General features: G+C 47.9%; 4 protein-coding genes across 4 annotated transcripts; 2 read left to right on the forward strand and 2 right to left on the reverse strand.

The window, feature by feature from the left end:
• Window positions 1-769: 769 nt before the first annotated feature.
• LOC135389660 (uncharacterized) lies at window positions 770-1936 on the forward strand. The gene has a single exon (XM_064619719.1). The coding sequence runs from the start codon at window positions 770-772 to the stop codon at window positions 1934-1936; it is 1167 nt and encodes a 388-aa protein (XP_064475789.1).
• Window positions 1937-7395: 5459 nt separating this feature from the next.
• LOC135389721 (uncharacterized) lies at window positions 7396-8330 on the reverse strand. The gene is made up of 2 exons (XM_064619773.1): window positions 8235-8330; window positions 7396-8115 (listed from the first exon to the last, which is right to left on the reverse strand). Exons 1-2 carry the CDS (start codon window positions 8328-8330, stop codon window positions 7396-7398), a joined length of 816 nt encoding a protein of 271 aa, XP_064475843.1.
• A 10508-nt stretch (window positions 8331-18838) lies between these two features.
• On the reverse strand, window positions 18839-20335 carry LOC135389882 (uncharacterized protein K02A2.6-like). Its single transcript, XM_064619957.1, has one exon. It carries the CDS (start codon window positions 20333-20335, stop codon window positions 18839-18841), a length of 1497 nt encoding a protein of 498 aa, XP_064476027.1.
• A 33628-nt stretch (window positions 20336-53963) lies between these two features.
• LOC135398820 (uncharacterized) lies at window positions 53964-66701 on the forward strand. The gene is made up of 3 exons (XM_064630325.1): window positions 53964-54020; window positions 62378-62644; window positions 66423-66701. Exons 1-3 carry the CDS (start codon window positions 54006-54008, stop codon window positions 66603-66605), a joined length of 465 nt encoding a protein of 154 aa, XP_064486395.1. The 5' UTR covers window positions 53964-54005; the 3' UTR covers window positions 66606-66701.
• The last annotated feature ends 5200 nt before the right edge of the window (window positions 66702-71901 follow it).

The raw sequence follows: 71901 nt of genomic DNA on the forward strand, positions 1-71901 counted from the left end.
TCTCGGGCACTTCGATTTTGAGCTAGTGATTTAACGATCTAACTGCAACGCTGCTGTGTATCCAATCCCAGGAAATATTTACACATTCCATAGTTCCGCCCATTTTGAGAACTAGGTAGTGCACTTTATAGAGTAGAAACATGTGATACAGAAGTACGATTGCGCCAACGCTATGAAACACGCTGTGCTTACTTGTATACGCATATGAAATGGGATTTTGCTGAGCTCGGTGAATTGTTCCTGATTTATAATTGTGGACTGAGTGTTTGTCATTTGAGCAATCAACACAACTGTCGCGTTATGTTGCATTGTAGTTCATGTGTGTACCAGGCATTTAGTCCGCCCCGGATATACTCCTCAGTCTGTGCACTCTGTGTGTTTGAATCGTTCAGTGCGCGGACATTTCATGCTCGGCTGTTATCTATATACCTTACAGGTCACCTTCCACAGCTTCCCATCACTCAAAAATCATAAGGCTGCTTTACTGAGGCAAAAATGGCTGCTAGCCATCAAGCGAAAAGACAAGTTCAGTGTTGACACAGCAAAAGTGTTTTCACTGCACTTCAAAGAGTCTGATTTTGTCCCAAACGTGTGAAGTGGACGACGGACCCTCTATGAATCTGCGGTACCGTCAGTCTTCGTGTTCAAGAAGCAGAAGCCTGAGAGAAGACCACCGAAGGAACGTGTAGTGCTTGAAGAACATCAACATTATTTTGTCGAAACTGTTGTCAACCCTCAGACATTTAACTGTCATTCAGACACAGAGAGCATGGAAGTTGTGACAGATGAAATCAGCACACCAGGAAAATCTCAGGACTGCCAGTGTGATCATATGCAAGAGCTTCTTAAGGGAAAGGAAGAACTAGAAAAAAGCAGGAAAAGGCTGACTGCACTGGAAGAAGAAGTTAAAAGTCTGAAGAATGAAGTCTACAGAGCAGAAGGAGAGACAGCACTCTACAAGGACCATTTAACAAAATCTGCATTGTCATCAAGTTCCAGTGTGTGCTCCATTGAAACCTTTAAAGACAAGGGTGAAGACATGATGTTTTACACTGGGCTTCCTAGTTACGAGGTATTCAAAGCACTCCTGGAATACGTTGACCCATGGACAAACATGTCCAGCCAGACAATAGAGACATCCACAAATGTTGGCCGTCCTTCCGCCCTCTCTATTGAAAATCAGTTCCTTCTCGTTTTGATGAAATTACGGTTGGGTTTGTTTGAGAAGGACTTGGCACATAGATTTCAGATGCACCAAAGCACTGTGAGCAGGTTATTTTCCTCGTGGATGAACCTGCTGTATGTGAAACTCTCTGCACTCCCACTGTGGCAGTCTCGTGAAATGATTGACAAAAACATGCCTGAAGCTTTTAAGGAGAAATACCCAAATACAAGAGTGGTAATTGATGCAACCGAAATGAGATGTGAGGTACCAAGTTCACTAGTTCTCCAATCCGATACATATTCGAACTATAAATCTGTGAACACATTCAAAGGTTTAATTGGGGTCTCACCAGATGGCTTTGTTACCTTTGTTTCTGCACTGTACACAGGAAGTATTTCTGATGTTGAGCTGGTGAAAAGGAGTGGATTTCTAGAGATGCCGTTCAATGAAGGGGATTCAGTCATGGCTGATAAAGGTTTTCGGATTAGAGACTTGCTATCACCACTTGGTGTAGGTTTGAACATTCCCCCATTTCTGAGCCAAGGCCACTTGACTACTTCAGAGGTAGCAGAGACTCAGTCTATAGCATCACTAAGGATCCATGTTGAACGTAGTATTCGAAGAGTGAAGTCATTCTACATATTTGATAGAGCAATTCCAATATCGCTTGGACCGCTTGTCAACCACATCTGGACTGTGTGTGTCCTCTTGACAAATTTCCAGTACCCACTCATAAGAGGTGCATCACAGGAGCTTCCAGATATTGAATGAATTACTGCTAATCATATTCATTCTGTTGAACTTCAGCTGATTACCACTGATAATAAATTTCAAATGCAGATTGTTATGTTGCTACGCTTCTTTCCGAATGTGTACCTGTACAGTTGGTGACACGAACCAAACTGTGCAAACGAGCAAACACGTAAAATGTAATTATGATTATTTCAAATATATTTTCAAATCTGTTCACATGAAAGGGATGATCACACCGAGGAAAATGTGTACACTATCACAGCTCATCAGCTCGGGAACTTTAATATGGTAAACATATACAAAAATGTATGCTAAACATATCACATATATAAAATTGGCACCATCTGAGGATATTGCACATACTCGGAAAAGGGAAGAATGCTACAAATATCCGAAGTGACACATCTGAAGATACTGCACATATTCAAAATAAAGGAATACATAAAAAAGGTGACAACCACCTAATGAACTATGCCCTGACAGAGCAAAGACTATATGAAAAAAAAAAAACTTCTGTGACTGTCCAGACTTCGGTGACTACCCAGATCATAGATGATTATCACAAACTGTTGTTACGAAGGTGCTCTACCCCTATCTTGAAATAGGAGGACGTTAACTTGCTCATGACCTGTTGCCAAAAATCAGGAACAGACTGAACCCTTGTTATAACAATCCAGTGTGGTGAAAAAACTACAAAATATGCCCAGGACAGTCCTGCACAGTATAGCTGACCCTGCACTTGATAGAAGTAATCGCTTGTCCGTTTCAAATATAGCTTCCCATCCTCTATTCCAATGCAAAAATCTCGTGATTGCAGCGCCTTCTCTATAAGGTGGATGCACGTTTCGACCAGGGGCACTTTACTTCTAGTAGTCCAAAAGGGGTTGTCTCTTGAGGGTCATGGACAATCCTGTCCGGCGTTGCTCCCAACCATGGTGTTTGCGGTGGAATCATTAGACCACACTCAAGTGTTTGAACATTATGTCCGTGTTCCTTCATGACCTTTTCAAATCTTAGTACTTCTTGCTGTTCATGTTCAATGCCGTATTTGACTGCGAGCACTCGCGAGATGTCTTTTGATGAAAACATGTTGTTCAGAGCACTTGTGGACCACTTCTGCTGCCTTTTGCAAATTCTCGCAAAGCGTGATGCTGTCACACGTTTTTTTATAGCATCTTTCCATGCTGCACTGCCTGCTTGGTGGATAGTGTTTCTTTCAAGTTCACGGGCTTCATCCCCGGAAATGACAAGGTCCTGGAGAAGAATAGCATATGAAATTGATAGTAGAAAGGACCCAAAAATGTATAATCTGCAATGACTTATATATGTTGGTGTATTGTATGCTGTTGTGAAAACATATAAGCTGTCATTAATGGCACGAAATTCTATCAACGGCAAGAGATACCAAAGACACATGGCGATGCATATACTTACCATTAGGACAGGGTTCGAATCACTTGGAACCCAAGGCTCGGCATCATGAAACAGAACCAATTCTGTCACCTCTGTGGACACTTTTTCAGGTGGAACATTCAGCAAGCTGACAAAACGTTCTTCTGGAAGTTGTGCGTGCATGGCTGAACCCACAGGTGCTGGGCCCATCCTTGTTTTTGTGAATGCACACTCCTCTTCCAGGCTTTGAATAACACTGCTACTCGCTTCATATGCACGGCATAGTGCCGAAGCAAGCTTTTTCGCAGCTTCTCTCTGTTCCTCTTCATTGGTTCTTTTGCGGACACAGAGCTTTGAAAGCAGAGGGCTTGATTGACCTCCTTCATATACTTTTCCCCAGTTCACATCCAAAATGCTTTCCGCACCGAGCCAGCTTTGAGGTAGCTCTGTGGGTGTAAGTTCTTTCGGTGCATGTGTATAACCACATTTTTGAAGGGTACACAATGTACGGAACACAGCAACCACATGGTTGCAATATCCACCACTTCCGGCTGGGCACTGGCAGATTTGAAAATGTGATGTCGCCTGCTCTTGAAAAGGTAACTTGTACTGAATATGGTGCACTGTTTTTCTACTGACTTCTATGACAGAGGCATCTGAGATTGTGTTGGACACCGGAAGGGCTGCATAACATATTCAGTGAGTGTGTGCACATAAATTACAAGTCGTCAAAGCTTTTCTTTTTCTTTTCTCAGTATGCACAACATAAAACCCTACGCTGCACACTGACAATTCTACGGTGCTCCATGAAAGCATGGTGCGGTTGCTTTTTGTTTACAACTTCGTTTACGAACGTGCATTATGCTGCAAAAGTAGCGCGTGCACACGAATCCCTCGTGTGGATGCAGAAAAGGAAGTGTTACAAACCTGTCTAAAACTGTTCTCGTCTGGAGGGATGAGGTATCAACATACGACTCAGTCAGGAACTTGTAGGACCTCTTTAGGTGCCTTCCTGACGATGTCTTACTGTCGTAAAATAATTTTATGGCATCCTCGGAGGTCACTGGGAGTTTAGTAATATCTGATGACCATTCAGAATGTAGACACATAGCTTCACAGACAATTTACAACGGTACGCTCGTGGCAGTGGAGGATCACACTATTTGACAGGTAGACGAGGCCGATCCGAGAGCCTCAAACATGGCGCTAGGTAACTAATACGCCGGTAGATGGCGGTAGTTTTGCATATCGTCCAGAGCCATTTATAGGGAGAGTTTGGCCATTCTTTGATCTTTTGCCGCCTCATGGGATCAGCTTATTTTGACGTCAGAGTCGTCGTTGCGCCGCCCAAAAAGCCTGAATCCGAGCGGAATCCGCTTATCAGCCATCTAGTCCGCGCCATATTGATGCTGTCCGCCAGCTGGTCGACAGCTTCGTGGTCGCGTTGAATGTAAGCTACAGGAATAACGGGCTTATGACCCACTCGCGCCAGTGATAAGGGGGCCTTTGTGTCCAAACTGAAAGAGTTCAAGGACGAAAGGCTTTCGAAGCAAGAAGTACGCACGTGTCTTCTCTCCTTGGATTGTGAACAACAATCAGCATCAATATGGCGTCGGCGACCGGTTGACGACTGGAAAACAATGGAGCACGACGAGGGAGGTCGTTCAGCTGTGACGTTGCATGACGCGCTTTAAGTTAGGCTCCTCCTAATGGCCAAACTCTCTCTATAAACGGCTCTGATATCGTCTATTGCATCCACTGATCTCTATCTATAAAGGCTGGATGGCGCATGGGAGAGGGGCTCGCGTGGGAGAGGCGTGCATTCGGGCCGCCATGTTGGGAGGCCCTAAAGCGCAGTGTGCGCCCATAGAAAACAATGGGAGGCAACGGAGATTGTGAGTATTTATAGCGCTGCAGGCGTTGATCGTTGCTTGTCATCACACAATTTTGTAAGGTGCCAGTATACTGATGTATCCTAACAGTGTTTCACAGGCGTCCTGCCGTTCGATTCTTAATTACGTTATGTTTTGCATTCCGAAACTAGACCGTCACAGCAGTGCAGCGCTGGGGATTGTACTACAGTACGTTTCCCAGCCAATATTTCAACAAGAAACGATGTGAGGTTAACAACCACCATGTATGTAATATCCCGTGCTGCGTTCTGGACAAAAATTGTTCCATAAAGAACGGTCCGGGAAAGGATATACTCGCATGGCAGAAAGAGATCGTTCTGTAGAATCACAGCCGTTGTTTTAGCCGTGTATCGGTTTCGTATGATTTATATCAAGCACCGCCGCAGAAAGTGTCTTTTAGTGAACGACTGCGGTGCTTTACCTCGCAAATATGGACACACCGAAGCAGCCCAAATACGTTGTGAGCGTGATCTAATTGCTTCACGCAATTAGAATACGCTCGTTAGGACAGTTAATCAGGTAGTGATGTAAGCAAGCTTAATGTAAGCAAGCTTAATCAATTACGTTACTTAAAAGTGGTAACACCTACTTGAGACACAAGATTTACCTCTTTTTGAAGTACAGCCCTTCTATGTTTGTTTGTTTCTTCCTTCATTTGTTCTGATTATTTGCAGGCGCGGTTGTGCCAAACTGAATGTCCTTCTCGAGTACTCACATGCTTTTGCTGAATACAACTGCAGCGTGAGCAAAGCTGCTTAGGAACGGGGGCCTGCTATCCAGTGCTGACTTTGTCATACTTGTTATGTGGAGCACGTTCGAAAAAAATGCAGCTGCACATCTGAAACTCCAATGAGTATCATCGTCATCTAAAAGAGAGCGTCGTAGCACCGTTGTGAGGCCAGACACGCTTTCTGAATATCATCTATGGCACCTTCCGCAGTTTGCACAATTTTGTTCAGCATCGAAGTCTCTCATAGGAACCACTTTGCATTAACTGTGACTCCCATCTTACATTTTGATGTGCAAGGGCCTTCTTGCACTACACACGTATGGTCTGCAACAGGATAATTGCAGCAGGACGATTTGGAGCTTGAAACAGTTGTGATTTTGTCATTTTAGCCCTCGTGTACCCCGTCTGTGAAACGTAAACGAAAAACACGATATGCTTTTGTAAAGAAGGTCACTGATGGTGAGTAAAGAGAATATACAAGTTCAAGTTTATTCAACATTTTATATCATACATTATATTATTCAACATTTTATATCAAGTTTATACAACATCTCAAGTTTATTCAAGTTATTTCTTGCACTTATGCGTTTCAGGATACAATGAACGTGCAGGGAGGTCACAAAAGACTACATTTATTGTTTTATGACCTTGCTACAACGACAATATATATATATTAGGAATGACAATGGACAGGTACTCCCTCTAAATTTGTAGCACTCAATTTTAGGTTAGGATGAGCAATGAATAGCAACTTCCCTCCTGGTATTTTCTTATATATGATGAATTTTGAATTTAATGTGATCAAATATGTGTTAATATAATAATATATATAAGAATATAATATGTGATAAATGAATGTGATCAACAGTAGATGTAAACAACACCAGTAGCCAGAGAAGTGCATTCTCAAGAAATAATTTTCTTCTTATAGCATATATGTGCATGCCTATTAACTGAAACAATTATCACGGTTCTCACGGTTTTAATTTCTGAGAGTGTACTGTAGAGACGGCTTAGATCTACAACAGTTAATACAAGGTATTATATACTGTGAATACATTTAAAAATCCCATGTGACACATACTTTTTGGAGGTGCTGTGGTAATCAAAGTTTGTGGGCATTACGCAGGTTCTGCACCCATTTCTTGAGGATGTCGAGGCAGCTGTGAAGTAACCTGCATTGATGATGATTATTCCAATTTTTATGGTGCATCGACAACAAAGGAAATAATACATCAGAACATTGGTTTGGGTGCAACCAGTTAAAAATGAATATGTTGTTTAATAAATGTGTAGTGCTACTGAAGACTAACGAGACCAGACAACAACATGGCGGTGGAATTGCCAGGTCAGAGCGAGAGCTCGGGCTGAGCGAGGCAAGGCTATTTATTATTCGCGCCTTGATGTGATGGCGCTGGCAATGCCGCCACAGGGCCTCCCCCCTAGCCAAGCGCTGGAAGCTGGCGAATAGAAACGAGCTTGGGAGCCCAAGTGACTTGTCGGGGCGGTCTGAGTCGGGTAGACAGCCGAGGAGGCGACGGTGGGGGAAGAGTAGCTGGAGTAGTGAGCGGACAGCTTGCCGTGGAGGGTGAGTCGTAGAGTAGCTCCACGGAGAAGGAGGGCGGCAATGGTGGTACAGCGTCGACGTATGCCGGCTTAAGCCGTTCTAAGGCAACAGTGTCCTCGCGGCCGTTCAGCTGAATGGTGTAAAAGTTGGGTGAACGGCGCAGCACGAGGTGAGGGCCTGTGTAGGGCGGTTGCAGGGGCTTCCGTACAGCGTCACAGCGCACAAAGACGTGTGTGCAGGAGGCGAGGTTGGGATGCTGGAAGGCCGAGGACACACGCGAGGGCCGAGATGTTGCTGGACGAAGGGCAGCCATAGTACGGCGGAGCCGCGAAACGTAGTCAGCTGGTGAGAGAGCAGTGCTGCCTGGCAACGGGCAAATGAGATCTCCGGGGAGGCGTAGGGACGTGCCGTATACCAGCTCGGCGACGGCGCAGCCTATGTCAGGTTTGAAGGTGGAGCGGATCCCCAGGAGCGCGAGCGGTATGACTTCTGGCCAGGGTGTTTCGGGAGCAGCCCGGAGGGCAACCTTGAGCTGTCGGTGGAAGCGCTCCACGAGGCCGTTTGACGCCGGGTGGTAGGCAGTCGTTCGAATCCGCTTGCGAATCGTTCGAATCCGAAGCCGCGCTGACCATCTGCGCGATGGTCAGCGCGGCAGGAAGTTGATGATCTTGGTCGGCATAAAAGGTTTGCGACCAGCTGGGTAAGGTGACGAACCTGCTGAGACAAGGCGTGGGCGGAGCTTTCGAAGCTGACCTGCGAAACAGGCGGAGCGGGCAGTTCCGAGAAGCCGGAGGAATTGACGACTGCCATGTCCAGGTCCGTCAGGTATTGTCCAAGGTATTGTTCGGGTCACCACTGTAGTGCTACTGAAGACTAACGAGACCAGACAACAACATGGCGGTGGAATTGCCAGGTCAGAGCGAGAGCTCGGGCTGAGCGAGGCAAGGCTATTTATTATTCGCGCCTTGATGTGATGGCGCTGGCAATGCCGCCACAAATGCATTGGACAAATGTTAAAACATCAGTTTAAAACATGGTTTACAATCCCTGTATCTTCTAAAAATTAAAAAGATGAAAAACTATTCTAAAAAGAATATGGGGAACTCTTCTAAAAAGAATTATAATCTTTAATTATTATATTGCTGGGTGAAGGAGCCTAAAGTGTAAGGTGTGTTTCTGATGTGAACATGTAAGAAAATATGCAAAACTGAGAGAGGCTAACCACAGTGCGTGCTCTGAGGTTGTTCCTTCCTGTAAAGTAGAAACCAGTGGATGAGGAACATGATACTTACCTGTACACCCAGCCGTATCACACTACACAGATTATTCACTGGGTAGCCCTCATGACGAAACCTGTATTGAGAGACCACTTTTGCCTTAAAAACTGCTTCAAATAGCACGACACGCTACAAATTATTACTATCGTAACAAGCTGACGATACAGCTCAGACAAAGGCGTTATTCAAGTCGCGCCACACCACCGTTACGTAGGATTCTTTGTCACAAATCAAACCAAGGCACAAAACAATACCAATACATGAAAAAAGGTGACAATCGTGGTCTCATTATGACGTAATACCGAACTTGTGCGTGAAGGTAATTCAAAGAAATGAATGTGGCACTTGCTTCCGCAGAGAACACCGTGTACCATGCTAGCAATGCATGCAAAAAAGCGCTCGAGTGCTCGCACATATATTGATGACAACACTACCTGTGTAGTGTAACGTGTTCTTTCAAGCATATTATGCACTCAACTGTATTTGCCGCCGGGTAAAATGCAAGTGTGCTCGATTGAACGTCGGAAGAGCGATCAAGCAACCTGCACCCAGTGCTCGTTTTGGGCAAAAAAACACTTCATAATGGTCAACTAAATATACAGAATGAACGCCTATTTATTCCTCGATAAAGAGTGACTCACCTGTATAAATTTAGGCCCTGTAACCTTGCCAGTACGGTTGGTACGACCGTAATTGCAAGAAGTTGCCATGATCGCTGCGGCGACTGTTGTGGGTACCGTAAGATGGCGGCCGGTTTGTTCACGCTCGCGCTCCCTATCCGCGATCCAGCCTTTTACAATCGAGATCAGTGATTGCATCGGCCCGAAACTACTTCTTTTTCTTCCACCACTAAGCACAGTGGCCACAAGCCACACAGGGCGAAACCGAAACTAATGATCGAAGAATTTCAAGCTCGCGCTGTGCGATGCCGGAGGCGCGACCACTTCGTCGTTCGCGGAGAGGCGCTACAAATGCACTTCCTACTTCTCTGGTAAACGAGTGCATACTTCTTGTCTGCTTTACATTGTGAGGAATATGCTTTATGCCACTCCAGTGCTCTTTAGTTGGACATTCATTGAACAGGCTCATGTATGCAGTTGCAAAAGCCAAATCGGGTCTGGTTCCTCCGGCAAGATACAGCAATGCTCCAACTGCTTGTCTGTATTTGTGTTCCAGGTCTCCTCCTGCTTTGTTACTTTTGTCCGCTCTTTGATACTTGCATCCTGGTTTCAGTAGAGATTGCATGTCACACTGAGACTGCAGGAGTAAGCTTGCTACCTTACGTCGTCTTGGAGGTGCATTCCTGTCCATTCCAATAGACGTATAATTAGACGTAGAAATAGAATTAGACGTAGATATAAAATTAGACGTTTCCCAGAGCTTGTCGAGGACGCAAGTTTATCCCTCGGCTCTGTTGAACGGAAGAACATAATTCATTTTCCGCTGTTCGCGATTCTATTGCTAATGAACATGATGGAAAGTAATTGTTCTGAGGCTGGAACATACAGATGAACAAACACAACACTTCCATGTTTCAAATGCTATTGCTAATGCAGTGTCCTTATACCTACTGCACCTGAACAAACCATTTGTGGTTCAGACTGACGTGACTACGGTGTTGGTGCAGCTGTTTTGCCGGAACACCACGACGTCCACTGTCCGGTAGCCTTCACAAGTCACACTCTCAATTCGGCTGAATGGAACTACTCCGTAACAGAAAAGGAGTGCCTGGCAGTCATCTTGCCATGAAGTTCGACCTGTACTTGGATGGCACAGAATTCACCATCCAGACGGATCACCAGGCACGTTCCTGGCTTAGCTTATCATTGCTATTTCTATTTGGACGTCTACTTCTATTTCTACGTCTAATTACACGTCTATTTTTGTCCATTTTTATTTTTACGTCCATTTTTATTTCTACATCTAATTCTTTTTTACGTCGACGTCATTTCTACGTCTATTTTTATTTTTACGTCAACGTCTGTTTCTACGTCTAATTCTATTTTTATATCAACGTTAGACGTACCGATAGAAATAGACGACGTAAAAGTGTGCCCAAACCGTTGCAAACCTAGCTGCTTTCTTCTTGGTGCCCAGCACCCAACTGACCTCTGCCGAACTGCCCTTGGGGCTCGTACCTTCGTCCTCTTTCACCGCTCCTCACTGCACATCACCGTCGTTGCCACATCTTCCCCTGCACCTAAGAGTGGGTGGGTGGGTGGCAAAACGTCCGGTGGGCCTGGGGGACGCGGACGGCGCTCACTCAGGAGGTCAGGACGCGGGCGACGAAGAGTGGCCAAGGTGGACTCCACCGGCTCGGTATTGCACAAGCTTACGGTAATGTAACGCCCATTCTAGGCGGGTATAGAGCGATGAATTTCGGGTACCATGCACGTAGGATATAACAGCCCGCGTTCATCATCGGAAACTGGCAGGGGGTGGTCAGCAGGGTGACGTACGTCCAAAGTTCAGGCATGAAACGATGCCCGACTCCGGAGCCCGAGACGCCCACGAAACGGGAGTTCCAGAGGGCTGGTCGACGATCGTCCATGTAGCAATGGAGGTCTTAGATATGGGAGGAGGGTCACAATTCACGAAACCGGTGGACACGCTGGTCGTGTCTCTGGAGGTTGAAGGACAACTCTTGTACAATGTTCTGGAACATATTATAGCCATGACTGCACAGAGGGAAAGCATAAGAGTGTATTCAAAATGAAAGAAACACCACACGAGAAAGCTGTGCTTGTGTTACCAGTAGCGTCTCCGGGTCGGCTCAGTGTCTGGACTTTGCCCGTGGGGGGTCGACGATGGAGGCTCTATGCCAGGTGGTTCGTTGCCCTTAGACCGAGGGTAAAAGTGTCTTAGCTACCGGACAGGGGACGTCGTGGTGTTCCTGCGAAAGAGCTGCACCAGCATCGTAGTCACTTGCATCAGTTTGAACTAGAAATAGTTTGTTCAGGTCCAGTACGTATGAGGACGCTACATTAGCAATAGCATCACGAAGAGCGGAAAAGTAATTCTGCTCTTCTGTTCCCTGGAGTCGACCTTGCATCCATGGAAACGTCTAATTCTATTTCTACGTTTAATTCTCCATCTATTTTACGTCTATTTTTATAGGTGCGTTTATTTCTATTTATACGTCTACTTCTACATCTATTTTACGTTAACGTCTATTTATTTTTACGTCTATTTTATTTGTGCGTCTATTTCCACGTCTATTTCTACGTCTATTCTATTTTTACGTCTGTATCTACTACGTTTTTTCTATTTGTACATCTACTTTTATTTCCACGTCTAACGTTGACGTAACAATAGAATTGGACATAGAAATAGACATAGACGCACAAATAGACGTTAACGTAAAAACACGTAAATAGAATTAGACGTACAAATAGAAATGAATGTAAAAATAAAAATAGACATAAAATAGACGTAGAATTAGACGTAGAAGAATTAGACATTTCCCAAAGGTTGTTGAGGACGCAAGGTCGACTCTGGGGAACAGAAGAACAGAATTCCTTTTCCGCTCTTCGCAATACTATTGCTAATGCAGCGTCCTTATACCTACTAGACCTGAACAAACAATTTCTAGTTCAAGCTGACGCAAGTGACTATGGTGTTGGTGTACCACTTTTGCAGGAACATGACGACGTCCTCTGTCCGGTAGCTAGGACCCTTTTACCCTCTCGATCAGAGGCCAACGACCCACCTGTCGTGGAGCCTCCGTCTTCGACCCCTCCCCCTCCCGGGCAAAGTCCAGACACTGAAAAGCCACTACTGGCTGAGGCCTCAGCCAGATACTTAAAGTATGTTTTTACCTCTGTCGTTATTTTATAGCGGTCAGAGGTAACACAAGCACAGCTCTCTATGTTGTGTTTCTTCCATTTTGAACACACTCTTATGTTCTCCCTCTGGCTATGAATAGAATAACTTCGTGCATGCGATTTTTAGAATTTTGCATTACACACTCTTTCCATACTACTTTTGACCAGTCGAAGCTTGTTGTTTATTTGCATGTCCCGAAACCGTTGCCATTTCTGATTGACTGTCCTTCTCAAGGCTGATCTCAGGTCCTCAGTAGTAACATCAAAGGCTGTTATATCACTAAAAAAGTGCAGCTACAGCAGCAGTGTCTGCTAGTTTGTTGCCGGGCATCCCTGCATGACTGGTCACCTGACGAAAGGACAATCTAAGGCTTTTGTTTATTATTCTGCTGATCAGGCATTATGCCCTCAAGACAAGAAGTTTTTTCTCTTTTTCTAAGCTGCAGATGGCTTGCATACAGCTGATGGAATCAGTGCAAATGACCGATGACTTTATGTGATGTTGCAGTATGTAATTAAGCGCAAGGATTATACCATACATTTCTGCACTGAAGATAGACAAGATGTTCTTTGAACGACGTGACCGTGTACAGGCCTCTGTCACCATTGCGCACGAGACACCTGTGTCTGTCTTCGATCCATCAGTATAGAATGCCACGTGTTTTCCGAGGCGTTCTTTTAAGGAAGAAAATTCCCGTTGGAGAACAATTTGTGGAGTATCCCGCTTTTTACATAGAGTTAATAAAGGAGTTATATTCTCGAGGCGGCTCCCACGGAGGGACTCGTGCTCCAATTTCTATGACCTGAGAATTCATATGGGAATACCCATATGCTTCAGCCCCTTGTAAGACACACATGCTAAATGAGAGGATAATGCTGGGTTTATTAAAGGGACGGTCTCGTACCCCCTGCCCCTCTCAGGAAGTGAATTTACCCGACAAAGCACGTCACGGTTATTAAATAACTGAATTAAATTGATAAAGATTGCAGAGCACACCGCAATTTGTGTTGGCAACAATAAGAACGGCTATATCGCCCTGCGGGAGGGTCCGTGATTGGATGCAGAAATCGTCTGCTTTTGCGCGTGCTAGTGCACCGGCGTGAGCAGACGACTTTCAGAAGTGACTGGGGATCCCGGGAACTCTCGTACGTTTTCTTTTACTTCTCAGGCGAATGACGCACATTCTAAGAAGTGACCCACTTGCTGGTTTAGAACAACTATGTCAATACTCAGAGACAAGTTAAAAGCCGCAGGCCAACCTCACCCACAATCACAAATCTGAAGTCGTCCGTCATGCCGACGTCATGCGTGACGTTGCACCAGAGTGAAGTACGGCACGTTTCGACAGATTCCGTGAAGATGACTTCGTTATTCTGAATGAGACTTTTACGGTTGTATGTGTATAGTACTTGTGAAGATAGTTTTGGCCAAGTTTCGGAACCGCCCCGGCTGTACGAGACCGTCCCTTTAAGGAAAAGTTGTTTGAAGCGCGAGTCTTGAGAGATTGTCTACAGAGATTGGCTGGGTTGTGTGGGTAACTCCTTACCCTTAGTGAATATCAAGAGGAAAGGAATAAACGGCTCTTTCCAAGGACCATTCATTGCATTCAGTGTAGAGGCTTTCAACAGGCGATGTCCTGAAAGCTCGAAGAAGCAGTAGAAGGCCTTGGTGATATATAGAGTCAAGGATCTTCAGGACTGATTGACGGGCTGAACCATAGAAGATACACCCGTAGTCAAGCTTCGAACGGATTATTGAGATGTACACCCTGTGCAGTGTCTTTCTATCTACACCCCAATATCTGTGTGACAGTATTTTTAGGATGTTTAAAGATTTTGCACATTTCATTTTTAAATTACTAGTACGAAACAAGAAGGTGAGCTTTTTATCAAAGACCCCACCCAGAAATTTATGTTCAGCTTTAACAAGTATGTTGTGCCCGTCCAATCTGAGTGTAGGTGGCGGAATCACCCTCTAATCCTTGAAAGAGGGACTGTAGAGAAAAGAGGAGGAGGACAGGGCTCTTAGGCTCAGCGGTTGGACGAAGACGAGGAGCACGAGAGAAATAATAAAGGAACCTGCAGAAGCTTGGTGAAGGCTGCTTCTCCGATAGCTCCTGCGGGAAACGGTCTGTTAGCGAAAGCGACTAAGTGACTTTGCTCTTGGCCTCTGGGTCTGCGACTTGCCCATACCTTGTTGGTGACCTTCGGTGTAGAGGTAAGGGGGTTTGGCCGGGGCTCCCCGCGGTCGTAAGATGCCGGTCAGCGGCGGGGCGGACCTGTACTGGTCCGCGTCCAGCGACATTGGTTCCTTCCCTTTGGAACACTTCTTAGAGAACGGGTTCTCTGCCATTCCTGTTGTTCCAATGCCTACAAATGGGTCTACCATACGCTCTAAAAACCTTAAGGTACTTATTCAGTGCCTAGAGGGCGTAACTCCCGATTTTAAGGATATTAATGAGGTACGTCAGTACGGAAAAGACGGCATCGTTTGTAGGTTCTCTAACCTGAACGTGGTTCGGTCTTTGCTCCAAACCTCTACATTCGGAGGCCTTCCTGTGAAGTCCTACATTCCCCATCACTTAGCGTGCGGGGTGGTGAATGGGGTTGATGTCTCGTTGCCTGCCAATGAGCTCCTTGACCTTTTCTCCCACCTCGGGGTGCTTGAAGCTTACCGGTGTAGCGCACCCGGTAACGACAGTCGTGTAGCTACAGAGTCAGTCATAGTGACCTTCGCGGGGCACAACTGTCCTTCGGAGATAAAGTCGTGGCCGCTGATATTTCGAGTGGACTTGTTCAGACGTAGACCGCTGCAGTGTAAGCGCTGCTACCGCTTTGGCCACGTCATTAAGCACTGTAAGTCCGAGATGCGCTGCCGGCGCTGCGGTGATTCCCATGACGAATCTGCTTGTTCCCCTGATTCCTCTTTGAAGTGCTGTTTATGTGGAGGCGATCACAACGCTGATTTCCCGGCTTGTCCCTGTCGCGATCAGGAAATAGCTCTCTTGGATCTTATGGATTCACGTCACTGCTCTCGTGTCGAAGCTGCTTCTGTGCTTAAGGGTCGTGGTGATTCGTTTGCCGCTAGGACTCAGGCTTCCGGGCTTGCCCCGGAGAGACTTGAGAAAATAATTAGCGATGCTGTGGAGTCCGCTGTCGTCAAGCTAAAAGAGGACATTTGCTCTCTCAACTCCCTGCTAGCTTCTCTAACTGCTGCCCTCCAGAACACTGTGTCCTCAGTGGCGCGGGTTCCTTCTGCGGCTCGTGGTCCTGGCGGCTCGGGGTCAGCCGAGGCAACTCCGCCTCTAGGTTGTACGCCCATTCTTGCTCGCCCCCCGGGTGACTGCCAGGATTCCGCAATGGATTCCGAAATAGATTCCGTACGTTCCTTGCCCAAGCGCGGCGCCTCCCCTGCTGCTTCAGGATCGGGCTCCCCTCAAGGCAAGCGCAATAAGAAAGCTTGTAAACAGCAAGTGAGTAGTGACGTCCTTGCAACCGCCGTTGCTGAGTCCATACTCGCTGATGGATAGCCTTCGCATACTCCAATGGAACTGCTACTGTGTACTGAACGGCCTTCCAGACCTTAACACACTAGTTTCCTCTTGTTCTCCAGATGTTATTTTACTTCAAGAGACTTGGTGTAACGATCTGCAACGGTCCAGGAGGTGGCAACGAAGAGTAAAGAACCGTAGGGCAGCTCAGAGAACTTGGGACCGTGCGCTCCCGGCATCGAACTCCGGATCACTTCGTCGCTCGTGCCTTGCACACGTGCGCCCTCTTTTATTTCTTCTGTGGCAACACATCGCACAACATTACATCCCTTCCCCCCATACCCAAACACATAGATAGGCTCAAACACAAAATGAAAACTACCCAACAATGAACAGTCAAGTCTTTACGGCTGATACCGGTCAACTGGTCGTCGTGGACGAGTAGACCGCCGCAGAACGGGCGGTGATGGTGCCGCCATAGCCGCTTGCGATGGTCCAGCATTAGCAATTGCGTCTGGGAGTTGACGGACGTTGTCCCGCCCAGGACTCAACGCGGCAGGTGCCGCAGGAGGGGGAATCAGGTCCGCGGTTGGTGACGCAGGCATGGATGGCGCCGCCCGCACAGGACTTCCAGGAGGATTCTGCAAAGTGCTGTTGTTTTGTGGTCCCCTTACGAAGTCGGAATGTCTATGCCAGGTGCTACCATCGGAGAGCCGCAGGTTCATAGACGACGAACTTGCCCTGTGGGAAACTTCACCTGGAACCCAGTTTGGTCCTGGTCTGAAATATTCCGAGCATAGACTGTATCCCCTGGCAACAACTCTGGGCTATTCCTAGCATGCTGATCGTGCCATATCTTCTGTTTCAGCTGGTGATAGGCCACGTTTTGCCGCAAGGCAGGGCGAAGACAGTCCAACGCCGTTTTTAGCTTCCTCCCCATGAGCAGTTCGGCTGGTGTCCGTCCAGTAACCGCATGTGGTTGGGTGCGGTAGTGCAACAAAAACCTGGCGACCTGGGTCTTGAAGTCCCCCGTAGTACTTTTCTTCAGCTTGGCCTTTACCGTCTGCACTACCCTTTCCGCCGCGCCATTTGATGCAGGGTGATATGGTGGAATGAGCAGCTGCCTGATGTTGTTCCGCTTAAGGAAAGCCCTGTACTCACTGCTCACAAATGCAGGCCCGTTGTCTGAGACCAAGGTATCCGGCAGGCCATGCGTCGCAAAGATGTCGCGTAAACACGCGATCGTTGTGGTCGCCGATGGTGACGTCACTGGTATGACCTCAACCCACTTGGAAAAAGCATCGACCAACACCAAGAAATAGTGTCCCTTGAGCGGTCCTCCGAAGTCGATGTGGAGTCTGACCACGGCTTTTCTGGGTACGGCCACGAAGTCATCACGACGCGCCTAGGCATGTTCTGCTGTTGCTGGCACACGCTACAACCTCGGACGGTTTCGACTACGTCGCTGTCCAGCCCCGGCCACCATACATGACTTCTCGCAACAGCTTTCGCCTTTTCAATTCCGGGGTGTCCTTCATGTAGGACTTGCAGTACCGCCGCGCGGAGCTCCTGGGGAATAACCACTCTGGCTCCAAACAGTAGGCATCCATCATGCAAGCTGAGATCCTGGGAACGAGCTCTGTATGAAATGAAACATGCGTCCATTGGAAGCGACATCCCATGCCTTACGGCTTCTCGCACGCTGTGAAGAACGGTGTCCCTCGTTGTCGCTTCCCGCTCAACGGTTGGTGACAGAATGTCCGAATATGCCCTTTCCAGCATGAATATTTCCGCGGGGCGGTCAATTTCCTGGGGCTTGGTTTCCAAGGGAATGCGACTCAGCCCATCCGCGTGGGCGATTCGGGTCCCGGCCCTGTGAACCAGCTCGTACTTATACGATGACAGGTGTAGTGCCCAGGAGTAGTCCTTGTCGAGCTGGCTGTAATTAACTTCTGCTGGTGCCAAACTTCTCGATGCAAACGCAATCGGACGTTCTTCTCCAGATTTGTATCGGTGGTTCAGTACCGCGCCAACGCCATGAGGCGAGGCGTCACAGCAAAGGATAACCGGAAGGTCCGGATTATAGTGTACACAGACCTTAGCTGACGTCAGTAGTTCTTTGCTTTTGATGAAGACAATTTCATGCTTGCTTGTCCATTCCCACGGCACGTCTGCACCAAGGAGTTGATTGAGTGGGTGTAGCAGAGCTGACAAGTTCGGCAGGAATCTCCGATAGAAATTAATGAGCCCAAGATAGCTCTGCAGTTGCTTGACATCTTTCGGTCGTGGCGCCTTGATGACTGCTTCTACCTTCCGCGGGTTTGGATGTACTCCCTCGGCATCGATTATGTGCCCGAGGTATTTTGCTTGCAGCTCGAAAAACCTGCATTTCTCCAACTTCAACCGCAATCCCGCCTGTTCAAGTCGAGAAAGGACACGCTCCAGGTTGTCGACATGGTCTTGGTCTGATGTCCCGGTTATCAAGATATCGTCCAAGTAGACTACGACGTGCCGCATTCCTCGAAGCAGATTCTCGATTTCCCGTTGGAAAAGGGCTGGCGCGGAGGTGATCCCAAAGGGTAATCGGTTATACTCAAACAGTCCGAGCTGCGTGTTGATAGTGACGTACCTCCGCGATTCTGGATGCATTTTGATTTGTAAATATGCGTCCCGCAAATCGAGCTTGGTGAACCGCTTCCCTCCAGCGAGCTTGGTGAGGAGTTCCTCTATTCTAGGACAGGGTACTTTTCCGCCTGTGTAACGGGATTTATTGTAACTTTGAAATCCCCGCAAAGCCTGATCCGGCCATCTTGTTTGAGAACGGGAACCACTGGGGCTGCCCATTCAGCCGTGCGCACTGGAGATATGATACCTTCTCTTCGAAGCCTTTCAAGTTCGTGCGCTACTCCTTCCTGAAGTGCCAACGGCACGGGCCTCGGCTTAAAGAACTTGGGTTGGGCATCTGGTTTCAAGTGGATCTTTGCTTCTACGCCCTGGAATTCGCCCAATTCGGCCTGAAACAACGCGCAATGTCGGGCAACGACGTCTTGGACCGAAACTGTTCGGGCCTCCTCCCACTGTGGTAATGGCACCAGCAACTCTTTCATCCAGGTTCGCCCAAGTAAGCTGGGACCCTTCCCTTTAACGAGAGCGCTTCTCTTCTCTCGGTACTTCGCCCAAACTGTCGCTTTCCCGACGACCGGCGCTAGCTCCCCGGAGAAACTGCGCAGCAGGACTGACGAAGCCTCGACCTCAATACCTGGATAGTGCGTCTTCAAGGTCTCTTCCCCCATGACGCTGACACTCGCCCCTGTGTCGAGTTCCATCTCAATCGGCTTGCCCTCAATTTCGACATTTACAATGAACGGATCGACGGTGCCCCGAGCTGACGCCGACCACATGGCATAAACAACCGTGTCCGACGACTCGTCGCTATCATCGACATTGTGGACATCGCCCTGGTGATAACGGGTGCCTTTCCCTTTCCTAGGACCTCTGTTCTTCCGACGCACCCGTTGCCAATCACTGTGACGTCCGGCATCTTCCTCTTGGCACATCCGAACGATATGCCCCCTCTTCTTGCAGCGGAAGCAGGCGGCATCCGAGAAAGGGCAGTCATCTGGTGCATGCTTCCCGTTGCAGCGGTAGCAAGGGCGTTGCTGCGCTGAGTTGATGGCGCACGCCCCTGCAGAAAGGTTTTCCGTCTTGCTGATTTCCCGTGAATCTTTCTGCGCTGTCTCCATGGCCAACAGCGTCTTGACTGCGAGATCATAGGTCAGATCTGGGGTCTCTAGAAGGCGGGTCTGCATTCCGGTATCGTTAACGCCACACACGATACGGTCTCGAAGCATCGTCTCTTGGAAGGTTCCGTAGTCGCAACCCTCCGTCAGCCGTCTTAACGCCGCTACGAAGTCACTCACATATTCTCCTTCGCGGCGTACACGGGAGTTGAATTTGTAGCGAGCGAGGACTTCGGAGCACTTGAGGGCGAAATAGGCGTCTAGCGCGCTAAAGATACTGGTCAAATCTCTATCCGCTGGTGTCTGGGGAGCCAGAAGGCTTCGCAAAATAGAGTAAGTTTTTGCGCCGCAACAGCTTAGAAACACAGCTTTTTGCTTGTCTGCGGTAACGTCGTTTGCCGAGAAGAACTGTTCGACTCGTTCGCGGTATTCCGACCAATCTGTGCCATCTTCAAATTCTTCTAGCCTTCCGAAAGTAGGCATGATGCGGTGACGTGGTAGTCCTGCCGAGAAGACTTAGCGGTTGTGAGAACTCACGGTTGTGCTGCGTTAGTTTCAAGCTCGTCGCCAATGTAACGATCTGCAACGGTCCAGGAGGTGGCAACGAAGAGTAAGGAACCGTAGGACAGCTCAGAGGACTTGGGACCGTGCGCTCCCGGCATCGAACTCCGGATCACTTCGTCGCTCGTGCCTTGCACACGTGCGCCCTCTTTTATTTCTTCTGTGGCAACACATCGCACAACATTACACTTGGCTTTCTGCTTTTCGGTCCTTTTCTGTTCCCGGTTTTCATGCGTACCGCTTAGACCGACCAGCTGGCTGCGGTGGTGGCCTGCTGACACTTGTTTCCACATACCTCATTCACTCTTCCTCTGTTCACTGTTCCTCTGTTCTTCCTATGAGCAATCATCTCTGGTCTGCAAAGTGCTCGGCGTTCGCCTTGCCTCGCCGTCCATGAATATCTCTATCATCAACGTCTATTGTCTTGGTGGCTTTCTCTCCGCCGGGCCCGTGGATGCTGCCGTGGCCAAGGCTTCTGGTGATGTTTTAGTAGCCGGGGATTTCGACTCCCACCATGTCCAGTGGGGCCATAAGACTGACTCGCGAGGCCGGGACTTGTGGGCTTGGATTTGCCAGCGAAACCTTTCTATGACTAATGATGGATCGTCTACGTTTCTCCGAGGGACTGCGCGCTCTGCGGTCGACCTGACCTTGTGCTCTCCCCGGATCAAGCTGTTCTCGTGGAGGGCCATCGATTCGTCCACCAACAGCGATCACCTACCCATTTATTTCGAGCTCCTGTCTCCTGTCCTCCGCACTGTCTCTGTGTGGTCCCACTGTAACCACTCTCTGCAAGAGAAGAAACTTGCTTCATTGTTGGCTGGAAGCGACGATCTCCCTCCTCTGGACAGGGCAATCTCGTCTCTTTCCTCTCTCTCTCAATCTCTGCAGCAGTCCTCTTTTAGGGTGGAGAAACGTACTTCCTCAAGCTGTGCTCCTTGGTGGACCGGTGACTGCACAAGAGCCTACAGACGCCGCAAGGCAGCCTGGAAACAAGTGCTCGCTAACACATGCTACGCGAACTGGACACATTTCCAGCGTCTCAAGGCTCTTTATAAACGCCCTATTGCAGCCGCCAAGCGTGACTTTTATTCGGGTCGCAACTCATTCCTCTCAGCTCCGAACTGCAGGAAAGCGCTACACAGACACATTGCTTTTATCCGCAGATCCTTCTCCACAGCACCCCCCGCCCTAACCGTCCTTTCCGATGCCGACTCTAGCTCGCGCCTCGAAGGAGTCGCGAGGGGGCTTGCTCTGCGGTTCTCGAATGCGGTAGCCGTCGTATTACCTGCCCTTCCAGCTCCATCCTCTGGGTTTCATGCTGTCTCCCCCGCGGAGCTGGAATGTGCTGTGGGGGCTCTTCCTAACAGCGCTCCCGGTCCTGACGGGGTTAGTGCAGCGTTGGTTAAGCACCTTTGGGCGAACCATCGATCTGTATTGCTGAATATTGTGAATTCGTCCTTGGAGCACGCATGGATCCCTCACGTCTGGAGGCGGTCTCGAATTGTCGTCGTTCAGAAGGTGCCCTCCAGGGGCCTCTCTCTCGACAATATTAGGCCAATCGCACTGACGTCAGTCCTTTGTAAGACTGTCGAGCGTATCATTCACCGCCGGCTATCGGCGTTTGTAGAGTCCTCTGGTGTTCTCAACAAAACACAAATAGGTTTTCGCGAGCATTGCTCCATTTGGTTGGCCCACACTAGCCTCGAGTGCCAGATCCGCCTCGCCCGCGAGAGGGGATTTCTCTCTGGGCTGGTGGCTCTAGATGTTGCTAAAGCCTATGACAGCGTAGAGCATTCGGTGCTCATCCAGGAGTTAGTGAACGCTAACACTCCCCCTTACCTGATTGCTTGGGTCATGGCCTTCCTCTGTGATCGCTCGTTCTTCTGCTCTGCTGGTCCCTTAGTTTCTTCATCTTACCCCCAGAGTAGGGGTGTCCCCCAAGGATCGGTGCTCTCTCCCATATTATTCAATGTTTTGATGAGCTCTCTTCCATGTGACCCGAGCATTACAACTTTTACGTATGCGGACGACATTGCTTTCTTTGCTTCGGCGCCCTCATTGTATGAGTTTTACGCTAAGCTTCAAGCTTACCTGGACACCCTGGCAGCCTGGATGAGCTCTATGCACCTTTCCCTGAATGTGGACAAGTCGGCCATGCTCGTGTTCCCGCTGAACACTCCAGTCACCATCGACTTGCAAGTTGGCCTGCAATCGGTCCGTCAAGTTAAGCAGCTCAAGTACTTGGGGATGTGGTACGACGACTCGCTGAGCTGGCGTCACCACATAGATCACTTGTGTCAAGGCAACGAAGGCAATCGGCGTCCTCCACCGGTGCTCTAGCCCCCGTGTCGGCATGCGTAGGGATGCCCTGCTCTACGTGTACCGTTCTTACGTGCGACCCATTTTGGAGTTTGGTGCAGTCCTTTTTTCCTCCATGCCTGACTGGCGACTAACCAAACTGTACATTTTGGAGCGGCGGCCCTCCGCCTCTGCTTGGGCCTTCCCCGGTATTCGGCTAATGATGCACTTCTCCTTGAGGCCCGGTTGCCTTCTCTCAAGGCTCGGTTCCGGCTACTTACTGTGAGCATCTTCCTGTCTCAGCGCCAGAACCCCCTTGCGCTGTTAAATAATGCGGCTCTCATGGATGCTCGGCTGTGGTTAACTCGGCAGTGGCACCGAAGAAATACTCCGCAATTAGTTTTCGCCCAGCAACTCCTTCTGCCATTAAAGGTTTCGCTCTTGGATGTCCTCCCACTTGGGGCCCCGTTGGACCCTCCTCCTTCTGTGAGTGTCATTGACATCTTCCCCACGAGTGTTCGCCATGCTCCTTTGCGTACTCTGCAGACAGTGCTAACGAACCATCTTCATCAATTTCCGCTACATCTTGTGGTCGCAACTGACGCCTCTGTCTCAGAGGAGCGCTCCGGGGTCGGCCTTTTCTTCCCTCGGCTTGACTTCCAGTTCCCGGTGCGGCTCCCAGATTTCACCCCTCCATTTCATAGCGAGTTCCTCGCCATGATTCTAGCTCTCAAAAGGGTCCCGCCCACCTGGGAAAGGGTGCTCTTGCTTTCAGACTCACTCTCAGTCATTTCCGCTTTGGCGACCCCTTCCCAGAACTTGCTCTCCATTCTGCTTACGCTCGCTCCCTCGCACATAACGCGATATCATCATAACGTGGGTTCCTGGTCACCGTGGGCTTGCTGTAAACGAGACCGCTGACTCCCTCGCAAAAATGTCCCTCTCTGGGGCGGTTATTGGCCTGCTGCCTCCCCTTGCACATGTGTGTGTCGCCAGATACAAACATTTTGCACGGCTATCCTCTGGCCCCATTTTGCGCCCTGCGTACGCCCATCTGTGCTACCCGTGGAAGCCAAATTCCTGTCTTTCTCGGCCGTCAGAGGTCTCGCTGACGCGCGCTCGCTGCCTCGCCCTCCCCCTCAACTTCTATCTTCACCGAGCCGGCCACTCCTCATCCCCCGCGTGTCCCCACTGTGGACAGGACGAGACGGTAGAGCACTTCCTCATGCAATGCAGCTATTACGCTAGGCTTCGAGAGGCCTATATAAGTCTTCCACTCCGCCTGCTGGGGGTTCCCGTGTCCCTATCAGCCCTCCTTTCGTTTGGAGCCTCCAGCACTTCCAGCTGGGATAGGTCGGTAGCGGTTGGGCTTGCATATTTCCTTTCTCGCTCGCGCCGCTTCTAGCCCACCTTTGCATCATCCCACCTTTGCATCCACAATCACCCATTGCGTGTTACCACGTGCACGCCGAAGGAGCTCATTAGGTCTGAGAAATTCCGGTGGCTCCCTCGCACGAGGCGAGTCAAAAGCAACATAAGTCTGAAAAGGGTGGCCGAAGGTTACAATGGCATCTGATTGCTTTGGTTTAGCCCAAGTATAACTTCGTGCCACACTTTCAATGTAGAGTATCCAACTCCGCGGGCTCTTACTTACCTGAAATAGAAAGCTACGGTCAAACACACAGCCACGCATCTACACTGACTACTACACAATGACTCTACTACAATGTCTACTACTAATGAATACTACAATGCCTCTACATGTCAATTATCCAAATAACCACGACATGCACGATGCTTGCCCTTGTGCCATGGAGCCAAAACAAGCGAACTTCACCACCTCCACCACTTCAACCATTACATTCTCCACCAACCTTCACATTCTCCACCCAAATTGTCACCGTCAAGTCATAGTACACTTGGACGTCCTCATAGCCCTGGCCGATCTCCCTTGTGGCTAATGGCCATTCTCCGTGGGACGAAGAACAAGAAGAATAAAGGTTTTAGTTTGGTAGAAGGCATCAGAACTGTCGGTCACGAATTCTTGGGTCCGATTCGAAACATATTTGGTGCCGAAACCCGGGAGCGACGACCCTTCTCGATGCCCGTTGACCTGTTAGACGGCCTGAAGTGGTCCCGAGCCGGGACCCGAGCAGCAGTCACTCGTACCATCAATCGACTACGTGAACCCCGGACAGGGGAGGTTTCCCTCGAAGATGTTGAAGTCGACGTCGAGTACTTAGTGGCGAGGAAGGCTACGCTGCAAGACTTAGACAGTCAGATCCTGGCGCTGACCGGCGGAGAGCAGTATGACCAGGAAGTCCAAAGCATCCTGGAACATGAGCAGCAGCTCGAAGCGGCCATCAAGCGCGCGAGACGAATCCTTCGAACGGCAGCACAGCTAACATCGCCGGTTGCGCCGTCTGCCGCGCTAGGCGATTCCAGTCACAGGGTTATCAACCAGCCGTTCTGTTTCCTTGCCGAAGCTGGAGATTCCAAAGTTCGGAGGGAAGTTGCAAGACTGGGCCAGGTTCCGGGAACACTTCCAGGCAACGATCCACAACTACGGTGCGCTAGCTCCAGTCGAGAAGTTCTGTGTTACGTTACCGATGAGGCTAAGCGCGCCATTGATGGGATCAGCCTTAGTGGAGCTTATTACCAGACAGCTGTTGAAGACCTGAGGCAGCGGTTCGGACGGACCGATCTCCTTGCAGCCGAGCATATCGATAAGCTGTTGTCGCTCCGCGCAGTGCAAGGTTCTGGGGACGCGACGAGAGCTACGTCACTTATTCGACGAAATCTCGCGCCATACCGAGGGCCTTGGAATCACTGGCAATTCCGCAGTCTGGCTATGATGTCGTTCTCTATAGGGTTGTTACTCGCTCCCACCCGATCTCTTCGTGCAGTTTCGGCAGAGAAGGAACGAATTGGCCTCTCCTAGCGAGAGCGCGACAGCGCCGACCACAGTCTTCTACGCGCACATCGTCCATTGCCGCGGAGGTTCGTGCACTAATGAATTTCTTCACTAATGGATTCATGCACTAATGGGTTCGTGCACTAATGGATTCAAGTCGAAGCAAGGGAAGAAGCCGCTCTTCACCGGCCTCTGCATACGCCTTCGGTCAACGCGGAAGACGAGCCGCCAGCCCACTTGCCGTCCGCCGCGGCGCTGCCAGCTGGTGTGTGCACGGAATCGACACGCACTGCTGGAGCTCCGCCAGCTCCACCACCGCCCGATCTCCCTTCGCGTGCACTTTGCCGCGCGTGCGATCACCGCACGGCGACTTGTCCAGCGCCGCTCACACCCGAGGGAAAACGGCGAAGCCTCACGTCAGCGCGTCGATGCTTCTGCTGCGCCAAGCGAAACCACTTGGCCCGTCAATGTCGCTCTTCTGCTAGCCTGAAGTGTACCAGATGCCACGGACAACACTTGACTGCGCTCTGCGACATAAAACCGAAGCGCGAGACCGCACCGTCCCGAGCGTTGGATCGGTTTCATCATCGCCAGCGCCAACACCTGAAATCCAAGCCACCACAGCGTCAACCTCGTCTACTGTCACATTTCTGCAGACCGCTGTGGTTCAGGTTGCCGGACCTGGCGGATCCGCGTCCGTACGCATTCTTCTCGACAACGGAAGTCAGAGAACGTTCATCACCGAGGAACTCGCTCAACAGCTTCGATGCCCGGGATTGACATCCGAAAACCTGTCGATATTTGCTTTTGGCTCCACGCAACCATCTACGCGTCGCACATACCAGAAGGTGTCCCTGCGTATCGATGGCTTACACCAGTCGTTGGAAGTAGAGGCCATCGCCATCCCACAAATCTGGAAGTCGCTCAGCCCACCTGTGGATGCCGGGATCCTGCAAATGCTGCACGATCGCGGCCTCCCTCCGGTCTCAACGACGTGTCCATCGCAGAACGTCGACGTGCTAGTAGGCGCGGACTACTACTGGCGATTTTTGTCTGGCAAAATAGAGCGCCTTTCCAACAACATCACAGCCGTCGAAACGATATTTGGGTGGATCGTCCAAGGTATAGCTCCACTGCATTCCTCAGTACCAGACTTTCCCGCCACCACGTCACTTCTGTGCTGTACGAACGATTCACACGAGCATGAGCTGACCACCTGTGACGACTAGATGCATTAGGTATCACAGATTCCGACATAGCCACTCCCGCCGGAGCGGCAGACCTCCAAATGTTTCAAGAGAACATCAAGTGGCAGACAGATCGGTACGAGTTTCCCCTCATGATCCAGGCGCCTGGGCTTCCACCCGAGGCACACAGTCGCATAACCGCCGAGACGAGACTCAACGCTCAACTCCGGCGGTTCCGAACGGCACCCGATGTTCTCAAGCAGTACGACGCCACAATGCGCGAATACTTCGTCGAAGGGAATGCCGAACCAGTATCTGGCCCAGACCCCGCCAGGGACGTCTACTACCTGCACCACCGTGCGGATATACCAACGGAGGCCATCACGACCAAGGTCCGCATAGTGTTCGACCCTGGTGGGGCGGATGGTGGGAAAGGATGGTCCGATGCGTGAAGGACTCCCTCAGGCGTTGCCTAGGAAGGCGCCATTTGACATTTGAAGAGCTTACAACAGCTCTATGCAAAGTGGAATGCATAGTGAATTGTCGGCCGCTGACGTATGTGGATTCCGATCCCGCCGCCCTGAACCCTTTGACTCTAGCAGACTTCCTCGTAGGAAAACGCTTGACTGCCACCCCAACGCCGGGCGAAGTTGCACAACCGTTAGACGCAGGGAGACTCAAGCACTACCTGAAAGCACAGGATCGTCTTCGCCAGCAGTTCTGGAGCAGGTGGCGTAAGGAATACCTCTTCCAGCTGAGATCCGCGCACATGGCGAGACGTGACCCGGAGAGTCAACTGAGGGTCGGAGATGTGGTCGTCATCCACGAAAGAGGACCACCGCTGCTGTGGAAGCTCGGCCGCGGAACTCAGACCATTCCCGGACGGGTTTTGTTCGTGCCTGTGCAGTCATGCTGGCCAACAAGACCATTCTTCACCGTCCCGTGCAATTGCTGCACCGCTTGGAAGGGGACATCGCACTACCCGTGGCCCGGGAGGATGTAGAGAAAAGAGGAGGAGGACAGGGGGCTCAGCGGTTGGACGAAGACGAGGAGCACGAGAGAAATAATAAAGGTTTTAGTTTGGTAGAAGGCATCAGAACTGTCTGTCACGAATTCTTGGGTCCGATTCGAAACAGGGACACACACAGTTTTCTCGGGTGAGTCTTGAATCCGTTTTGGATTGACCATTTTGCTAGTCTATATTGATCGCCAGCTGTAGTTGCCTCTCACATATGGTCAGGAACAAGAATTTGGATGTCATCTACGTATAAGGAGCATGAGGCGGAGGGAGGGATAACACTGGCGACAGAATTAATTTTAATGAGAAGCAACATAACACTTAGGACAGTCCCTTGCGAAGCGCCGTTCTGCAGCAGAAATGAACGTGACAGTGTTGTTCCAAGTTGGACTGTGAATGTTCGTCCTTCAAGGAAATTTGCGATGCATTGTAGAAGACGGCCCTGTATCCCAAGTGAATCGAGGTCCAGCAGGATGCCGTATCGCCATGTAGTATCATACGCCTCTTCCAAATCGAAAAATACCGATAGGCAGTGTTGTTTTTTGACAAAGGCTTTAAGGATGATTGTTTCAAGGCGAATGAGATGATCCACTGTGGAGCACCCCATTCGAAAACCGCATTGAGATTGTAATAAACACTTATTTTCTTCAAGGCAGCGGACGAACCGATTGTTGAACATTCGCTTTGTCAATTGTCGAACAAACGTTTTGTCAATGCAGCTTGTGAGGGCGATAGGTCGACAACTAGTTGAATTTGAGGGATCCTTACCCGGTTTCAAAAGTGGAATAACAGTGGCTGTAAGGAGGCTAGAGTACCCTCCATCCAAACTTGATTAAAGAAACGAAGTAAAACGTTCATTCGACGTCTAAGACGTGTGGTCAGCATGGAGTATGTTAATCTGTTTGGGGCAGGACCACTCACGTTTGCCGAAGCGAGGGGTCGTAAAGGCTCTACCATAGTAACAGGCTGATTGTATACGTGGTCATCACCCCCACTTCATTCGAATAGTGTCTTTCCTTACTGTAGCGTGATGGACCTGAATCGTTTTCGAAGTGTTGCCCAAGGGCATTAGCTTGTTCTTCCAGGCTCTCGCATAGTGTACCATTAACTAATGTGTTCTCCTCTCATCGAATCATCATCACACTTCACAGAGCCCGTTTCCACGGAGGGTGATGACTGAGGTAGGACTACTGTTGCAGTTGCTACCATATCTTCATCAAGAAGTTGATTTTTCACCTCATCTTCACCTGCTGTCAGTTGTGTTCTATGTGGAGTGTCTGTCTCTCTGTGTGTACTGTTACCATTTTTGGTTTCTGTTTAAGTACAGCTGAGAAAGATTCCTGTGTAACGAAAGAAGATAGCTTTTTCCTTGCTTCGGGGTAGCTGATGTTTTCGGTAACCTTGATGCGCAAGATCTCCTTTTCCAATTTCTATTTAGGGCAAGATCTTGCTATTTTTTTACCAACCAATCAACCAACCATCTTGAGTAAGAGGGGTGATCACTGATGCAGTTCACAGGGCCTCTACACTCTTTAGTATCGTGGCCCTGCTGGCCACAACAGGCCGACCCACGGCAGCCGTCCCAGCATGCCCGAAGCGGTTGCACTTAAAACAACGAAGAGTGTTCGGGATGTACGGACAGACCTCTGCAGACAGATATCCAACTTTCAATTCATCGGGCAGCGAAGGACAGTCGAAGGTAAAGACTACGTTTCTGGTGGTGATATATTCATTGTTTATGCGTGCCTTGTGTTTCCGGACACTGATTACTGCCTGTTCCTTTAGGTTTGCAAGAATATTTTCTACTGGGACGTCAATCAATTCAGCACCAGCTACCGCCCTACGAAATGTGTTCAAGGTCTTGTGCAAGGATGCGTATATCGGGATACCAGGCACCTCTCTGGCGTTCAGGATCTTTTGGCAGTCTGCCTCTGATGTACACTTGATGAGAAGGTTACCAGATCGTAGTTTCTTAATTTCTGTGATGTGCTGTGACAAGGAAGATATAATAAAGAAGGGCGGCATTTTCCCATGTGATATATTTTTTCTTCTTCTGAAGAGGTAGAAGACAGACCGCGGTATTTCAAGAAGAAAAACTTTTCATTAGCTTTTGGAACTTTGGTCCGGGGACGTTTGCCGCCCCCGATCGTGGGGGAAGAGAAATGTTTCACCCTATGGGTTTGGTAACTAGGCATTCCAAAAAGTCACCCACACTTCATGCCTATACACGTGGGAAGATCCCGGTGTTTTGAGAAACCCCGTCTCTGGGGGATTGACCAAGACCCCGACCATCACTTTTCAAGGCTTCTACCCTTCGCCTTACATTCCTTCAGCACGGTACGGATAACACCTTGGGACTGGGGGCTGGGGTCCGTGATGGCGCCACTCACAAAACATCAGCAAAGACCGATGCCCCTGCAGGATCGTAGGAGCGTGACCTATGGCCATTCCCGTTAGTCGTCATAAGCACGTGACCTCTCTCACACTGCGCTTACTGATGGAGACGCCCGCAGTTCCATTGAGTGCTGATTTGACAGGTGTGTATATCAGCCTCTTTGCTGTAAAACTTGGAATGCAGGTTCACATCGATTGCTTTCATATTTATTGGGCACTTGGGTGTGCTACACACGAATTTGTCCTCACAACTGAACCACGGAACTACTTAACAGACGTAGACGCCAAGCTGTCTCACTGCAGACAATTCAAGTGCCTTGTGCTGCTTGCAGTTGACACCTGGGCCCGGTTGCACAAAAGGTTGAGTACGAGTCTCAGATTCAATAGAGAGTTTTAGTAGATCGTACGCTATCGCGTTTGCGTACGTAAGGGATAGCGTTGATTGTTCTGCGCACGCCCATAACAGAAAGAGAGCTTCTCGCAGTGCGCAGATCCACCAACCCCATCCCTTATACGTACGCAAAGGCGTTTGCCTACGACGTACTAAAACTCCCTAACCTCAATTGCCTTGGCAGTGCATTGAGCTCGCGCTCGCTGCTTGTGCGGGAAGAGCTGCCGAAGCTGTTGAGATTGACTCTGAGACTCGAACTCAACTTTTATGCAAACGGGGCCTGGACCCTGGGTCCGTTTGCATCAAGAATGTGCTAGGAAGTTAACGGTGATACACTTCCCTTAGAGCATCTTTGCAACTGCTTTCAGTACGTGCTACAGCCCTAAACTTCGCTATCTTCAAACACGTGCCAAATACACTATCAAAGCTGTGGGTAAGGGGTTTCCTTTGTGCTCCTAGCACAATGTACAAACTGGCCCTGGAGTTTGATGTGACCTAACTGAAGAAGAGCCTTCCTGCTGTTCTTTCTTAATCAAGAGTGTTCCTGTCATATGTTTATGTGCTCTGTAAATCATGTCTCAAACAGCGAAATGTATGTGTATGACCTACGTCCTGCTGCTTTTGCAACGAACACAACACCATGTAATAATTCACCAAGTATTTGTATTTGTTTTGAGTCCAGCATTTTGCTCACAACCCACTTCAACAATGAAATAATGAGCCCCTTCACAATAAGGATCGAAGTCCTATGGTATCCAGAAAGGTGAAGAGAGCTTTGAGGGGAGAACGTTGGCGGGCTGGATGTGGCCAGGGACCAAGCAATTTTGCGTGAGAGAAGGGGCGAGAGTCCAGCTCGTTAAGGGATCGGGAGAGTATACGTATACGGTTCGGGAAGGTTGGTAGTGTGGGCAATGGAGAAGAATGTGCTCTACATCTTCTACAGTACTAACGCAGTGACAGCACTGGGGAGAGTCAACTTGTCTCAAGCGGTAACGCCACTGCGCTGTAAAAGCCACATCGAGGCGCATTCGATGAACTAAGCCGGCATCTTGACGAGAGGTTTGTCGGGCCATGCGGAAAGCGAGCGCTGGATGAACTCTGCTCAGCATGGGTGGGGGGAGAATGTCAGCGGTCAATTTGTCGGAGCCTAAGCGCTCAAAACGCGTTAATTATTACACAGCATAATTTAGAAAAATTAAATCGGACGGTAGGTGGCGCCCCACAAGAGCTAAAAAAGTCATGATCCGAGTACTCCCGTCACGTGATACCTAAGTATTACACAATGACCTTATGACCGGTTATTACAATTACTAATAAACACTACATTAAGAATAACACAGATTTACTCGGACAATTCTTCAAAATATTGAAGATGCAGTATCCCAAAATATTGCCAGCGCCCTCTGTTTGCTCCCCTCCCAATCATATCGCACGGCGTGAATTGTGTCTGGCGAGGTTTGTGTATGCAAAAAGTTCCTTTCCTGCCGAAATTGAACAGAACTTCACCTGACAGCGATGCCAGGTATCTATTGTAATGTTCGGGGATGCACCAACTGTGCTCTTTTGACAAGGGAAGTTGTGTACCACAAGATTCCAACAGATAATGCGCGGAAACGAAAGTGGTTGCAAGGTGGTGGTTGGTCAAGACATTCGTGATTCAGGCCGTATCTGCTCGACCCATTTCTCTGACGAGTCGTACGAAGCGGTAGCAGCGGACAGTCGAAAACGTCTCAAATCGCAGTCCCGACACCGGTGTTTCTCCTTGCGACGTCTGACGGCGCGAACACCAGTGCACACGAGGTATGTATTTACCGATACCCAGGAATAATACAGTCTGTCCCAGCTAACTACAAACAGATTAAAAAAATATATATATATATCGCTTTTTCTGAGATGAGATCAATTACAATACAGTATATGCTGAAGGGCAATCCTCAGGAAGGCACCGGCAAATTCCTGAGGCAATGTCTTTATTAACTTTCGACAATTAGTTTTTTAATTATAAAACTACGAGGTTGTCCCAATGAGAACATCTGGTACCTTCGGTCTCCTGACACCGTTGCCGTTTTCAGAACAAATATCCGTTCGATAGGTCGTCCGCAAAAAATTCGTGAAGGAAAACAATTTTTCCTTTATTTTGTTCATTGGCGCATCTTCAGAGATACGTCTTCCCTTCAACCCCAGTGTGAGAGGGTGAGGGGGAGAACACTACATTCCCCCAGGGCGTCAGTCGTGACGTGGCCCACTTCTGTGAGGCCGACAACGGCGAGCCCTTTCAGCACTACCACCACCATATAGACGCAGAACGGGGATGTTTTCCCTCCTTGTTTGTTTACTGCTATCGTCAGGAGCGGATCCAGGATTTTTCTGAAGAGGGGGTCCAACCTTGTCTAGCATGGTAGATACACGATCTAGGTTAACTAAACACTATGTGAAGACAAAATTGAAGAGGGAGTCAGGACATACTGACCAGCCAGCGGGAACAGCCAGCGCCAGCCAGCGGGAACTCGTACATAGCCAGCGGGAACTCGTACTTCCCAGGCACATCCAAGCGACACTGGAGCGAGCACTGCGTGTCGCTAACAGCCCATCCATCCACCCCTCCGAAACAGTGAACTCACCCGCTTCCGGCAGCCGCTAGGGTGTCGCACCGAAGAAAAAGTACGTCGCTCGCGTGTTCCGTGAACTTTTGTCCCAACCTGTACCGCCTCGTTCACTTCGCGGCAACAAAGGGATTTCTCTGCCGTCGGCATCGGCACACATTTGTCGCAAGTACACCTGAACATGAAGGAGCAATACCATATTTCCACTGTGACGCTCTCAACATTTTCATTACACATGTCACTAACCAAAGACTTTCCCACGCGGTCAGGCGACGGCGATGACGGCAATTCGTCCTCCGTCCACGATTCCGCGGATGACATCGTGTCGTGCTGCCTTTCCGGCTTGCCCTCGTAAGAACAAAGGCTTTGCCGGCGTGACTGCTCGACTATCCGAAGCTGGAGGGCGTTCAGGTTTGGTAACTTTGGCATCGCACGGCGCGTACTCCAAAACGCTTCGGTTTCTCCGCAGACCGAGACACGGATGAGGAAGGCGAGACTAGGCATAGTCTAGCCGACACAAGACGATCCAGTGTTGCTGTTTACGGAGTACTCAGCCTTGCGTTCAAATGCAATCTTTGAAATTGGATTACTCAAAGAAAAAAAAAAAAAAAAATCTGGATCCCAAAATAAATATTTCGGAACTGAGATGTACTGTTCCTTTCAAAATATCATAAGCTTACACTGGGTTGCAATTCACTTTACAGTTCCTTTACAAGCGCTTAGAAGCGAGACACACACAATGTGTTCCCACAATTTGAGCATTACTTCTCGTAATCCAAACACACAACGAACGTAAACACAACATATGTTTTCCGTTTTTTCTTCCATCGCGAGAAAGCCGTCATTAATGACGCCACTGAATCGACCAGAATCGTCCAACTGGATCATCAATTGGACTGTCCGGCAATTCCTCGGAGCAATTATGGTAGAGCAACAGCTAAACCCTTTTGAGTCAGGGCGGGCACTTCTTTAGCACCTCAGGTATTCACATAAGGCCATGTGGCCTTTGCATTATACACAGCGCCTGTGTTGCTGAAGTATGCGGCTGAAATCTCTGAAATCTCGCGAGGAAGACCTCAAAAAGTCGCTATAGATGTCGTTAGATGAATTTGTAATGTCGCTAGAGAATGTCTCCAGAGTTATAATTGTTACGAACTGATTTTTAATACCAATATGTTTTCGTGTAACCCGTGTAGGGGATTATGCTGTCACCATTTCCCAAGTTTCTGCTTAATATTTTTAATTCCAAGTGGGAAATTTGGCGCTTTCAGTTTGCTTACATTTTAGCTAGAGCTGCGTGAGCAAGGGACCTAGGTCATCATATGATTCCAGAACCAGCATGCAAAACACGTTTTTTAAATGTCAGGACGTCGCATTGCAATACCTTTTAGTGTCGATAATGTGCGGTGTGTTCTGAAGAGTCAAAGCAATAAAAAAGTGCTGTTTCGGAGATTTGGCAACCCACAGGGAACACTATCTCCTGTGGACGTCCGAAATAAATCCCAATGCCCTCATCTGAGAATGGATATCCGTGGGACATCTCTCACGGCGATTTTGAGGACGATGAAAATTGATGTTTTGAGGCTGGAACACAGAAGAAAGGGAACATACAAAGCCTCAAGTGCCTAAGAACAATTACTTCAGTGATTCAGTGACTTCCTTCTTGCTTCGATTTTGAGGATTGTGCGACTGAGGTCCAGGATGGGATGTCACATGGAGCATTTCTCGCGCGCGCGAGAGAGAAACCCCGTTGGTGTAGCACCGCGCGAGAACGACTTTTGGTGGTCCTACCAAATGTCTCACACCTAAATCGGTAAAAGCAGTAAGAAACACAATAATACCCCATCTATATACTCCAATCTACACCTCCAATTCATTACTATTATTCTTATTATTCTTACTCTATCATATTACTAATACTCCAATCTCTTCCTCACTTCTGTGTTGTTTGTGTACCTAGTGTATTTAATCGTAGACACGTCACTCTTCCATTTTACCTCAGAGGCGCTCAGGACTCTCGAAATTCCGGCAGGTCACAAAACAAGGAATATAGTGTCTGTTTTCTTTTAAGAAGGAAGTGCAACTGCCATTCGAAGTGGGCTTTTTGGACTGAGTGGTCTAAGAAGCTTTTATATTTTTCTATTTTTTTTACTTTGTAAAACGCCGCGCTGTTGTCCATTATGCGAAATGCAAGAAACTAACAATTAAGATTTAAAAATTTTGATGATGGCATGCATTTTTGTTGCCGAACCAAAACCGAAACCGTTGAAAATATGCATTTGCCTAACGAAAAATCACAAATCAAGCAATCATTCTATATATGTTCCAAATAAGTCCCCTACACATCCACGTCGTATCCGTAAGGATTATTACAGGATATCTACAATATTCAAGAAATGTGGTCACCTGGATGTCCTCAAGATGTCATGTAGACGAACATACTCAAATTATCATGTCCCATGGATGTCCCGATCTCCCAGCACGATATCGGTGGGATGTCTCATGGATTGCTTGTTCCCTCTGGGAACAGTCACTGCTTTTTCGGAAACGTGGAACTGAGCAAATTATGAACACTGGTCACTCAGCAAACCCTTTCTATACTATTGAGGTAACCTTTTTCGTGTCATACTTCGCCCTTCGCCTCGGGCAATGAAATTATATGTGGTCCCAGAAACTCGGTGTTCGCACCAAACAATCCATATCTCCGACGTGACATGTCCCTAAAATATTTTTGAAACCTATTTTGATGACAAGTGGAAGTTTTCCCGTGATTTAGAAGCTCTTTAGAAGGTTCCAAAGAGCATTGGTTGGTCGAGACCGCGTTGGGCGCTTAATTCCCCGTTCAAGTCGCTAGATTTCTCGCTAGGCTCCAGAAACGTAGATTTGGTCTCTGATCTGCTCCGAAAGTCGCTAGAACGGCAACACTAAGTGAGCTGCGTTTCACTGGTCTCACTGTCGGCGTCCTATGCTCACACTCCCGTAGATGGCGCTTGGTGTTCACGGTGAGCGGGCAGATGCGTTGCTGGTCTTTCGTGCCATTTTTGTGGGTGCTGTCTGGTGGAGGGTCGGAGAGGCCCAGCGCGACCTGCTTGTATTTGACTTTCTCTATTTGACGAAAGATGGCGCCACGTGTATCGTAACGGTAAAGTGCTGCCAAGTGCCACTCTGAGGGTGCCTCAAGATTAGCTCCATCTGCGGTAGGGTGACGACACCCGCGTCGTCTGCTACACTGTCCGCCATTTTAGCTCCCAAGCGCAGCCCGCGCTGTTTTGAAAACGCTATGCGCTGAGCACAACACAGTACCGGCGTCTACTTTTCACCTCCGGGGGGACAAGTGAGAAATTTGCGCCCCCCGTATTCTTGCTCCCCAAAAGGTGTCTTCTTTGCGCCCCCTTAGGCGGGATCAGGAGGCGCAGTTGCACCCCCCCCCCCCTCGTAGACGCCGCTGTAGTTGCATTCTCAAGCAAATTAATAGCAGAGGTTGCTTGAAGAAGGTTGCGAACAAATCCCAAGTGAATGAAAACAGTGCAAAATTGGACAGATGTGTGTTCGATGAAGGACAGAAGAGACAAGAGTTTTGTCCCGTGTCGTCCTGTCCGGTTTGTCTTGTCTCTTGTGCAGTTTTCCCCCAGACGCAAGGAATTATGCTCCCCTCATCGAGTCTGCACCAGCTCGCTTGTACCCTTCTTCTATGTTCAAATGTATATTTTGTTGTACGCTGTTTGCCCCCATTCGTGTCTGTAATCGGGTTCTCTAAAGCGGGTCCTCAGTCCCGTTATGTGGACATGTGACTGTATTAGCGTGGTTTCATCAAAGTAAACGTGGGCATTCTTGATTCACAAAATACTACAGAAACTGTCCGCAACATTAACACATAATTGATGTGTCAAATGGCACATTTAGTAAGCACTTAATGAGAATCTTGGTATAGTTGTGCTTCAAACCTACCACACGCTACTAATCCGAAGAACAAAAACTGAGACAAGATTACAACAGTGAACAATTGTGACAAAAGAACTTCATTTCCTGCCAGTCAGTGATGGGCAAAGCAACTATTATCTGGCATCCTTGGTACAGTACCGTAAAGAATGCCATGCAGAAACTTTATTTTCTTGTACAAAGTACCAAGAAAAGTGCTTGAAAGTACTTATCAATACCTGTAATTGTTAATATTCTTTTATTTGCAGAACTAGAAAAAAAAAAAAAAACTTTAGGAAGACCCACTGGTAGATCCTTTGGAAATGCGTTAGCATAAGCCTTTGGTTCGTTCTTGTGCTTCCTCCTTTCTGTTTTGCTTGTCTTCTTTGATTGCTTGTTTTGCTTCCTCCTTTCTCTTTTGCTTCTTTGCTTTGGTTCCTTCTTTTCTTTCCTCCTTTTCTCTTTTATGCTTCTTTTTTTGTTCTTCTTTTGCTTTCACTTTTTTTCTTTTCTTTGGTTCCTTCTCTTTCTTCCACTTTTTGCGTTTCGGGGTTCGTGTTAGCGTTTAACTGAAGGAGTTACCGTAAGGTGTTTCGAAAGGGTTATGCTGACGCATTTCGAAGGGATCAACGAATGGATCCTCCTAAAGTTTTTTGAAGGCGCCACCCTACGTAACGACCCAGAGGCGTCGTTTGGTAGACGTGGTCCACGCACGTTCCTCGGTCACTGGAGGTGGAACCTTTGGGGGTGGCAGAACGGACGAAGAACAGAGAACGCATATCTAAGGCAAACTGGAAGTCTTTCACATCGTCTTGGTTGAAGTCTCCTCATACCATGACGACCCACTCCTGAGTAAGCATAACGCAGTCCATGATGTGGTTTACGACGGTTGCCGCTTGCCTGTGTGGAATCCCTGGCTGGAGGTATACAGTAACGACGTTGAGATCTGTGGGAAGGCGTACGGCACAGGACTCACCGTATTCGTGAACGTTGCTGCGAATCTTTCGAGGTGCAACGCTGATGCCATCCTTAGCGTAGATGGCAACTCTGGCCTTCCGGTTTCCAGTACGTTCGGCTCCAGTGATGTGGGAGAAGCCCTTGATTTGGATGGGCACATCAGGATTCATCGCAGTCTCCGTGAGTCTAAAGCTGCAGTCGCAGTCTGAGCCTAAAGATAACAGAAAACTCGCGTGTCGTTTCCCGCTGTCTTCGTTGTTTTCGTTCAAGCTGCTCCTCTGATATTATTTTTTCCTCGTCTTTTCTCGTCTTCTCGTTTCTTTCTCGTGTCCGCACATCGACACCGCCGTTTTTCCTTTGACATGAGCCTTCTAATGCTAACGCATTAATAAAGCATTTGATCATCTTAGAGAGACGCCTGTACAAGTCTTTCACTCGATGACATAGGGGCGCAGGTCGTCTATAGACGACCTGCGCTTAATTACCCCTGTTTTACTCCGATATTTACTCCCTTATTTACGCCGATAAAAGCTCAGTAGACGACCTGAGCTTTTAGGGGCTCAGATCGTCTATAGACGACCTGAGCCCCTACGTCATCGATTACGTATCGCCGTCGCGCAAAGCATGCTGATGGGCACCTATTAGCCTTATCGGCCTTCTCAGCCTATCAGCCGACGCGTTCTTCCCGCTTCTTGCCCACCACAGCGAAATATAGCCTCGAACCGGTCTTATCGTGACGTCACATGTTTGTAAACATATGGTCGTCTATACAACAAGGTATTCATACAAAGAAAACAGGACTGAGACGGCATGCCCTGAATCGGCATGTATTTCGTGTAGAAAAAATTGCCTCTTTGGGGGTAGTAATATTACGGCCCATATTTTTGAATGCGACTTTTCTCTCATCGCTTTCGTTCCGTTCTCTAGGAACTCACAAAGCACTTTCGTCAGAAAGTCGCCTGCTTCAGCCAGAGACAGTTTTGAACGCGCCTTATGCTTTCCTAAAGCAAGAAAACCACAATGCTTCCAGCAGCGCATCTGATAGCGAGCGCACGGTGTCTAACTACAAAACCGTACCTACTCCAGAAGTGCTCCCGAACTAACGATTGAATACAACATGAAGACAAGAAGTCCACAGGACACATTTGCAGCACAGTAGAGGGTATATATACTTAATCGAACGTTTTTGAAAAACGCAAAATCTGTAAAAGATATTCGGCGGGTATTTTTCGGCATTTTTCGGTAAAGGAGGAAGATCGGAAATCTAGAGTCACTAAATAAGCTTATTTAGTAACTCTAGGAAGCCCTAGTTATAGAGTAGCAGCCGCAATATAGACTACAAAGTAGAAACAGGTATAATCTAACTGTTCCTCCGCCAAAAGGGGGATATGAAAGTTTAGTAAATGAAAAAGGAAAGATATTTTTTAAAGCCACCTCCGCACATGTGGCAGCACGAGTTTCGCGCTTATTCTTTCTAATGCCATCTGCCATGTCTGCCTTCTTTCTAATTTATTCTAATGCCTTTTTTTTTCGACGCCGTTTCATCGAACTGAATTGCGCCCTGTAATTCTTCTAGATTCGAGGTGCTTAATTTATACAATTAACAAAGATACTTTACTTTCAGTCCATAATTAAATTACATCATAAAGACATGCCTACATAAAATTTCGAAAAGTAGTCGGGCTAAGGAGTGATAGAAAGTACCTCTATGGCGACTTGCGTGCTGTTCTTACGAACAGCAGCTCTTTGGCATAGGTAGAGCAACAGAGCAAAAGTGCAATTGTCATTTCATGGGATTCTCACTCGGTAAGACTTTTGCATGCTGGCGAGGGTTCTCAGATCGGACTCTCATAAGGTAACTCTTATCCGACGCAAACGCCGATGATCGCAATTTCGCGACACGAAGTTCGTGTGTGCGGATGGTTCATGCATATACCACGTTTTACACAAAGAGAGAGAGAAAGAGAGAAAAAGTTGCTAGCTACCCTGTGGCAGCGGGTAACACGCTCATCGATACTAAATGAGACCATGGAAATAAGTCCGTGAAAATATAAGGGAAAGCTAATTCACAATACACCGTTAAAACCAATTTTAAAAAACTAAACCGTTAAAACTAAATAATATTCTAACTCCGTGGCAACAAATGTCGGTTTAGTTTGGTTTGCAAAAAACAAGGGGAGATTTGGAAAGGTTGGCCCCCAACAAGAGCTGTCGGGGTATTGGAAATGTTGTTGGAATAGGGGGTTTAACACCAAGTTCAAGGAATATACGCGTTTATCATCCCCAATGTGTAAAACGGTTGTCTTGAAAAAGCTGAAGGTCATGAAAGAGTTTTCCCCAATTTTTTGCTTCTGGTGATTTCGCTTTGACATAAATTAGAATCTTTGTTCAAACAGAGAAGAAAACCCGCGCATGTGAGGAGTTGGCAAACAATGGACCTTTTTCACAACGGCTTATGCGCATGCGCATGACCTTGAGGCGCAGGAGAGGGTTATCTCCGTCTTCATTAGATGGCGTAGTATGGGGACGACAGAAGTTGGGACCAGTGGGGAGACCGCATGAACGGCGTGAGCTCGTCGGTCCCACTCGACACCGGTTTTGGTCGTTTGTGCTACCCACGTGGATTTGTTTTGACGCTCTCCGAGCGTGGATACGACGCGTATGTGAAAAAGGTCCATTCAGTTAGGTGAAGCCTTCGTGTTTTTTCTTCTCCTCATGTCTTCTTTATCGAAATGGACAAAGCTATTGAGTCGCGTTAACTGCATTGCAGTAGACGAAGAGCGGTCCCTGTGCTGTTACAGTACATGATTTGCGTGCGGCGCAACGGTAAACCTGCCCATAGGTTGCCATATGGGCCTCGTGCAGACACACCGGTTTCGCCTGCAAACGCGCTCACTTCTTGTTGAAGTCACTGTACTCTTTTGTTGACGACAAGACAGGACAGTGTGAAGGGATGAGCTGTGTACTGGGGAAGAGAAAGGAGGGGAATGAGCTGAGAATGGAGGACCGCGTGAGAGGGGCCAGGAGCGTCGCCGTCTTCGTAGACGTGAGGCGACGAAATATTCAACATTTTTTGGTGCGCATTTCTGAACATCTGGCCGAGTGTAATGGCGGCGCACTTGGTCGCACGCTGCTTCCTGTATTATCGGCCGCACACCACTCACGTTCCTCATTTTCGGTCACCGCGTCTGTATCTCCCGCAGCAGCATCTCCAGGCACATATGCGAACTCTATACTTACGCGAATGCTCCGCAGCACACCGCCTACGCTGTAACTCCGTGGCGTTCGTGTTGCCATACGAGGTGGATGACACCCCGTGAGACGCGCTGTGCAGAGACTGAGCGGCCAGCGGCATAGCCGAGTGGGTAAAAGCGTCCTCTCGTTGGTGGTAGCCAAGGCCGTGCGGAAGATTAGGAGGTAGTGGATTCCAAACCTACCACCGGCTGTGCTGCCCACGGTTTTCCCTGGTTTTCCGGCAGACTTTCCAGAGGAATGTCGGCACAGCACCCCCTGAAGTGTACCCAGGACGCACACCAACCCCCTGTCCCTCTACTCCTTCCTGCTGTACTCTCTCTATCTGCCCACGTCTCTACGCCGCTCATACCCATGGTTGCTTCGTGACGCTAACACGGAATGAAAAAGAAGCACAGGGAGTATTAGCACATCGGAAGCGCTCTGCGAAAACTACACGGAAGCTGTCAAATCCAAGATCAGAAACGTGATGTCAGCCACTTGAAGGGAATCAGATGCTTGGCTTATCCGTTATCGTATCGTAAATACCTTTCAATCTGATAAAATATCTTCAAATCCTTCCAATCCTTCTAAATCTCCCTACTGAACCGGCGCCGCGATAGAAACCAACGAGGGGGAGCCGCGCTGGTTAGTGTTGGTAGTGCTGGTTAGCCACGCTGTCGGAAGTGAGAAGTGGCTTTCACCAATGAGAGCTGGATGAGCAATCACGTGATTGATGGGGCTTTCGTCTAGTCTGGGGGCTTAGGGCTGCGGTCTCACTCTTACGTTTCAAACTGGGCGTCTTTGTACCAACATTGCGCCACTCGTCTATGTCTATCCTTGAAGACAGTGGTGCCGCTTGAAAGGTAGTACTGGTAGCTAGCGCGGACCGTTCTCCGTTTTTTCATACAGAGCGTAGTTATAATGATATATAGCCACAAACTTGACATTACTCTCGGTTTTCCTTCGTCGCATTCCTTCCTCAGAATCCCATTCGCTGATAGCGTGTCACTCTGAGGAAGGAATGCGCCGGTGCACAGCCGGCGGGATTTGTTGAAAACGGGAGGCGTACGCGTTTTTGTGGCAATCCAAATTGCCACAAAAAGGCGTAGGCGAAAAAGGCGCAGGTGATGTACACCGGCAAGTTCTGCACCAGGGGACGCCTTGTGGGGAAGCCATATTGGCTCTGTTAAGTTCGTCTGCTAAGTTAATAAAAAGCCGGGGGGTTTTTTCCTGGGTTTTCCTCAGACGCTTTCAGACATATGTCGGCACAGTTCCCGTAGAAGTCGGCCCAGGACGCACATTCCCCCAGGGCGTCAGTCGTGACGTTGCCTACCTCTGTGAGGCCGACAACGGCGAGCCCTTTCAACACCACCACCACCGAATGCGCCGGTGCGGTGTTCCGTAAACTTTTCTCCAGCACTGTACTAAGATTACATGAAAACAAAACAACGCAGCACCGTGCGGTTTTCGGCATCGCGTTCTTTGGTGATGTAAGAAGTACGGACCATATTCATAAGATAGGCACCGCGCGTTGCTGGACCACAACCACGGCTGCAACCAAGCACAGGCTAGCCCTGATGCGACTCAGTTGAGTTGAGGAGGCCGTTTCGTCAGGGGGACGTCAGTGCGGTTTGGTGAGATGGTGACAGTCAACCAAACAAGAAAGAATCGCATGTTGATTATCAACTACGAGTTCATATTACATGTCAGTTTTTTTTTTGCTTCAACGATCATCTTGTTTTCCCGACACTGAGCAACTTCGAGCGCCACCGTAACACACTCTAAAAACAGATGGTGGTGGCAGACGTAGTGGTGATGAAAGTGCTTGCTGTAGTCGGCCTCTAAAAACAGAACTTCACCGCATAACACGCCGTACGCCAATCACTGAGCCTATTGATACAGTTCTCGCTTCTGATTTGTTGAAAACGGCAGGCGTACGCGTTTTTGTGGCAATCCAAATTGCCACAAAAAGGCGTAGGCGAAAAAGGCGCAGGTGATGTACACCGGCAAGTTCTACGCCAGGGGGCGCCTTGTGGGGAAGCCATATTGGCTCCGTTAAGTTCGTCTGCTATGTTAACAACGGATCCCGTCTGTAGACATTCGTTCTTTCTTTATTCGACTACGCTTTTGTGCCTTCCTTGACGATAATGAATCAAGGCCCTCTAAACAAAATTGCACGTGCTGTTGGGTCAGCCCGCTGCAATTCGTGATGTGAAATAAGTTTGCCGCAGCATACACTCTTAAAAATGAACTTCACCGCATAGCACGCTCCTAGCCAACCATCATCCCTAATGACATCGGTCTCTCCCTTGATTCGTTGAAAACGGGAGACGTACGCCTTTTTTGTACCGCTTATGCAGTACATAATTGGTACAAAAAAGGCGTACGCCTCCTGTTCTCAACAAATCAGGGGCGAGAACGATGTCACTAGGGATGATAGTTGGCTAGGATTGTGCTATGCGGTGAAGTTCATTTTTAAGCGTGTGCGGTTCCACTGGCGTGTCAACAAAATGCCGCAGAGTTGCAGATTCTGTCCAATGGGAGAGCGGCGCTCTCAATATTGCCAGACGGCTGTCGGCATAGTGCCAGGGAAAAGGAATGCAATACTCCGAGCGAAGCTATTCAATGACTCTGTCGCGTAGTCGGCGGTTGAGCCGAGGAGATCGGAGAGATAAGTCTGTTCCCTGTTAGAACAACCTTTTACTACTCGAAATCCCAGGCGCGCGACTACCAACCCGAATACACGCGCCAGAGCCGTCGCGAGGCAAGTTTGCGCCCAGGGCAGGGTAAATCAGAATCCCCCCCCCCCCCCACTTCTCCCACTGCTGTCAGAAGCCATGAAATGAAAGAAATGAAAACACTCATTTGCACTGCAGAGACCGTATAGATTCAAATTTTCTTCGTTCCCGCTTTACCCTGTTCAACCAACCTGCGAGGGCCTGCCGTTCGGCGCCCTCTCTGGCGAGGGCGCCTGCCTCTCTCGCTCCCCGTCGCTACGGCTCTGACACGCGCTGCATCCACTTCTGCGGATACACTACATCTTTCCCCTTTGGATAAATCGTTCAAAGGGGTAATTAACATTCCCATTGTACGTAGTCCAAAAACACACAAGGCTGTCCCTAAGGCGAGCAGCCAAAGCGACACGGTGGTGACTTCCCCGCGTACGAGGCCCTTCCGCTCTGGTGGCTCAGGTGGATCTGGACCCTGCCCAGCTTGCAGGTGACAACTGGTACGCCTGATGAGGTTAGTGAAAGTCTCCACAACGTATGGCCTCGGTGTCGAAGCCTAACTGACGATAGTTCCGTGTGTGGCGGCACCCGTGAGAATCCGCGCGTCTGCGATGTCTGAACACTTCGCGGGCAGAGCCTTCGCCGTCTGAACAGTCCGTTCCGCTTGGCCGTTACTTTGAGGGTAATATGAACTGGAGGTGACATGACTAGTCCAATCCTTTGCAGGAAAGTGGCAAATTCTACTGAGCTGAACTGTGGCCCGTTGTCCGTCCGTACCACCCGTGGGATGCCGTGGCAAGCGAAAATCGGCCCTAAAGCCGCGACGTCTACACTAGATGTTGTCTTAGACAACTCCTTTAGTTCAAATAACTTTGAGAAATAGTCAACAGTCCTGTCAACAGTCAAATAGTCCTGTTTGCATAGAAGATGTCCATCCCAACTGTATGCCAGGGTCGTGGTGCAAGGTCCGTCTGTAAAAAAGATTATCTTTGTGGCCTTCGGTGCAACTGGCATGTTGGGCATCTTTGGATACGAAATCTTCAATCTGCTGGCTAATTGCGGGCCACCACACTGACTCCCGGGATCGGTGCGACATCGGACGACGCCCTGGTGATCGACGTGTAGACGTTCGAGTATTTCCAACCGCATGTCAGGGGGGTAACTAGCCTCGTTCCTTCCAGTAGCAGTCCGTGCACTGCAGTGAGCTCGTTACGGAATGTGGCTAGCCGTTTCACGTCGGGGTGTAACGCAACTACTGCAGGCCACTCCGACTTGCAATAGGTGATAGCCTGGGCAGTGCAGGGATTTGCTGTCAACCTTTCCCAAAGCCTTGTCAGTAGCTTATCAGACGCTGGAAGAAGCTCTACAATGAGGATGTCGTACTCTCGAATCGCGGTTTCGAGATCCGTGACGTTGGTGGAGGGAACAGGTCTGCGCGACAAGACTTGAACAAACTTGACACTTGAACACCGCTCGTATATAGACATATGAATGGAATATGTACGAGGAGTGTTCAAGTCAAACCGGGACTTTCTGTCTCCTGAGTGTACAAATGGCTCGCGCTACTTCTTTTTCGTCATTTTCACACGCGACAGGCCTCCGCGTTCGCCACGTGGTGGACCAAAGTTCGTGCAAAACAGAAGACACGTGCTGGACAAGATGGCCGACAACGAGGTGAGAGCGCACATCGAACAGCGAATTGTCATGAAGTTTCTCGTGAATAAAGGCGTAAAGTCATCTGAAATTCACAGAAGACTTCAGGCTCAGTATGGCCACGATACACTTAGCCGCAGCAAAGCGTTTGAGTGGTGCAAACGGTTCCGAGACGGCCGTACGTCAGTGCAGGACGATCCCGGCCGGGGCAGCTCAAGGCCCTGTGTCAGAGTTCCTGAGAACATCCAACTTGTGGAGCGCGCCTGATCCTCAAGGACCGACGGATAACATGTCTCGAACTGGCTCGAAAGGCGGACCTTTCTGTGGGAACGTTGAACACTATCATTCATGAAGACCTCCAGTTTCGGAACGTTAGTACCCGTTGGGTCCCGAGGCAGCTCTCCGTGTTTGACCGGCAAAGAAGACTGGAAATCTCCCAAGAGCTAAGGTACCGTTTCGACACTGAAGGACAGCCGTTCCTTGATCGTATCATCACGTGCGATGAAACGTGGGTGCACCATTTCACTCCTGAGTCTAAATGAGCATCAAAACAGTGGAAGCATCCGGGCTCGCCAGCTCCCAAGAAGTTCCGAAGCACCCCGGCTGCGGGTAAGGTCATGGCCACGGTTTTCTGGGACAAGGCTGGCGTTGTTCATATTGATTTTCTGCCCAGTGGTTCCACCATCAATAGTGCATATTACTGCCAGGTTCTCAGGGATGTGCATAAGGCGCTGAAGCAAACGCGGCCGGGCCTCGTCACCAAAGGAGTCCTCCTCCTACAGGACAATGCACGCCCGCATACCGCGCATCTCACGACACGCACCTTACAGGAACTTGGCTGGGAGTTGCTGCCACATCCCCCTTACAGTCCAGCCTCACCCCCTGCGATTTCCATCTCTTCGGGCCACTGAAGGCATTCCTTGGGGGCCGCTACTTCAGCTGCGACGACGAGGTCAAGAATGCGGTCCGATTATGGCTGCTACGCGCCGGTAAGGATTTCTATACGCTGCTGGCATCCAAGCTCTCGTGAAACGCTGGCACAAGTGCATTAGTGCAGCTGGAGATTACGTTGAAAAATAAAACTAATTTCTCGCCTGTAAGTTCATTTTACTTTTGCGAAACATGAAAAGTCCATGTTTGACTTGAACACCCCTCGTATATCCCCTGTTGGAGGCAGGCGAAAGAGCTTTCACCATGATGAGACCGGCCATGATGTCGGCGCGAGTGCCAGCAGGGATCGGCTGTGCACCAACAAAGCAAAGTTTTCACGGCAGACCCATTGTGGCCACTAATTGGAAAAAATGCAAACGGCTAATAACTACGTGAAAATTTAGCTCAATGGACCTTAAGTGAACGTTCATATTATCTGTGTGGTCATCACGATACTCCTCCTGCTTGGAGTTGTCAACACGTCATTGGCGTTACCAGGATTTTTTCCAGGGGGGGGGGGGGCAAAGTGCTTCCAGAGGGGGGGCAAGCGTGCACCCCCCTATACCACCTCTTTTTCTGGAGGCGGATATTGCTGACTATGTGGGTGTTCAGAGGTTTCTATTATGACATCTGAGAATAATCATGACGACCAGTGACTAAAGAGTGCACTTTTCACAAGCGACATTGGAGCTCCAGAGGGTCCCCCCCCCCTTGTCCCCCTCTCGGTACGCCCATGCAACACGTGTGATATCTGTATGCATTTGGAAGTACCATGTGTCATTAAACCAGTTGGTGATACGATTTATTTTCCCCGTTCTCGTCTGGTGTTGTTTTCCTGCGCGCGATTGGTATAGTTTGGCCAGGCAAAAGGAAAGTTCGGTTAGGGTCGTGAGCCAACGGCTTTGGAATGTCTGTTTCAGCTATTCGAAATAAAACGCAAACAAAGCGCGCATGTGCAAACGCACCATGGCTAATTATGCACTGGTTATCATTCATACCGCTGACGTCATTTGTTTACAATCGTAGTTGTCCGCGCAACGGATGGATGGCGCTGACGGTCTCTATCATGGCGTCCTTCTGAAGCGTGTGGCGTTATTTTGAACAAAAAGAGAAAAACGGAGACGAGGAGGAAGAGAAACGGGGAATCAAGCGGAGAGCGCGTGCACCAGCGACAAGGCCGTTGAGAGCTGGACATCAGGGGATCAGGGTCAGTTCCGACTGGACGGCGAAGAGCACGGACACGGCTTTTGCGGGCGCAGTGAGACTGCTTGAAGTTTGTACAGGTATTTTATTTGGGGTTGCATTAAATCCTTTGGTTCCGTTGCACCTTTTCCGTGTCTCGTCTCGTTCCTCTCTCGTCCCGCTGGCATGGCTCTCGGAACCCCTAGGTGGGAGGATTTTCTCACAAGACGCAGATGCAGAGTTTCGCTACCCACTCTCAATTCAGGAGCAATAACGGTACCATCCTCTGCAGTGGCGTTGAACAACCTGAGACAACCACTCAATGCGCCGATGTACGCGATGGTTGCCTCGGAATAACTGTGCTCACGATCTTCATGGTCCTTGAATCCTCACTTGCACTGACTTTCCAAGTCGTGAACATTGAGGTCATTTTCGCTTACCTTGGGCGCTTCTTTGTTTTAAACTACTGCTCTTCGAGGCATGGTCACTCAAGCCTTTCGGCCACGTACGCTGCCAGTCATTCAGAACACTGGCGAGGCTCTTCTTCGGGGCAAGGGGCAGTCCTAGTTCGGTGTAGCCAGCAGAAATTACGTCGCCGCCCTGTAGCTCTGTTTTCCTATACGCTGAATAGGGGCGCACACACACACGTTACGTGAGAAAAAGCGACCGTGAGAATCTCACTCGCCAGTTATCACGACCAGAATTTTGATCGCGCACCTGTCTGGTTTCGTGTTATGCATAGGCATGAAGAGTTAGTATGCACGGATGAGAACTGAGCTACCAACGCGCTCGGTACAACATCCATTGTTGCAATATCATGCGTCCTGAGTGGTATTCAACATTCCACTAGAGCGGAAGCAACCACAAGCGAAGAGTCATTCCATGGTTGCGTGGAATCCTACACTAAAGAAAGAAATGGAGAAAGTAAAACTACGCGCATTTAAGGTGCATGTGGAGCAAACACAACAGAACGGACTCTCCTATACGACGATATGTCGACGGTCAATATAGAATCAGTATAACTCACGTCTTTGAAAGAAACGCTAACATTTCTGTACTTATTAGGTTTAACTATTTTTTATTTAATTTTAAGCATACCGTTGGCGCCCCAATGGGCTGTAACGGAGACGGAAGAAAGGAGGTAAAGCACAAAGATACAAGGAAGAAAAAATGAAGTACAATAGGTGGTGACAATGGATTGCAAAATAATTGAGCGGCACATATAAATAATAAAATTGCATCAACTATAGGGCTATGGTTTGAGAGCAGTGACAAAATCATTCAAAGTTGGAGCGTTTACTATTTCCTGTACCAAGGCCGTTCCAGTCATTTATGGTTCGAGGAAAAAAAAGAATATTTAAATGTCTGATTGTTATCAGGAAAAAATGGCTTAAACGACTTAGAATGAATACTTCATAGCTATCTCTGCCCATTTGGTACGAGGTACTTGTTTTTGTCAAACCTGAACGCGTTGTTTACTGCACGATAGAAGTATTTGAATCGGTTTAATTGCCGTTTCTCGGACGATGTGGAAAGTTCTGCTCTACAGGTCACTGACTGAATTAATTTGCCGGTAGTGATTAAAAATGAAGTGCTTTTCTTTGTAATCTTTCTAGACTTGATATGAGATGCTTCGTAAAAGGGTCACATATTACGTCTGCATAAGCGATTATAAGGTCTAACAAGTGACCGATATGCCGCGTAGTCGAATTTCCGAGGCACTGTGTTTGAGCGACCTGCGAAGGAAATAAAGTTGCTTTAAAGCTTTATATGCAGTATGTTTAATATACGTATTCCAGCTTAAATCTCAGCTAGGTAATAACGAATTCTAAGTACCTATTCTCTGAAACGAAACTTTAGGAAGATTATTGCCGCCTAATTTGCAATCAAACATAACAGGATCTCGCCGACGAGTACCTGTCATGACAATCGACTGGTGAGGGTTGAGATCCATTTGCCAGGAACTGCACCTATTCTGCTAAGTGTGTCATTTAAAATTTTACAGTCATTATCGTCGCTAATTTATTTGTACAGTAGACAATCGTCCGCAAATAAGCGTATGGTAGCAGAGAGGTCGGCCACGAGATCATTGATAAAAAAAAAAAAAACGAAGAAAAAAAAAAAAAAAGAAGGCGAGGACCGAGCCTTGTGTGTGGTTCTCCGGACTTGACTTGGACTGTGGCAGATTTCATATTGTTCAGTTCAACAAACTGAGTACGCCGAGATAAGTAATCGTAAAACCAGTTACATAATAAGGGCGACTTTAATATGGCCCTGAGTTTGATCATGAGTTTAGTGTGAGCAACTTTCATAAAATATTTCCATGTTCCATAAAATCCACCCCGAGATCCTCATTCATTTTCGATAGAGCAAGTCACATGCCGGGCGGATGTTTTTAAATATTTTTTTTTCTTTTCCTTGCTGTGTAAAGTAATAGAAGAAGTTACCTCTGGACATCTGTAATTTTGTTTCCAACACTTTATTTGCGCAAAGTCAGATAGCTACCTTGCTATATCTGGTACGTTGTGCCTGATCAAGATATGCGGACAATTTCTCTTTGGGCGTGTTCCCTAGTCTCGGGGTTTTACATAATATGCATCAAGTTCTCTTTGTTGTACTGTGAAGTATAAAGGTGGTGGCAGGAATATGAGATAGACAAATAAAATAAGCGATTAAAGAAATAACGGCGAGGAAAGAAAGATTAGGGCTGTTGCTGGGGCGTTTGTGCTCCTAAACAACGTTTGTCGCCAAGTGAATGTTTCCAGAGCAAAATGGACTATGGGCTGCAGACGGGCGACAGAAATAGTAGTGACTATTTTCGTCGCTCGCCTGCAGTTTTGTGCGCAGGGTGCGACGGCTTCTAACACTCTAAGTTGATTGCCGGACAGTGGGCAACAATTTAATCTTTGGAAATTTTCTCTGAGGTCTATAGACCTCACACGAACTAGCGGAAGTCAGTGGGCGACGCCCCTGTTTACTTCTTCCTGCACGGAACAAATGGCATCCCCCTCCCCCATGATACGAAAATTTGAAGCACACTTTCGATTTTTCTTCACGCTTGCCTTCTTAACCGTCATGTCTGCGTCAACATATGGAACACTATCTTAATCTGAAAGGCACAAAACCTACACGCATCACGGAACGTATTCTGCGTGCAACGTCCGCTGCACATAATGCCGCGCGGCGAGACGGACGGAGAACGGCGAGTCACGAAAAATGAGGCGTTCTACCACGTCGTGGCGTTTTGAAAAGCGCTATCGAGCTCACATAGATACCCGCAACGCTTCACACAGCGCAGTGAATCGCGGTCAACGTCCCGCCATCGGCATGTATTCACAAACCGCAATCGTGTCGGCGTTGTGAGGTTGTCTGGTAGGTAGGGCGTAGCGACGGAAAAAAATTGCGTCAATGCAGCAACGCGCAGCAGCCGTCAAAACTGTGCGGTGTCAACAGCAATGCATCATAACGCACGCCGTGGCCGATAATTTCATTTCCTTTCTTCTTCACAAAACTTTTATTAGTCATAAAACTTGTAAAATTTTTATAACTTATAGCTTTTATAATTTGCGAGAATTTTGGGAGGAAGAAATACTAAATAATGAGGTACACTCCCAAAGTACCTTTCTCACCACTGACCCACGGTGCACCTTTAGTTACTGATGAGAAAGTTACATTGGGAATGTAATGTAAAGTGATGTGGTTACAGGCACTACGCTAAAAGGTAAGTTACAGGCACAGCCATTTTCCGGAAATAGTAGTTTGATTTGATTTAAGGTGGATAGGGAAAAATGTGGCGTTATCGGTTCCGACGGGGTCAGGGCCTACGACTCCAACAACAACAACAACATAGATGAATGGCCTACGACTCCAATACTCATTGTAGTCTGGGAATATATGTATATATGATCAGAAAAAGACGAGGAAGCTAAAAAGCAGCTTGAACGGAAATCCTCGCGAAAACCCGCGCAGAGAAAACCAGGCAAAAGGAGAAACAACTGCCGAGGTCAAGACCTCAAAGAAGGAAAGGAAAAGGGAAATGGAAATTGACAGAGAGCACATCTGAACGACATTATCCAAGGGGTGGGGGAGGAACACGTCATGTTCGACGCCAACAATATCCATGCTCCGTAGGAGCAGTAATGGAAATGAGATCACATGATATAAATAAGATTAGATGACTTCTGCAACTTCCAGGGGGGAGTAAATAATAATACTAGTAATAATAATAATAATAATAATTTATTTCACGAACGAATACATACGTTTACAACAGGATGACCTATACATGCATTCAAGCACTTGGGAGTTAACTAGTTGATTAGTTAAGTTACAGTTACAGGCCCTGGTGAAAACCGTGGTTAACACCGCATTCCTTTCTATACGTTCTCTTTCAGGAATACGTCCTGAAAACCGTCATTGGGTACCGGTTGGTAGCAAGTATAGCAAGAAATTATTGCCGAAAATCTCGTTTTTTGTAGAATGGCAGCTACAACTCATAAAAATGATAAACAAATGACCATTATAACCTTCAAGACCATCATGGTCTTGTGCTCCAGCGGAGAGCGGAGAGACGGACAAAGAAGTGCGGACGACGAGGAAGGATCCGTCCCATATTACGATCGACTGTGGCGCGTTCAGTATCATCACCACAGTCTATGAAGATACTTGTCAAATCAATTAACCGTGCTTGCAGTATGCTGCAAACTTTATCAATACAGCAAATCAATTCTTCAACTTTCTTGGCAGGGGCGCATCCAGACACAAAGGTCGCATGAACCAGGTTGCGTCAATACTGGGGTCGGAGGCGAACTCCCTTGAGGTTGAGAAGAACCAAACCCGATACAGGGACAAAGAAGGACACGCACTACAAGATCTCACTGATATCTCCTTTTTCCCTGTATCGGGTTTGGTTCTTCTCAGTATGTACCGCTCTTTTGCCGTTAATGAACTCTCTTGTTCATCTGAGTCTTGTCTCCATATAGTTTGCATTCGGCAAGTTCACTCAGTTTTTAATACTACAATAAACGTACTATTAGTGTCATAAGGAAAAAAAAAACAAAAAAAAAACACGAGACTAGGGACGACAACAAAACGCACAAGAACAAGGTGATACCTTTGTTACTGCTCGTGTGCGCTATCTTGTCGTTCCTGTTATGGCCTACTACTTTGTTTATGATCTATGTCACCAGGTCGCTTGTTGTTTAACCATTCTATCGGTATTCTCAGCATTAAACACGTTGAGTGTTTACTTCTAGCGCTCGAGATCAGCCTTGGGAGGTAACTTAGTTTCAAATAATCACTTGTTGAGCAATCAATCAGTAAATTTAATGAATAACTCTTTCCTGGAGAGCAATTTACATGTTGTATACCAATCGGCGACAGGCAGTGAACGAAGATCCGACTATAGTTTCTAAAATTAGAGAGACGAACAGGAAATTCTAAAGTAAGTAACTAGACAGCAGCTCGTTGCAGTTACCTTAGAATTTCATGTTATTTTCTCTTGTTTCATAAACTTGTCGCATCTTCGTTCACTACCTCTCACCGACATGAAAGTTGCTCTCTGAGAAAGAGTTACTAATGGGAGTTACTGGTTAATTGCTCGGTAAGTAATTACTTGTAACTAGGTACGTTACTTCCCAAGACTGCTCGAGATGCCGTGGGTGCATCAGTGTTTGCCGCATATTCCACGAGTCAATGACTCGCATCACCGATCGCAACGTATGTCAACGATCGACCCACATTCCTGAAAAGTACTCAAAGCGCCTTCCACACCCATCTTTGCTTACGCAACATCCCTGAAGCGCGTCCGGTGAGCTGTTTTCTCACGAGTGCGTGCACTCCAACAATCTTCCTAACAAAGTGATCTCTTCGTTGTTGCCCGCCAAAACATCTGGGTCGAGGAAAAGATGCACAGAAATGCGAGTTCTGTTACGAGGATTTCGGTCAGAGGCTCCAAGGAACGGTCCGTTGTCTTTTGGTGCTTCTGATGATCTTTTTATGCTAGAAAACCATCCGACCGTTGAAGGGTATAAAACCGAGAAGTCGGTGGAGTTTCAAGGTCATTTGCACGAGCTGGTTCCTCGGGGCTGTGAGCTCTCTTGATTTAGGCAGTGTCCGCTGCTGTCTCTTTTAAGACAGGTTCGTGTGCACTGTGAGGAAGGCGCTCCCTGGATTTTTCAAGATGCGCCCGTTGAATGTAAGTGTGAATTCAAATCCACAGACAGTGCACGTAGATTATTTTTCACCGTGTAACGCCATGCATTTTGTATGCATGCCGTTATACTGCTAAGCACGCTGGGGTCCGTCCAGTTTATTCGCAATGCACAGCGATAAAGTTGAAGGGGCAGTGCGATGCGTGGACAGTTCCTGTCGTTTCGTTGATATACCTATGCTTTTTCTGTTGTTTGGAACCATTTCATCAAACCGTTTGAAACACGGTTATTCGGGTTGCAGTTTCAATGCTTGTTCGTAGTCAGTAATATTTACTTTACCACGTACCGAGTATCTCAGCGAAAACATGAGTTGGCCTCTAGCGGCATGCGCTCTGATATGTTATGTTTAGGGCCCGGATTTTTAGGCGCTAACAGGTAGCGCTCTTCGTCGGATAAATCATTATAGGCCAACCAATCATCAGAACCGTATTGTTTTATCTTCCGATTAGAAGGAATGTTGATACATAAAACGGGCCCCCCCCCTTTCTCAGCTTATCGGGAGACAGAGCGATATCATCCGCGATGATGATTGGCATACTGCGTGCTATGTGGTCAAGAGCGCCCCCTGTTGGTGCCTACAAATCCGCGTCAAACCGGGCGTGTTCCGAATCAGTGCTAGAACCTGCTCAAAGAGAGTCTCTATACTAGGACAGCATGCTCTTCCAGAACTCTAGAAACCTCTAAACCTCTAAAGCTCTGGTCTATTGTCTTTAATTGTGTCATATGATGTCAATGTTGGCGCGGTGTTGGTGTATTTGAGTGCATCAACCAACTGGACGTCACTGTCTTCATTTTGTTAGCTCCTGGATCATTTGCAAGCAGCACACAAGCCCATAGCAACACGGCAAACTTAATGCGTTAAACGGAATGAAAGTAATTTCACCTCCTAACCAACCGTCATACGCCTCCATCTGTTTCCCTCTGTCTCCTGCACCTTATGCATTTATGTATACAATGTGTGTAAAAAATAAAATCAATCAATCTTGAATGACATCGTTCTCTCCCCTGATTTGCTGAAAACAGGAGCCGTTAGCCTTTTCCGTTACAATTATGTCCTATCTAATTGTCACAAACAAGGTTTACGCCTCCCGTTTTCAACAAATCTGAGGAGAGAACGACGCCATTCGAGATGATGGTTGGTTAGTAGCTGAAGGTACTGCCATTCCGTTTAATGCATTAAGTTTACCGTGCGGGTATGGGGGGGGGGGGATTTATTGGCAAGGTCATCCAGGCAGCACGCCGGCTTGCGGGTATTAAGCAGTAGCCTTCCGCATGGAGAGTGTACACTCTTAGAAATGATGGTGGTGGTGGTGACGAAAACCTGCTTGCCGTTGTTGGCCTCACGAATGTGGGCAACGTCACGACTGTAGCCAGGATGAGATGAGATGACTTGATAACAGATGAAAGAATGATGACGGATCATGAGGGATGATGAAGGAGGAGAAATGAACTTCAGCGCATAGCACGCTCCTAGCCAACCATCATCTCGAATGATATCGTTATCTGCCTCAGATTTGTTGAAAACGAGAGGCGTACGCCTTTTTTGTGACAATGATGAACGGCATAAGTGTCACAAGAAAAGGAGTACGCCTCCCGTTTTCAACAAATCATGGCAGATAACGATATCATTCGAGATGATGGTTAGCTAGGAGAGTGCTATGCGGTGAAGTTCATTTTTAAGAGTGTAGACTAACTCTTATTCCAATGAAGCTTTGCAGAATGATTATGCTTTGGGCATACCAAAGGCTATACTGATTTTTTAAATTTTGTTATTCCGTGTGAGCACCGCGAAGGAACTGTGACTATGAGCGGTGTACACACGTAGACCGATGTTGAGAGGACAACAGTTCTGTTTTTTTATAAGTGTAGAGGGCGTCAACGCAATCCTTGTATGTAGACATAGAGGAGCAGTATCGTCGATATAAACAGAGGCTGATTCACACTGCTGCTTTTACGGTTGCGCTTGCGTGTCACGTCCGCTGACAGCGAATCATTGCAACCGAATATCCTTCCGGATGGAACGAAGAAGCACGCTGTACATACGCAGCCGTAGACGCAATAATGTTAATCAGACTTCAAGACGGTCACAATAGCGAGTTTTAGTGAATCGTTTCCACTCAACCGGTTTTAGAAAATAGTCCAAATGCCGGGGATTGACATCTTTAATTGGTATATACTTATACACCGGCAAACAACAATACAACAACGAAAATGTTTGACGTTTCGAAACTCATTGGAGTTTCGTCATCAGAATGAAGAATTGAAGAATTTTGAAGAAGGGACCTGCAGCTTGTGGTACGTCATTCTGATGATGAAACTCGAAAGAGCTTCGAAACGTCAAACATTTTCGTTGTTGTATTGTTGTTTGCCGGTGTATATACCCATTAAAGGACTCAGCCGGTTCGCGAACGGGTATGCCCCTCTCCAATCAGATGATTCCATTCTGAGTCAGTCCCTCTACTCATTGGCCCTCAGAGAAACCATTCGCGAACCGCTTGAATGAAAACGATTCACTAAGATTGGCTAATGATCTGGCTATGTCACAAGGATGGCAGACGTCTCGTATGAGTGTTCTCACACACATGGATAAAAGTCAGCAAGAATTACAGGAAAACTACCGCCCGCAAGGACAACAAAAGAAGATCATACCCATGAAAACAATGCGCGCAGTAGCCTTCGTCCGAACGTGATAACGTCTCAAGGCCTTTTTTTTTTCTTTAAGTTTCGACGTAGCTTTACTCGAACAAGTCAACGGTTGATGACATCTGGATGCGATTTTTTTTTTGCGTTCGAGAAAGTATGCCCGTGAAATACAAAAACGCCCTGTCACGGGGTATTTTTGCGTTTTGGCAGTATACCGCCACAGTGGCGGTGAATCGGCCACCTCATCATCATCCAATGTATGTGTATGTGTGCGTGTGTGCGTTTTGAGGGCTTTCTCGATAGCCATAAAGAGAGGAAGGAAGGACGGAAGAACACAAAGTGTGTGTATCGTACCTTCTTCATTCCTTTTTTTCCTTTTCCTTTTGTAAGCGGGAATAGCAAGTCGGCTGCTGGAGCCAGGCTAACCTTTCCCCTCTTTCGTGTTTTTTTTTTCTGTTTTGTTTTGCAATAAACCGATATTCCCCCCCCCCCCCCTTCTTCATTCCTTTTATTCGAGACTAGTAATAATAAGAGTTCGGTGCTGAAAGTCGCGCGTATATTTCGTGGCTTCTCGCAGCGTGTACGGCTTAACGACGTGTATGATGGCGTGTATGGCTTGAGGGCCACGGAACACCTCGGTCGGGTGTTTTACAAGGCAGCTCTACAACTTGCCCATTGACACCTCGACCCTTGAGTCAATATTTTTTTAATAACTAATTATCTTAATTAATTAGCTACAATGATTAAAAACGCCAGCAGCTATAGGATATACACAACTGCTAACATTTAGTTGGTTTCATTCGCGTACAGTGTTCTGTTGTTGTTGTTGTTCTTCTTATTTTTTTTTTCAATGTTGTCGCATGGTACTTTACTTTTTTACGAAGGTTCCATATTGTGAAAAGCCGGAGTCTGGGCACAACTAGAGGGACAGGACAAACACACCCAGACTCGGGCTTTTCAGTAGAGTTTGTCCACCAACTGACCTCCATCTATGTCATACTCTCTGTGTTACGAGGACGCCCGTTCCATTGTGCGTCTCGAGCTGCAGAGACTGCTTGTTTGTTTCCACATATCGAACACCCAAGTGACGTCTCTCGAGACTCATCTTACTGTGGTTGACGAGGTGGCAACATCGACCGCCCTGAGGAAAGTCGTCAGTCTGGGAAGACAGGAGGAGATGTGCCTCCCTTGGACAGATCATTCTGTGCCATATAACACTGCTGCCCTTCGTGGCGTTGTGTGATCCAATCCCAGAGCTTAATGTTCCCTAGTAGTATGTGGAACTACAAAGTCATATGTGGGAACCAGAGGTCTCGTTGATGCGTGGGTAAATATTTGTCATTGAGGTCTGCGTGTTCGCCATGCATCCGTCCAGTTTTCTTTGAATCGAGATGAAGGATCTCAACTGAGGAACCGCAACGAGGATAATGGCTCAAGGAACAGGCTTCTTATGTAGTATTTCATGTCCCGTCACCAACTGATCAATGCCCAAAGGCAAAGACAACTTGATCATAATGCCTGTTCAAAGACAAGTTTACCACATAACGCCGCACGGAACTAGCCATCGATCCGAATTTCTTCTGACATTTCTAAAACAGGCAGCGTACGCCTCTTTTGGATACGTCATGCAAAATGCAGTGTCCCAAATAGGCGGATCCAACCCATCTTCAACAAATCAGGAGAGAGAACGATATCATTCTTAACGGCGGTGGTTGTTGATCAATCTGCGTGCGTCCTTGTCTTCTCGTCGCTTTATACTGCAACTATACTCCGTGTTTAGCTTTGACTTGACAGGCCTGTCGAAAATATATTCCCGACGTCAATCGATAAAAATGCTGACATGTATGCCAGTGCAACAGGGCTTCATTTTTATACATATGTGCAGGACGCATAAATAACAGGAAAGTCGTGATAATCTCGTCTGATCGTCGAAGCTGTTGGATATTTCCTTACGGACACAGGGCTGACTTCTCGTCTTTGGGTGTATCACTTCTTTTAGCTTGCAGCTAGGAACCCGTAAATACACAAGAAGAGGTCCTACATTTTGCGCAAAGGTCTCTGTATAATTGTTGTTTTCATGTCCTCCCGTCACTGGGAACTCTTACAAACAATGTAGCCCAAGGCCACTGACACGAAAACCGGTGCACTTTCACCTGATAGATCTTCCGCGAATTCCACGGCTGTACGTAATACAAGGTTCACGTATGATTGTCGATATCATCATCATCGCAAGGTTTTAGTCACAACCAATTTGAAATAAAACCGATTGAACTGGCCTCGGGCACGTCACTCTCATCTGCGCCTGTAATTTCGTGCACGTATCTACGCACTGCAAATTAATCCCGTTCTTCCTCAATGATACGGCCGTTACGAAAGCGCAATCCGGTTTGCACTGGCTCATTTTCATGGTTTTACCAAGTTTGCCTCGAGCTCGAAACGGCTCGTCGTAGCGTGGCATCAAAGTCCTCTATGTAGGGCAGAGTCAGGGAGGTAGAGAAGTCGTCCCGCAATTATTACATCTAATAGGAGCTTGGAACGGTTGCTCCGGGTGTTGGGTTTTTCGCGTTCGACTCGCAACGTAATTTCAAGCAGTACCAGAGGCAATGTTCTGTTCATCGCAGCGGCTCCCTTATTCAGAAGTTGCCGTTGCGTGAACAGACCAATGCCCGGCACAGTTTACGCGGAGCATAAAAATATCGCTTGGTAGGTGCGTGTGTTTCCGAGACACTGCAGTTAGGAGAGGTGGTGGAGTTTCCTAGAGAAGTAAAAAAATCCAGCTACTAGGAAACGTGCAACCATATCCGCCTATAAGCACAAAGCGCCTGACGCTGAATAGACGATTTAAAAAAAATGCGCAAAGCAGCATGGGAACTTTGAGGGACACTGCTCTGTCGTCTGCTGCTACGCACACTGGGAATGTTATTGTTCTTCTTCTACCTCCGCCTCTGGCTGTCTCGTAATGCTGTAAGATGCTCTAAGTTCCCATGAGCCCTTGCGTGCCACAGGTGTCACTTGCTTTTCTAAAAAGGTGTATTTATCTCTCATGAGCTTCCTTTCGTTTTTTTTAATAAAGTACGCCACTAAAAAAGAACTTCGCCAAGTAACACGGCCCAGAGCCACGCGTAATTCAGTATGATCTCGTTCTGTCTTCTGACTTGTTGAAAACAGGAGGTGTGTGCCGCTTCTGAACAATTGATATGGGCGTTCGTGGCACGCTAGTTTCAGTAGTTACAGATGTCTTCAACGAAGTTAAGCGTCTGAGCGACGAAGGCCATTCCATCTCATTCCAGCGGGTCCCAGGTCGCTGCATATTTAGCGGAAATGTAGAGGCTGATAGAGTTGTAGCCGATGCCCGGCAATGCCAGGCAGTTCTACATAACATGTTAACCCGAAGTGACAGGAGGGGATTCCTGTCGGCGATGACTCAACTGATTGCGGTGCAACAATGCACGGCGCGAGGACATCACGGACTGTAGTATTCCGTGGATCCAACTCTGTCTTTTTCACTCCCCGGGTCGTTTGCACCACTGTCTCTCCTCCCTTATGTAAAGACTGCGCCTCCGTGTGGCCTTCACTCCGTAATTCAGACACTGGTTAGGGTACACCTCTACAGGCTCCTGTTCCCCCGGCGGCATGGTGACAAACGTTTAATACGTCTTCATCGGACTGCCACGTATACAATTCGGAGATACTGCAGTCCCAACGGACTATCACCACAAGCAAGCTGTTTGGCCTTATCGCAGTTTTAGGCCCTTACTCAGCCCTGTGCAGCACCGTCAATGTCGGCAATTATTTCAATAGTTATTGGCATCCACCGGTCTGTTTGAGCTCCTTTAGGCTCAGTGATAAGTTCTGCAAGAATGCGGCCCTTGTGTCACGACAATGTGATCTATGGGATTCGTCGTACTACACCACATGTGGCCGACTGGATGAACTGCTAACCCTGACAGTCACGGTGCCTTCCTGATGCAGGGTAGCACTTGCCGTGTGTTATGTCATGTGTATGTGTCATCTCCTTCATCACCATCCCACTCATATATTACCCACATATACATGCACTGACGTAGGGAAGCGGCCTTGCTATGTATGTTTTCGAAAATACTTTGAAACAATAAAAAGACCTACCTATCTAGTAGGGTGTCCTAATTCCTGCGGTGGAATACCTCATCTCAGCGTCGTGCATGCGGCTGTTATTGTTGAACAGCAAAATAAAGCCAAGTGTAAAAAAAAAAAAAAAAGCGCACGCACACATTTTTTGAGAAACATTTTGAGAGAAACATATTTTGAATCGGTTGGCTACAAACGTGTTATGTGGTGAAGTTACGTGCTATAATGCCGACAACGGCAAGCCCTATCACCACCACCACCACCACCACTACCACCACTACGTGCTATAATGATGTATTAATTCAATACACAAAAATTGTAATGAAATCAGTGTTTCCACTTGTTCAGCTGTTTCAACCAAGTACCTCTTGCGTAGTTCTTTCTTTTTAGTTTTTTTTGGCTCCCATGAAACCCCGCGCTTGCGCTAAAACTGCGCATTGGATTGTAGCGTTCTCAAGCGTGGTCTGAACGTGCGAAGCCCGCATGCTGGGCCCGACAAAGCGACAGGGTGCACGCTGATGTCTGTTGAACTGACGACCCGAGTCACCAACATAGTACGCCACGTTATCTCATAAGCTCACTGGCCAGAACGCCAATTGAAACAGCAAATGGAGCCTGAAGAAAGGAACAACGTAAGGGGCACGTGATTAGAAACAACTGAATCTAATCTGGGGTTTCTGAACATATCGTACAACTTTCCTCTTGAGCTCTAATATCCACCTTAAACTACATAATTAACGCCACTTACTGCGCAAGGCGACTACCACCACCACGCAGCCAGTCTCGTTTGCATACGAGGTAGCATTTTTAAAAGCTGGATTCAAGTTCCGTGAAAAATTCTGCACAACATCATATAGTGCTACGCAGTGGTCTGCCTTCTTGGCTGCAATGGTACACGGCTGACGCCGATATTGGACTGCATAATGTCAAACTCCATGACCAGGTTATGTAAACAAAAATCTTGTAGCGATACTCTCTTCGTGTGTCAAACTCATGCCACGGCAAAAATCACTCATGTACCAATCAATCATTCGCCACACTCATGCTCAGTGTGACGAATGAGCTGAGCATGAGTGGGTAAACGAACAACTGAGCGCGAGATGAGTGAGCATAAGTGAGCAGGAGTCACAGATGCCGACCTCTGGTCAAACTGCTCACTGGCTGAATGGTATGCCAGAAACTATATGGAACTATGCTAGAAACTATTCTACTAACTAGGCTCCTGCTATGTACACAAGCGACGAGTGGCAGACGGTGGGAAAGCGTCAGGAACAGTGGCAATACCAAAGTGTGATGTTGTGGTGCGCTACTACTGAGCTTTCATCTCCTTAGCGCATGCAGTTCATAACCGACGTCAGAGATCGCCGGTCCCCGCACCAAAGCTTACGGCAAGCCAAGAATTAATCCGTGTCGTGCCACGCATATAGGCGTACATGTCGGCCAGTAACCAGTACCACTTGGCCAGTAACACTGCGTAATTTATTGCCCACTAGTGATGTTTCTGGTGATACCAGCTCACAGTAAAACGATACCGCATATGGCGGTGGAAGACAATGAAAGAAGGCAAGTAAAGATTCGTCTCGTTTTGCAGGTTCTTCTGGTCCTCGTTGTTGCAGTAGTAGCTGTCTCGGCTCGCAGACGGTACCGAATCAGATATGCGGACGAAGATGACTACGACGAGCGGCCCATCTACATTCGCCGTGGTCGACCTCGCGTCTATACTGATTATGGTGACACGGCCACCAGTGGTTCTAGAGATGAACCGGTATACGTAATTCGTCGTGGCAAGTCACGGGGCCATAGGACCTCATACCGTCATCGACCCAAGACCATTGTCTATGAAGAGCCTTACGCAGAGGTATGTACATGCATATTTAGAAAACAGTCGTGAACGTTTAATATTAAAAAGGGAGGTACTAGATAGATTTTAATCAGGAGGCAACGGTGTACCGTCTGCACGTCCTAGTACAGTATTCCGTCACTACAACGCGCCGCCGACGAATCCCAGTAGAAGCGGAATTGACGTCCCCAATTCAGTGCAAGACCGCGGTAGACATACTAGTCTACTGTGTCTATGAGCCGTAAGTAATGTATCATAGCTAATCAGACTTACGCACGTCATCGAGCTCCTTACTTGTCCGTACTTTTTCATCCCTCCATAAGAGCCATGATTTATTAACACTTCGTAGTCAAACCCGACTCGTAATTCCATCCATAGTTCTTTATATCCTTCTCTTTTCTTTCCTCCTTTATTTTTTTATTTGACAAACTTGTGTGAACTGTGCTACCTATTTTTATAGTGTCGCGTGAATTCACCACAGAAATGCTTCCTTGTTATAAAAAACTGGTATGAAACACTGCTGCTACACTGGTACACTAAACACGTTCTGCTACACAGGTGAATGGCGACCAAGTACAAGAGGTGTCAAACCGGGACTTTTCATCTTTCGCAAAAGTAAAATGAACTCACAGGCGAGAAATTAGTTCTATTTTTCAACGTAATCTCCAGCTGCACTAATGCACTTGTCCCAGTGTTTCACGAGGGCTTGGATGCCAGCAGCGTAGAAATCCTTACCGGCGCGTAGCAGCCATGATCGGACCGCATTCTTGACCTCATCGTCGCAGCTGAAGTGGCAGCCCCCAAGGAACGCCTTCAGTGGCCCGAAGAGATGGAAATCGCTGGGGGCGAGGTCTGAACTGTAAGGGGGATGTGGCAGCAACTCCCAGCCAAGTTCCTGTAAGGTGCGTGTCGTGAGATGCGCGGTATGCGGGCGTGCATTGTCCTGTAGGAGGAGGACTACTTTGGTGACGAGGCCCGGACGCTTTTGCTTCAGCGCCTTATGCACATCCCTGAGAACCTGGCAGTAATATGCACTATTGATGGTGGAACCACTGGGCAGAAAATCAACATCAACAACGCCAGCCTTGTCCCAGAAAACCGTGGCCATGACCTTACCCGCAGCCGGGGTGCTTCGGAACTTCTTGGGAGCTGGCGAGCCCGGATGCTTCCACTGTTTTGATGCTCATTTAGACTCAGGAGTGAAATGGTGCACCCACGTTTCATCGCACGTGATGATCCGATCAAGGAACGGCTGTCCTTCAGTGTCGAAACGGTACCTTAGCTCTTGGGAGATTTCCAGTCTTCTCTGCCGGTCAAACACGGAGAGCTGCCTCGGGACCCAACGGGCACTAACGTTCCGAAACTGGAGGTCTTCATGAATGATAGTGTTCAACGTTCCCACAGAAAGGTCCGCCTTTCGAGCCAGTTCGAGACATGTTATCCGTCGGTCCTTGAGGATCAGGCGCGCTCCACAAGTTGGATGTTCTCAGGAACTCTGACACAGGGCTCTGAGCCGCCCCGGCAGGGATCGTCCTGCACTGATGTACGGTCGTCTCGGAACCGTTTGCACCACTCAAACGCTTTGCTGCGGCTAAGTGTATCGTGGCCATACTGAGCCTGAAGTCTTCTGTGAATTTCAGATGACTTTACGCCTTTATTCACGAGAAACTTCATGACAATTCGCTGTCCGATGTGCGCGCTCACCTCGTTGTCGGCCATCTTGTCCAGCACGTGTCTTCTCTTTTGCACGAACTTTGGACCACCACGTGGTGAACGCGGAGGCCTGTCGCGTGTGAAAATGACGAAAAAGAAGTAGCGCGAGCCATTTGTACACTCATGAGACAGAAAGTCCCGGTTTGACATGAACACCCCTCGTAGATTGCATGCTTTTCTTGAGGCGCGCACGTGATGACATGTGCGCCATAATGGTGACGCCACGCGCTCAGGTCGTTCACGGAGGAACACGCTAAAGCATCAAGCATCCAAACAGTAAAATCCATCTTTGTATGGATTTTGACAGTTGTAGATTACAAATATAGATTGTTGTAATGTTCTGGTGGACATATTGTGAAGAAAAACTCGTTTCAGTGTTCTTTATACCATATACTTTTCAAAAACGTATTCAATGGCCCACGTGACATCGAAATATGAGCAGAGTTCCACACCAAAGACTCGTGAAGCATATTGCTAGCCATATAAGGGAGGCTTTGCAATTCCTTGTGGACCTAAAAACTATCTCCACTGTCCATATTACAAGGTATAAAATACTGCTACGTATGTCTCAAAACGCTGAAAAGTACGCGGATGCACGCAACAAAGGAAAGTAGCGATAACGGTAGCGGTAGCTGAGAAAAGGTAAGCCGGTACCCGAATTTGCAGCGGAGATACTTTTCCGCTACCAATTTAAAACTCAGCGGGACCGCTACTAAAAAAAAAAGTAGCGAATATGGTAGCGGCGCTACTAGTAGTGCCGCTATGTACAACATGTAACACACACGCATACACAAATCGAAACCTTTTAGCTGCGCCTCTGTGATAGATCGAGCATGACAGCATGACTTGATCAGGTATAGAGTCAGTATTTTTCAACACAGGAAGGAAACGTGGCCAACGCTGTGACCGACAGTGGCGTTTCAAACTCCCCCCCTAGAAAGCTCGAACATGCGGAAGTCCTAATTGTTGGCGACATTCCACGATGCACCACGCTAAGCCGTCACCCGTCTTGACAGGCTGACGTTGTTTGCTGCAGTAGACCGCGCGAAACACTCTCCCCTTTGCGGAAGTTGCAAGGTGTCTCACAATATCGGCACACTTGTAATAGAGCTGCTTTTTGTCACGACGCGGCTGCAGAAAGCAGATGACACGTTACTACCATGAAGAGTGGAATTTAGCTCATACCACACAATCTAGTTTATAAGCAACTCGTGGAAATCTTACTATAGATCTTACTGTGGTCCCCACATTACAGACGAACAAAGGCGACAGGTAGTGCTCCAATTCTGATCGTCTGTTCTCGGAAACGTATCTATTCACGGATATCACGACGTACGATGGGTTCGGCTTCCTCTATAGAAAGTAACTATATCTATTTTTGGACACGATTTATCACAGTCCAAGAATCATTGAGAAACGAAAAAAAAAAGAAAGAAAAAAAGGGGAGCATGGTCTTTGTAATAATCACTTTTCCTCTTTGATTTCCTTGCACGATCATCTTGATCAGCGATAGGGTAAACATGCAGGGAAAGGCACAGCATCTGTTGCGGGTAGCACGAAAGGCACGCGACCAAAAAGTGAGAGCTGCATTCGCTATAATTAAACGATAGGGTTTTTCTGTGTAACAAGGAGGATAGCTATTGTAATACACGCATTCCGGGTTCCATGGTCCCGTTACTTGCCGACTATATGTACGGCAGTTACCACGCCCCGGAGTATATTGCGCTTTCTGTGGTCTGAGGACCGAGCCACATAGTAAGGTAAGTGTGCGCGTGACAGAGAAAGGGGGAGGGGTATACCAGAACAAACTGTATGGACGTTTTTTTGTAATGGTTCGTTAGATAACAGAGAACTGGTAGGTGGGTGTATAATATCGGCATTTTACGTTGAAATTCATGTCCTACGCCAAACGGACCAATCCATGTTTATGCATGAAAATATAGCGTCCGAACGCTCGATATATTTTGCATCTTTCTGTTCGACACCAAGGTGGAACGGTGACTCGTGCTGTACAGCTGTAATACAATCTCCGTCGGATATGTTGGAGCCGATTGCGCTAAGAAATTGTTATCTTACCTTGCAGGAATCCCGGCATAACAGAGCACCTCCGCCCGTAATGCCCCCAGATGGTCCTCACGGACCGGATGCCTTCAAGCCCATGGTTGTAGTTCAAGGAACTTACGCCGTCCACCCAAAATCCAAGAGCCTGGTGCCTTTCGAAGGCTCTCACAGACCCATTCCTCGTGAAATCCTCTCCCAAATATAACCATCACGCGAACCGGCCTTTGCTCTTACGAGGTAGAATGGAGCATTTTCTCCAAAAATTCCATCGTTCCAGATCCATCATTATCATCCAACAAAATCGACAATGCACATTCCGTGTTCAAAGCAAACACGTGTCAATAAACGTTTACGGGGAGCTTTCGGAGTTCTTGATTTCTCGCTTCCTACATTTTCGAAGTGGTCGCAAGAGCATCAGTTCTACCTACGCGAAAGGAGGTAAGAGAATAGCAGAAGGGAGAAAGCAGTACAGGCCCTCATACCGAAATTCACCGCCTGATCAAGATATCCCAACTAATGAATGCTTTAAAAACAAGCATCACTGTGTGCTTGAAGACATTTAATTATACTACTCCACGAAAACACACAAAATACACAATGGTAGTTGAGATACAGATTAAAAAACCGCAAAAAGAGCTCAATACACAATAACTGTAAGCTCCACGGCGGCGTCCGACATAATATTACTCATTCTGGTCATGCACGAACGAACTGCTAGCTGTACACAGTTCACAAAGAGCAGGATAAAATGCCCTCCGTCATTATGCTTCTGCACCCCCGTAATGCGTACAGCTATTAAGCCAATTCAGAACATATCAAGTTTGCAGGGGACCACCATCGCTTCCATTGTGTGTGGCCATTTTATGAAGCGGGTCAAAAGCAGGTGAAGTACGTTCTCTCGAAATAGACAAAGGAGTAACGGAACACTATTTTCTTCTCCGCAAATCTTTGTTTTCTTGCGCTGGTCAATGGCACCTCCAGAGGCCAAGAGTAATCGACTTATACATTCCATGGACTAGATACGTCACTGGCAGTGATCTAATATTGAGCCGAGTACTAAGCTACTCCTTCACGTCATCTTTATTTTGTGAGGAGAGTCGAGGAGTAAGGGGGTCCTTACGATGCTAGAAGCGATACAATTGCCATAATACTGCACCGCATCGCTGGCTCTAACGGCGTGCGACGACGTCTGCAGTACGGTTCATTGCCGTTTCCTCCTAGTCTGCGGTGCGGCGCATGTATGAATACCGTCTCTCTGGTACTCATACCCGTTAAGGCTGGCGGCTTTGAAGCGTTCCACGGACTAGAAAACGTCAGTGAACCCGACCACCACAGTCATTGAGGAAATCCTTGAGAAATCCGTGAGAAATGTGTAGGGACGTATTTGAACGGACTCGAACTTGAGATGAGATCTGCAGGTCTAATCCAATTATTAATCCAATTATTAATCCAATTATTATCCAATAATTATTGTTCTCATTGAAGTGTGTTCGCATGTGTGTAAAGAAACACCTGTATACGCACAGCTGCGCTTCGTCAAGGACGAGAGGTTTTTCGGGCTACCTTCTAAAACACTTCTTGCTTTATGATTGAGTGCCGCTGACGTAGGCGTGCCCCAATTACGCGGAACACAACGTCAACGTGTGTATAGACGCACTATATTTACACATTCCACGAAAGAGTACCTTCAGGGATGCTCAGACCACTGGAATCATTACTTCACCGGTTCCGGCTGAACATTCCCCTTGGTCTTGAGTTCTATACACCGTATCAGGATAGACACCTCACCAGACTCCACCCTACGCAGAGTGCCTCAAGGCACCAAACACATGCTGCTCAGCTGCGAGCGGCATACAGGAAGTCGTAAAGTGCTACGGGGGGCATTGAAGAGATACGTCAATGGGCCTCTTGATATTGTGGAGGAGATGGTGTTCCTCTACATAAGTCCAGATCGGTGACGATTGCGTGTCCCGGAGGGCCGGATGCGCTGGGGAGCTTCTCAACCCGTGGCCTCATTCCAGGACTGTACTGACAGACACTGATTGGCTTGTGGACCCCCGACTAGCCCGAGAAGCACCGTGACGCAGTGAAGGTAACCGTGGCGTGCTCAGAGTGGTGTGAGGCGGGAGCGTTGTCGTAAAATGCCAGGTCGTTGAATGGACATGGGGCGTCGCCGCCTAGCGAGTCCTCGGAGGAACGAAGCATGGTACCTCCTGCGATAGCTTTCGGAGTGGTCCTTGGGTGGTCTTTAGCAGGTATTTTACTAGCGCCATCTAATACCCACTCCCCAAAAAAGATACCGGCCAGAAAGGCCGAAAACGTCACAAACGCAGCCAAAATACCCACCCCCCTACGGGACACCAACAGTCCCCGAGATGAAAAGACTGGCTATATTCCGGTCCAAATTGTATACTGGACTGCGGTGTTCGTCGTTCGGATCACCAGATGCACATGGTATATGGTGTCGGCGATGATGGAATGTCCTGGAGGGCCGGGTGTGCTGGGGAGATTCTCAACCCGTGGTGTCCCCCCAGGATTGCGCCGATAGAGCTGACTGGCTTATGCCAAGGCGAGCGGTAGTGGTGGTGCCCACTTCTGTGTGGCCAACAACCGCGAGCCGATCCTGCCATTATCCCCTCCCCCCTTTGGTACGTCGTCGTCGTCCACGCGCCGCCACAATATCAAGAAAGCATTGGGTGAATGATCAGTACACCCCGGATTTTTAGGCACGAAAAAAACCTTGTTTTATGCGCCTATAAAAGGCTCTAAAAATCCAGATATAGACACTAAAAACAGCATTTTTCCCCATCTGTAGCTCTGAACGCGCAAAAACAATGTGAATAAATCAGTTCCATCCGCAAGAACAATACCGTAAATGGGAGTTGTGACTGTTTTTCTAACATTTTTTTCTGCCCGAAATGCAAAACTATATCCATCCTACTACTGTCACAAAGCTTCTAGCCACTGCCACCGGTTCCACGACCCTTCTCAGAAGGACTTTTCGCGGGCAGCATACTGGTGATATGCGAGATTTTTTTCGAGCATAGGAGGCTTTAGTCTAACGAGCAAATTTCTTAGTCCTCGAACTTTTTAAGCTTAGCCTTCTAGTTTTTGTTTTCGCCATTAGCACAAGGCTCGCAATAGCAGGCTCGTGTACCTATATGGCCCCGACTGCCCGCGAGCAGGGCAGCTTCCTCAGGTTGCCAAACTGTAGGGATTGCACCGGACCCTGTACCTACCTTCGTACGTCACGCCCTCTCATCAGCATTTTACAGTCGTACAAAAAAAGAAAAAAAGAAAAGGAGAATTTTCTTGGTTGGTTTTAAGGAAAAAATAAAATGGAGATTTTGGCCTCGCTAATGTGAGGCCCGCAACTCCACAATCTGTTTAGTTTGGCAGATAAAGTGACACAGAAAGGATGGTTTGCTTTACTTTGCCACCGGGGGGGGGGGGGGGGTTTCAATTTATTTTGGCAGGTAAAGTGAGACAGAAAGGACGGCTTGCTGTTCCTTGCCACCGCTTTAGGGCCATTATAGGCATTTTTCGATGTTTAATCGGAGTTTTAGGCATCGACGCCAACATAGGCACTAACGCCGCAATAGCAATTTATAGACTCTATCAAATCGATACAGTAGGTTCCCGAGCACCCATTTCGTGCTCTTGTATTGAAAAGGCACCATTATAACCACACGAAAAAATAGGCATTTGCTAGGAATCCGGGGTCTTCAGTCAACTATTGGCAAGTTGTGTTCCATTACGTGAAATCCTCCCTCAAGACTCTCGTGCAACACACATACTTCTAGAAATTTGGTAGCGGCACCCGCCACCCTTTGCGCGCAGGAGTACCGGCAGATAGACCCGGAGCTGAAATTCCGTGTTCCGTCCAGCATACCATGACCTGATTGATTGATTGATTTAAAAAGAAAAAAATGGAATACCGTGACCTATACAAACACTTTTGCATCGGTTTCGCCTTAAGGTTCGGTATGGTCAACAGTTTCTCCTTATATAAAGGCGGCAGGGCTAGTTCAGCAAACTGTCCAGTGTGGGCATCTGTGGAAAACACATGAACAGATCCTCATGCACATCAGCACAAGATATGCATCCCAAAAGGCTACATTAAGTCTGCTCGAGACCGCTTGGACAATACAACCTTCGATATAGTCAAGGTGGGAACCTAAGAAGAGAGATGCAGCGTTTTCAGCACTTGTCAACTTCATAGTGAGCAGTGATATCGTGTCTGTATTTTGGGGCTGCGTTCTAGGCATGTGTCGTCGAGTTCCTCTTTCCTGTTGTAGCTTCTGCCAATAGACCAAGCAAGCTGGCGATAGCCTAGCTGACATTTCCGTTTTCTTTGTTTTTCACTCTATTAAACATATCCCCCCCCCCCGCCGCGGCACGTCACATCAAGATATCATGAGATTGGGAAAGAGCGGATCGTCGGCAAAACAAGCGCACGTGGTTGTTGCCGTCGTGTAATTCGTGGTTTTCGCGTTTTGTGAGGTGAGGTGGGGTCAGGGTAGTATTTGCCTCGCACATGAAGTTTTCCTTCGTATCTCTTTCGCGCAATGGCATCCATCATCGGAAACAACCATAAAAAAAACTCAGGTGGCCGACGGCTCCCAACGCACGTGGCTTCATTTTACCAACGACAGGTCGCGACATCTGGCGTTGTGACGTAGACTGTTTGCCAAGAGCGGGTGGTCTATTCCTTTCACTTCTAGGCTACGCAGTTACGCATGTGGACATACAGTTCGGTGACCGGGAGGGGCGATGTTTTTCTCTTTTTGTCTTTTCGTTTTTCCTCTCTGTGGGGTTCATCCATTTAGGGGTTCTTTATGGGAGTAAGAGAATTCGTTAGGTGACGAATTCAATTCCTTCTTGTTTTCATTTACATTCAAACTGAAACTCAAGGCTGTAATCAAATTTATCTAACAACAACGACAACTTTCTTGTGATATGATGAATGGGGAGTTTCATCGCCAGGGGCGATACTCTATACCCCATTGCTAGTGGTGATGCGGGGAATGAAATAAAACTGATCAAAGTTTTATGAGTGAATATGAAAAAAGTTGTGTTACTTAGCACGATGGGTTTTGTGACATTTCAACGAACGCCGTTTCGTCGAAAAATGGACGTTTCATCGAACGTCGTTTCATAGAATCGGTGACCGCCCCTTTCATCGAATTGTTTTTTATTTCGTCCGAAACATTTTATTTGTTACAGATGCATTCGAGTTACGTCGACTCGAAAACTGACCCGAAGCAACTTTCCCCTGTTTGCAAAGAAAAAGTCCCTAGTTACTATCACGAAGCAGGATCTCCGTTCATGGGCCTATCCGCTGAGATTATGACAGTAATGTAAAGGTAATGCAAATGCTATGAGCCCGGTAGGGAGAATGTGCAACGAAATGAAAGCAAGATATGGCTTCTTGGCCCTGAGGCGGACCTGATTCAACTGAAGTGTTTTTTGAGGGGTGCGGACAACTGCTCGCCGTCGAA

Source organism: Ornithodoros turicata, chromosome 1 (assembly GCF_037126465.1).
Source record: "Ornithodoros turicata isolate Travis chromosome 1, ASM3712646v1, whole genome shotgun sequence".
NCBI classification, from domain to species: Eukaryota; Metazoa; Arthropoda; class Arachnida; order Ixodida; family Argasidae; genus Ornithodoros; species Ornithodoros turicata.

Coding starts and splice junctions, on each gene's coding strand:
- LOC135389721 (XM_064619773.1), bottom strand. CDS start 8,330: ATGGCAGTCGTCAATTCCTCCGGCTTCTCGGAACTGCCCGCTCCGCCT. Junction 8,116..8,234: donor CCCACGCCTTGTCTCAGCAG/GTTCGTCACCTT, acceptor ACGATTCGCAAG/CGGATTCGAACGACTGCCTA.
- LOC135389660 (XM_064619719.1), top strand. CDS start 770: ATGGAAGTTGTGACAGATGAAATCAGCACACCAGGAAAATCTCAGGAC.
- LOC135389882 (XM_064619957.1), bottom strand. CDS start 20,335: ATGCCTACTTTCGGAAGGCTAGAAGAATTTGAAGATGGCACAGATTGG.
- LOC135398820 (XM_064630325.1), top strand. Junction 62,645..66,422: donor ATGAAGAGCCTTACGCAGAG/GTATGTACATGC, acceptor CTTACCTTGCAG/GAATCCCGGCATAACAGAGC.